The 72089-nt window shown below is 31.7% G+C and overlaps 8 protein-coding genes and 1 long non-coding RNA gene across 11 annotated transcripts in view; 3 read left to right on the forward strand and 6 right to left on the reverse strand.

The window, feature by feature from the left end:
- Window positions 1-1256: 1256 nt before the first annotated feature.
- On the forward strand, window positions 1257-38151 carry LOC132738194 (ribosome quality control complex subunit NEMF-like). Of its 3 annotated transcripts, none has more exons than XM_060725660.1 (7): window positions 1257-1386; window positions 1836-1995; window positions 2613-2698; window positions 3170-3273; window positions 3789-3832; window positions 36991-37070; window positions 38015-38151. In XM_060725660.1, the coding sequence occupies exons 1-7, from the start codon at window positions 1315-1317 to the stop codon at window positions 38090-38092; spliced, it is 624 nt and encodes a 207-aa protein (XP_060581643.1). In that variant the 5' UTR covers window positions 1257-1314; the 3' UTR covers window positions 38093-38151. The 3 variants fall into 3 exon arrangements, with proteins under 3 accessions (XP_060581643.1, XP_060581645.1, XP_060581644.1); XM_060725662.1 differs by lacking the exon at window positions 36991-37070 and adding an exon at window positions 4366-4445 and having other exon boundaries at window positions 38015-38107; XM_060725661.1 differs by lacking the exons at window positions 36991-37070; window positions 38015-38151 and adding exons at window positions 4366-4445; window positions 4787-5173.
- LOC132738192 (transcription intermediary factor 1-alpha-like) lies at window positions 13352-14057 on the reverse strand. Its single transcript, XM_060725658.1, has one exon. It carries the CDS (start codon window positions 13901-13903, stop codon window positions 13373-13375), a length of 531 nt encoding a protein of 176 aa, XP_060581641.1. The 5' UTR covers window positions 13904-14057; the 3' UTR covers window positions 13352-13372.
- LOC132738193 (ribosome quality control complex subunit NEMF-like) lies at window positions 34042-35282 on the forward strand. Its single transcript, XM_060725659.1, has 3 exons — window positions 34042-34279; window positions 34667-34744; window positions 35203-35282. The coding sequence occupies exons 1-2, from the start codon at window positions 34103-34105 to the stop codon at window positions 34712-34714; spliced, it is 225 nt and encodes a 74-aa protein (XP_060581642.1). The 5' UTR covers window positions 34042-34102; the 3' UTR covers window positions 34715-34744; window positions 35203-35282.
- Window positions 38152-39719: 1568 nt separating the features above from the next.
- LOC132738200 (uncharacterized) lies at window positions 39720-40919 on the reverse strand. Its single transcript, XM_060725667.1, has one exon. The coding sequence runs from the start codon at window positions 40916-40918 to the stop codon at window positions 40271-40273; it is 648 nt and encodes a 215-aa protein (XP_060581650.1). The 5' UTR covers window position 40919; the 3' UTR covers window positions 39720-40270.
- A 258-nt stretch (window positions 40920-41177) lies between these two features.
- LOC132738201 (E3 ubiquitin-protein ligase TRIM33-like) lies at window positions 41178-42068 on the reverse strand. The gene has a single exon (XM_060725668.1). It carries the CDS (start codon window positions 42066-42068, stop codon window positions 41178-41180), a length of 891 nt encoding a protein of 296 aa, XP_060581651.1.
- Window positions 42069-42471: 403 nt separating this feature from the next.
- Window positions 42472-44734, reverse strand: LOC132738199 (uncharacterized). The gene has a single exon (XM_060725665.1). It carries the CDS (start codon window positions 44610-44612, stop codon window positions 42819-42821), a length of 1794 nt encoding a protein of 597 aa, XP_060581648.1. The 5' UTR covers window positions 44613-44734; the 3' UTR covers window positions 42472-42818.
- A 15200-nt stretch (window positions 44735-59934) lies between these two features.
- Window positions 59935-61790, reverse strand: LOC132738195 (uncharacterized). Its single transcript, XM_060725663.1, has one exon. It carries the CDS (start codon window positions 61728-61730, stop codon window positions 59937-59939), a length of 1794 nt encoding a protein of 597 aa, XP_060581646.1. The 5' UTR covers window positions 61731-61790; the 3' UTR covers window positions 59935-59936.
- A 5152-nt stretch (window positions 61791-66942) lies between these two features.
- Window positions 66943-69402, reverse strand: LOC132738197 (uncharacterized). The gene has a single exon (XM_060725664.1). It carries the CDS (start codon window positions 69329-69331, stop codon window positions 67559-67561), a length of 1773 nt encoding a protein of 590 aa, XP_060581647.1. The 5' UTR covers window positions 69332-69402; the 3' UTR covers window positions 66943-67558.
- A 1712-nt stretch (window positions 69403-71114) lies between these two features.
- LOC132738198 (uncharacterized) overlaps window positions 71115-72089 on the forward strand; it is a 2221-nt gene continuing 1246 nt past the window's right edge. The window contains exon 1 of the long non-coding RNA XR_009626829.1: window positions 71115-71178. This is a non-coding gene — a long non-coding RNA (uncharacterized LOC132738198). The remainder of the gene's footprint in view (window positions 71179-72089) is intronic.

Raw genomic sequence — 72089 nt, forward strand, 5'->3', positions numbered from 1 at the left:
AACCGTTGGTCAATTTCTCGTTTCCGGATGATAACTAGAGTTCCTTTTGACCTACAGCCCTCAAACTTCATAGGATGATTGGTCTGATAGAGCTGATGATCCCTATTATTTTTGGGGTCAGTAGGTCAAAGGTCAAGGTCACACTGACCGTTGGTCAATTTCTCGTTTCCGGATGATAACTAGAGTTCCTTTAGACCTACAGACCTCAAACTTCATAGGATGATTGGTCTTATTGAGTAGATGATCCCTATTGTTTTTGGGGTCAGTAGTTCAAAGGTCAAGGTCACACTGACCGTTGGTCAATTTCTCGTTTCCGGATGATAACTAGAGTTCCTTTAGACCTACAGACCTCAAACTTCATAGGATGATTGGTCTTATAGAGCAGATGATCCCTATTGTTTTTGGGGTCAGTAGGTCAAAGGTCAAGGTCCACAGTGACCGTTGGTCAATTTCTCATTTCCGGATGATAACTAGAGTTCCTTTTGACCTACAACCCTCAAACTTCATAGGATGATTGGTCTTATTAATCAAATGATCCCTATTGTTTTAATGGTCAGTAGGTCAAAGGTCAAGGTCACAGCGACCGTTGGTTAATTTCTCCTTTCCGGATGATATCTAGAGTTCCTTTAGACCTACAACCCTCAAACTTCATAGGATGATTGGTCTTATTGAGCAGATGATCCCTCTTGTTTATGGGGTCAGTAGGTCAAAGGTTAAGGTCACAGTGACCATTGGTCATTTTCTCATTTCCGGATGATAACTAGAGTTCTTATCAGTGAGGACATTTAACTATTATTGATATATCAGTGATATATCAGTTGTCTGGTTTTATATACTCTGTTCTTTTATCTCCATTTCCATTCCTGTTTCCATTCACAGTTATTCTCAGCAGTGGGGGAGACATGCGCTTTTTTACAAAAGCATCCTCTAGTTTATTCTTTATCCTGCTGAAAGACTTTGCCACCATCATCATTTCAGTCTGACAGGCTCTACAATTTTGACTGGCTGACTTTAAATTTTCTTACTCAGTGTTGATAATGGACAATCCATGAAATGGAAGCTAAATCCATTTAGGATGTCGAATAGGTTTAGGGTTAAACTAAGTTGTTAGCATTGTTGTATATGTCATGTTTCATTAAGAATAATTCAGTACCAGCTGTACAGTAAACATATGCACTTTTTGGTATGATGTAACTTTGGATGAAATCTACACCTACAAAACTAGTCTATATTTCATCATAGTCAGAAGTCATACTAGAAAATACAAATTAACCACAAAAAATATTTATATATATATTGTTACTTCAGGCCAAGATGAAGAAATTGAAGGACAAATATAAAGATCAGGATGAGGAAGAGAGACAACTCCGTATGGAAATTCTTGCTGTGAGTTTCATTGTTTGTTTGCTATGCTAACAGGGCAACTGAGTATTAATTGTAAATAGTTAATTTAGAATTTTGAAAGGTAATTAAAGCTACAGATTTTTCCTTGAATTTCACAAATTTTCTGTGATGTTCAGGTTTACATTAAAAAGTGATGAGAAAACAAAATTACTACAATGTTTTACAAGTACAAATGTACATTTGTATACCAAAGCAATCTTTCTATGGCAAATATGAAGAAAACTATTCAGCTGAAATTTTTGGATTTAATTATATGAGAGCACACTGTACATAAATCAAACTTATGATTCATGATTGATCAAGGCCAGCTCACCAGAATATGTAGTTTAACTGTTTGATTAGTAAATCTGTTTACCTTGATATCCGAGGAATATGGAAAATGAAACTACACTTTTTATTTTGAGATGATTGATACTTTTCTTTATCTACAGTCTGCTGGCAGTAAAAAGGAAGATAAAAAGAAGAAAGGAAAGAAGGATGAAAAAGGACGTCCACAATCTGCAGTGGAGAAAAAACCCCAACAACAACAGAGAAAGAAGCCAGAACTTGTTGATATCATTATTAAAGATGTTGAAAACACAGCAATTACAGGTATGTTGTCCCAACTTTTTTCAGATTTAGATTTTTTGTGAAAAATAATGAGCATGTGTAAAGGTTTCTATATTGAATTTTGATATGCATTCCTTTAGTAAATTGTAAATTCTGCTCTGGTGGCACATAAATCAGATTATCATAGAGCTGTAATCTTTATGTTACCCTGTATTTAACAGTAAATTCTCTGACAATGTTTTTCTTATTAGAAAATGTCTTATTTTTTTTATTGGCATATGGGGAGGCTCAGCTTTCATGGCCAAGTGGTTATGGTTAGTTGTTCACTAATACTTGTAATATTGAGTGGAGTTTTCCTACACCAGTAAAGCTTGAAAGACATATGACATTTATAGTGCTTTTGTCACTAAGGTTGTTGACTTGAAAACCATTTGCCCCTCACGCCTGTGGGTTAGATTCTCGTCAGGAACTTCAGATTGTTTTCATGTTGAAAAGCTATCCAGCTAGCTTATGGTAAGTTGTTGGTTCTACTCAGGTGCCCCTTATGCCTGAAAAATGCACAGAGGGGTACCAGTAAAGCTGGAAAGTCGTCATAAAAAAGAGAAGAAAAAACAAAATTGATCATGACAATTAAAAGTGATACTTGAATATGATTTCAGAGGATCCTACAAACAATAAAGAGATTGTAGAAGCTCAGGTCAATGACGATGATGAGAAGTTAGAAGATGACACACAAACTACTGATGTAAGTCTTCATAATATAACAGTGACAATAAAAAGCAATAGAAGACTGTATAACTAGTATTATGTCATGTGAAAACATAAAGTCTATGTCAAATAAATGAAATAGGAGATTTGAATTTTAAGAGAATTAAAATCAGTATAAGTTTTGACATTATTGTTAACTTTTTTTGCCCATTGGATAGTTCTCTTGAAAATTACATGATTGAATTATGCAGTCATTTTCTGTTTCTTTGTTCCAGGAAAAATGATTAAATGTTTTCTGACATGATTTTCTTTCTTTTAATACACACATTGCAGAAAATTTGCCCATGACACTCATGATTGAACATTTTTTACCCTTTAAATAGTCCACTAGGAAATTGTGTGATTGCATTGTGTTGTCATTTTCCTTTTCTCTGTTCCAGAAAAAATAATTTAATACAAGATCATTTTACCATGGCTTTATACTATTTCAACTTATCTATTTTTTCAGGACCAGCAGATTTTGAATTCTTTGACTGGCATACCAAATATTGAGGATGAGTTGCTGTTTGCTCTGCCAGTCTGTGCTCCATACAATGCACTGACAAATTATAAGTAAGTGACAAATTGTTAGCAAGTTTTACAAATTGAATGCAAGTCTAGTAATTTGTAAGTTAAGTATGACAATTAGAAGTGTCTGACAAATAATATTTAAGTTTCGCAAATTTCATTTAAGACTGATATATGTTAAATGTTAAGTAATTCTGAGTCTAAAAAGTTATAATTATGTTTCATTAATTATAGATAAATCTGACATATTGTAAGGAAGAAGTTTTACACATAATAAATTATAATGTCACTTATTTGGTGTAATGATAATGAATTTAAGCCAAACCATATTTTAAGTCCTACACTATTTCTATAAAGACTTGAAAAATGACCCCCTTCTGATGATTTTGTTCAGCTTTTATGTTTAAAGCGTATATCAATTTGTATGAATTTGAAAATTAAAACAATAACCTCTCAAAATGTTTGGTCATGCAGCTCTAATGACATGACTAAAAGTGAAATTTTGGTAATATTTTTATTGTCTTACGTATAATTTTCACCATTCATATTAAATCTTTCAGGTACAAGGTTAAGCTGCTGCCAGGGTCAACAAAAAGAGGAAAAGGTACAAAATTAATTAGACTATTATTTGATCATTTTAGACATAGAAAGTCTTACAAACACTTGATTGACAAAGCCATTGATTGACTAGTTAAATTTAGCCTGTGTGTTTTCTAAAGATACTATAAATGGTACCTAGTGTACTTAACTTTTCAACCAACTTAATCTTAGCCTATAGGTTACTCACTTGGGGAGAGCCAGCATTAATGTTAAAAACAGCATTTGGCCCAAGCCTTTCATATGTTGTGTTAAAAGTATAAGCGTGTTTGAAGTCAGTAAATTTATGCAACAAAATATAATGAAAACAATAATTAGGCCAGTTTAAAACTGTTGATAATATTTAGTCAGTTAGTTAATAAAATTTAATGACTAGTACTCATGCAAGATTGATAAACCAACTGTCTTGCTGGTTTATTAAACCGTAACCTGCTAAATTTCTCAAATGCAATCGACCGGCTTCCATTTTTCATCATGCAAAATAATTGATCAAACATTCAATCTGTTTGTGTAAAAATGAAATGTTTGTTTTCTTTTTAGCTGCAAAAATTGCCATTAACATGTTCCAGTATGATAAAACTATAACACCAAGAGAAAGAGACCTTGTAAAAATATCAAAGGTGAGCTTTATGTTATAATATTGGCATGAATAGCTCAATAAGGAGAGCATTGTGTTTGTAAACCAGGGGATGCTGGCTAGATCATTGGGCAAGGCGTAATTTCTCCATGTCAATTGATATGACAATAATATGTGTTAAATCGGCTTAAAAAACCAACAGAAAAATTGGTTATAAAGGTTACTGGTGGTATAGCCTGAATGAATTTGAGCTAAGATGCTTGCTGAGAGTTATAAAGATCTTAAAAAGGGCAATAAGAGAAGTTTATAATAATGCAAACCTTTTCCAAAATTGCAAAAAATTAAACATTAGTAATAAGATATCTTATACCTTATATTTTTCAGGATGTGAACATATCACGGAACATTCCAGGAAAAGTGAAGGTCACAGCCCCAAACATTAGCAAGGTGAAGAGGAAGTGAATTCAAAATCAGACAATAAAATCTAATTGTGCAATTGAATATTATAATGATAAATAATTATTATAAGACTATGATAAAAGAAAGATTATTTCTTTTCAAATAATTGTTGAATAAATACTTAATTTCTTTTATCATTTAGACATGGTATTTAGTACTTTTTCTGAAAAGGTGAGTTCTTGCTTTGTTTGCTCAAGGATTTTATTTAATTATGTAACAAAAAATGCTATAGCTCAAGGATAAAATTTGTGTATGAATATATTTATCTTAGAGTCCTTCCCCTCTATTGTTAAGTTTTATCATTTCTTGATGCAGCAATGTGAAATAAAAAAAAGATAATGGCTGTTATAAAGACAATTGTTGTTTGGTGATGTACATAATAATAAATTCTCAAAAACCATTTTACACTATGTTGATTTATGTAATGCAATATTGCAGGCAAATGATAGAAGTCAATTATTATACACTTTTAAACCTAAAATAGAATTGTGGCATGTATTGGGTGGCAGAGGGAAAAGAAACAGGGGTTTCCTTTATAAATGAACAATACACAATGAAACATTATCAAAAAGATGTTATTTGCAGGACATGCCCCTGGAAAGGAAAATTTATTTTAATTTACCTTTTTGTAATATACAAACCTGACCTAGACCAATGCATGTAGAAGTACGCACCTACATTCCCTTTTCAACTGCAATGAGGCATTGTACACTTTGACCTTTATAGTGTTTATAGGGTGGAAACGAAAACCAAAGCAACTAAAAGTTGATTTATACCAATGTACTAAGGTATATTTTGCATCAATTAAATTACATCTCATCACTTGAATGCTTAGCATACAGTCGTAGGAACATAAATGTACAAATATATATACTGTATATATAAATTACTATTTTTGGCGGTAAATTTTTAATGAATTGATAGGTGTTTGTGTTATAGATAAACGTTTATAAAAATGGCGGGTAGCCGGTCATGAAGGGAAGTCATGAAGTACCTATGAGAGAGACTTGATAAGAGTCAGCTGTAATTGCTGAAACATTACTTTTGTATTCATTTTGTATTCATTTTGTACACAATCATTTTGTTAACGGCCATTTTGAAAACGACCATGTACTATGGTCCTGTTGGGGTACAAGCACTCAAAACCTTTTTTAAATCGGGTTCTGATAAAAAACGCTCATTATGAGATCAGATTGTTGACAAGCAAAAATTCACCATATTACTGTGCCACTATGATAATTTGAGTTCTGAAATACCACGGGGGAGAATCGTGCCGTTTGTTACCCAAACAAACAAGATGGCGGATGCAGTCGAAAAGTAAGTTTTTCCCTTTTTTCTCTGAAATTCGTAATGTTCTAGTGTAAATGTACATATAACAACCTTCTCCACAATTTTTCGAGCACACAGGATTTATTTCATGATGTTTTGTCCCGTACTTCTTCTGAAATGCACGTCACCAGAATCGAAGCGAGAGAATTTTCCACCGGTTTGATCGTGGTAACGTACGGCTTCTCTAAAATTCACTGTTTCGTTTACAAAATGTATGGCTTTAAAAAGTTGCACAAATATGAATGATTACGTACGGCGCATTTTTCTGCTTATTAGAATTTCTATATATTAGTTTGTATCGGATAGAAAAGTTACGTTTCTTGCTTGGGTCTTTCCTGACATAAAAGGATGTGTAGAACCAAACAAAGGAACTGAATATTAATTAGTGTTTGTATAATAATATTTGTCTGGATAGAAATATCTAAATCCGATATGTAAACACAAAGAATTTTTAAGAAATACAGCGTTTTCATTGGATGACAAATAAAGCTGGACACTAAATAAAATTAGTGTCCAAATGTATTTGTCATGAATGGAAACCTGTCTTTTTTTCAAAATTATTTGTGTTAATTCAAGTGGGTCATACTATGCGCGCGCATCCTCAAAATTCTGATACCGCGAACACTTTTTCAGCAAAAAAAAAAACAACAAAAACAAAAAACGAGTCATGCAAAGCAATCAGAATAGATTTGAATTAAATTCTACTATAAACTAACTTCCAGTTGTGTTTAATCAGCAATTTCTCAATTTCTGTAACATTTCAACGCCGGGTGTATGCAGTATCCAGAATCAAAATCGCACTCAACTCGAAATACTGACGAGAAAGGGAAGACTTGTGTCAAGGCATTTGGATTATTAAAACTAGAAGTAAGGCTATCTTTTTTCCAAAAAAAATTAAATTGCGCGCGCATGGTATGACCCCTTGTAATTTTCATAGAAGAACAAAAGTCAATACTTCATAGTCTCCTTCTATTTGTCATATACAGTGCTTCATAGAACCGCGTTTGTAAAAATAGTCATTTGCATTAATTTGCACATGCACTTTCGTGGGCCGCTTTTAAATATTAATTAAGTAAAAATTACGCCTGAAGGCCAACCTATATTAGTTTTGTATATATACATGCAGTTCAGATTTAAATCCACGTCTTCGCGAAAAAGATACTGCACGTGTTAAAGTAAAAACCAAGACAAAATGTCAAGTAATATATATTTATTACAAATGTAGGAAAAAGTCTAAGTTTCTAATTTCTGTAGAATAGCACGGATATAGAGGATATTGAATGAGTGTAAGTTCAATACTGAATTTATTGCACGAGTTGGATAAAATTATTTTATGAGAGCCTTTGGCAAGCATAATATTATTTTATTCAACGAGTTCAATAAATTCAGTAATGAATTTACACGAATTTAATATTCTATTTATCACATACCCAAAATCACGACCGTTTAAAGTGAAAAAGAGTCACTGTTCATTGACGCGCCTATAGTATAACGCTAACAATTACGGTATGTTTGTGTAACGCTAATGACGTCACGTCAAAATATATGCACGGTCGTACATACCATTTTTACGGATTTTTTTTCGCAAAATCGACACAGGCGTGTGATCATTCGGAACTGCCTCGGCTATTATCTATAATAACCTCGGAAACAATACGGATTGAAAGTAGTTCTACCACGTGGTTTCAGATGTAAACAGAAACAGAGATAATGTAAAACGAATGTATATATTTGACATCTAATGTATGTCCCGGTACTCTTATGCTTGAAAATATGTCTGACAACAATTTACAATTTAAGTATGCCCACTGATGTTCAATTTTAAACAAATCCAGGTTGTTTTTTTGTACTTTCGGTTTCTACAACCATTTAATAATAAATATATAAATAATGTATTATTTGCTATTGTACCTATGAATTCACTTATTTTAGGTGGACTTTTACTACATATATTGGAAATAAACTTGTCAACAACTCCAAGCATTAAATTACTATTTGTTAACATGTTTAGTTTCTTAGCGTAGGTTAGACCGAAATACCGCATCCGTTCTGTGTATTCATACTATTGTGTTCGAGGTCCTTATCCGAAGACTGACGGAAAGGGCCGAGTAGTTGCGATTGGCGTGTGATAAGAACACTAACATGTGCTTCGTAAATACTATTTTCATTGTAGCGTAGAATTTTTTATAACCGTTCTTTCATAAAGATAATGACGTCATAAGGGCGCATGAGTTGTCTGGCATTAAAGGTAACAGACGCGTTTTCCGGCATGAAAAAAAAATACATCGGAATCCAAATCCGATTAGAAACTTATATTTCATTGTCGGTAAAATGTTTACCACTTGAAATTAATAAGCAAATTTTAAAGTCACTCTTTTATTGCTGATAACTACAATACTTTTTATAAAAAAATTGATTGTTCGGGAATTTGTGGGGAAAAAAACGCCAGAATATGAAAGGCAAATTCATGTAACAGTTTTGATCAAATTATCATGTTCCTTTCATTCATAATTAAAACACTGTATGGTTAGGTCGTGCAAATATCTGACGTCATAGTGATGCAACGACACGCTAAGTGGTAGAGTTTAAATATTGACCGCCAGTCAAATGAATAGGAAATTTCTTATTTGCTAAATTTATTAAACTTTTTGTCATGATATTATTTTTTAACGCATGCAATAAATTCAATATAGAACCTACACTCATTCATTATTCTCTGTTATGTACATGTTTTTTTCTTTCAATGAGCGACCAGATTGAATAAACACAGACTCATTTCATCTGGATGTAAGCTAGTCGCAATCACTTTTAGACAACAATACACACTATTTCCTGGAAGTGGAGGCTGCAATTTATACAAAAAATCTCATGTGAGTTTAATTGGAAGATTAATAACAACGAATATCTATTATGCCACCAGCTAGAAAGATATTCATACCCGATGGGGCAGCATTGTCCAATTATTTATTGCTGAACTGACAAACATTTTTTTCCAGATATATATCATATCCTACATACAAATAATTCATTATCAGCTGACAATCCACCAAGTAGAAAAATGCGCCGTACGTTATCATTGATATTTTGCGCGCTATACGTTATCATTTCCGGAAAATGCCCCGATATTAATATTTAAAGCAGTAAATTTAGCCAGAATAGGTATGGATGCTAAGACGACAACCTACTACAACTTTTTAAAGTCAGCGGTTTCAGTTAATATACATATTTGAAAAAGAAACTAAATTTGTGAGAAGAAGCCGTACGTTATATCACGATCAAACCGGTGGAAAATTCTCTCGCTTCGATTCTTGTGACGCGCATTTCAAAAGAAGTACGGGACGAAACATCATGAAATAAAATCTTATGTGCCCGAAAAGTTGTGGAGAAGGTTTATATATATATATATATATATATATATATATACATATATATATATATATATATATATATATATATATATATATATATATATATATATATATATATATATATATTATTACACAAGAACATCACGAATTTCAGAGAAAAAAGGGAAAAACTTACTTTTCGACTGCATCCGCCATCTTGTTTGTTTGGTAACGAACGGCATGATACTCCCCGTGTTGGTGTTATCAAAAAAGTTTGAGAGCTGTCTGATCAACATGTCAAAATGAACAAAATGTGGGGATAAACCCATTGCGTAAGAGCGTTATACGTAGGTTATATTTTAATTAACAGGAAGGTGCACTAGAACGGGGTGTTATAAATAAATGTATCAAAAATGTTAAGTTGCAAACAATACTGATAAAAGATGGGGAAACAGAATAAAGTGATTCCTTTTCTGATTTATATTGCAATTTTTATTATCTAAAGTTTGATAATAATCATTTGCACAGGTGCAAACCCGGTTTATAGCATTGTGAATGTCGGGCGGATGGGCTGTTGGTAGGGCAGGCGCCGGATTGGCGGGGAAAATTTTTGTAACAGTTTTCGTATTAACTACTTATCACAGCCAAGTGATATTTTACTGTGTGCTCACATACGGTGGGATTCAACTTCAGGTCTTTGGCTTATCCACTTCCAGTTTACCAACTTAGATAACTTTTCGCTAGGAATGGCCAACGGTAGGAAATTTCAGTAACATTTTTCTCAGCAGCTACTTATCACAGCCTCTTGATATTTAGTGTACAGCATTAAAACGTGTTCTCATACCTCGGGACTCGACTTCAGGTCTTTGGCTCATCCTCTTCCTACTTACCAACTTCAAATTTTCGACATTATTGTTCAATGGAAGAAAATTTTCGTAGCATCACAGCTTCATGATGTTTGGAATTCAAATACAACCCGGCCATTTCTGTCTTTTACTAATTTTTCTATGATTTTTTATTATATTTGTGTAAAAAAAAACTACATGATTGTGATGAAAATCAGAGAAATCATTCTTGTGAATATTAAGATATAATGCTAACCTTCGGCGTCTTATTATTATTAAGGGTCATAATATATATAGTGGGGATATCTGTGTTCTTAAGACACATTTCATTTCTAGTTGGAATTTAATTCAAGGTCACTTTCCAAGACCCATAACTATGGCATGGATTTTGAACAAAATCAGGCCCTTCCTGAATTGAACAAACGTCTTTGGTCAATATCCAAGACACATAACTATATATCATGTACATATACATTATTTGTATTTTTGGAATGAAATCTTCCTGTTTGCTGATTCTAACATTATCCAGGCTATTTTACTATCAAACACTAAAAATGATTACACTAATTGTCACACTGGCAGCTCTTCTGTAAACATGTAAACTCTGATTGCATATTTCTGCCTGTAAATGGTAACAGTTGAAGAAATTGAATCTTTTTCTTGTATACTATTGTCTTAAATTCAGGTCATAAACAATTTACAGTGTTTTGGCAAGCAAAGCAAACATTTTTTTCTTAAATAACTATGACTGCATTAAAAGCTGAACATTTTCTAACACATCAAATATTTTATTCGTTATTCAAGTATTTATGATCAGGTTGTACAGTAAAATATATACATAGTAAATTTGCACCCAACATAGTTAATTACATCTTATGAAAATGGCACAGTATAACCAGTAATGTGTCAGTATCACGGTTAAACCCAAACAGACAACTAACCTAACATTAACATTATATTCTGTTGAATATGACATTTCAAGGTTTCTCTTGCTGGGTCGTGTGAAGGTTGCGTTCATTGAACGGCACCTTTCCTTGTTGATTTTGTTTATCATATCGTATGTTGCCATGTGGGCAAGTAGTTATACCATGTTTAATTAGTAATCCAAGGATTGCTGACCTCATGATTTTAAACTCCGCCAGTTGTAAGCCTTTAATTCCTTAAGCAAGAAACTTATGGCTTATTACTTGTTGGTGTTAGGAACAGATTCAAGAATTCCGAGTGTGAATATAAGCTTATAGCTTCCTTCACAATGAAACTAAAATAAATTTTGTATAAACTAAGATTTATGTCAAGTGTTAAAGATTCTTATTCTACTGCAACCTTTGCTGTAGTATGACCGATTGTTGATGAGCTTCAGTGTAAGCGTTGTTATGGTTTATTCTACTAGTGACACATTAAAACTTATTTTGTTTGGCATTCCCACAAACAATCTCTTGGTATTTGGGCAGTATGCAACACTTTTGGTTGATTTAATCCATGACTTTTATCTTTCAAGATCTTCACTTAAGTGAGGTCACACGATAATTGATGGATATTATCGGATGTAAATCAGATTCAAGAATTCAGAGTGTGTTTATAAGCTTATAGCTTCCTTCACTTTTAAACTTAGATAATTTATAAACTGTGATATATTTAAGTCAAGCGTTAAAGATTACGACCCTTATTCTACCTAAATATGAGCAGTAGTATGACTGCTTGTTGATGAGTCTCTGTGTAAGGGTTGTTATTGCTTATTCTACCAACACTTTGAAAACTTTTATTTTATTTGGCATTCCCACAAACAATCTCTTAGTGACTGGGCAGTATGCAACTCTCTCTGGCTTATCTAAGCCATCATTTTTATCTATCAAAATCTTCACTTTAGTGAGGTCACTTGATACTTGATGGATATTTCCAGAGTGAAAACCACAAACATATACTGATCCATATTCATCAACAGCAAGTTGATAAGGTGTTTTCAATTGATCATCCTTGTAGACAGCCTTCACCTTACCATCAGGTTAAACAGGTGTGTGTTTTTTGCGATCAGAAACATATATCATAGTATTGTCAGGACTGACAGTTAAGTAGCAAGGTTCAATAAACAGATTTTGACCATTATCATCTTTGCCAAATGTTTTCACTATTTCACCTGACATACTTAGAATCTTAACAATAGCTGGATTCCAATATGAAACTACAAGATAGGGATTCCTATAGGCAATACCAGTACAAAGACCATTTACTGGTATTTCAGTGATATCTAAAACTTTCATATCTTCTGAAAATGTTATAAATCTGATCATGCTTTCATTTGGAAATGTTACAGCAACTTTATAATCTGAAACTTTTGTAATATCAAATGGATTTGAACAAAATTTTACGTCATCCATACGATTTGCCTGTGAATTTTCTAGTTTGTATATGACTAGGCTACACTTTTTATAATCTGATATAAGAAGTGTATGTTCAGATAGGACAAATAAAGAGGATATGAGGTCAATGTGACAGTTGATATCAAAATTAAATACAACCTTCCTTACTACAGCTGATGCATCTACATTTTCAAATGTGAAAAACCTTGTTTCACTTTCAAGAGATAGTTCTGTTGGTTGAATGTCTGAGGTTTTGAGTTTGTAGTGCTGTATGTAGGCTTGTTGTATTTGTTCAATATTTTGGTGAAGTTGTTCACACAGTGGTTTTGTAGATTTCAATTTTATAAAAAGTTTACAGTTTTCACCTAATTTCTGGGCTTGTTCTAGATCAACAGTAAGAACCTTCAAGTTTTCAACCAAATTCAAATGTTCTGACTTGAGTACCTTAAATTCTGTGTTAGTGCTCAGAACCTTTTCTTTCATATCTGTTTCAGCTTTTGTTATCTTGTTTTTAACCATTCTCTCCTTTTCAGACAACACTTGAACTAGATCTAACTTTTCTTGCTTCAACTTTGCAATGGCCTCTTCCATCATTTTATCAAAGTCATCAATAAGATCTTGATGTTGTTGTTTTTAGGCTTCTATCAGTTTATCTTTGTGCTCCTTACATGCTTCTATTGCCTGTTCTTCTTGTTTGTGAACCACTTTACTATTGTCATTTAACAGCTTTTCTGTGTCTTTTATGTAAACAGTCATTTTATCCAATTTCTGTTGAAGGTCTTTTAGTTCATCACTATTTTGTATGCCTGAAGCAACGGTTGGTAAATGGTTCACGTCACTACATTTAACATGCTCATTATCCTTGCATTTTTTGCAGGCTTCTTTGCTACACTCAGAGCAGTAAAACTTGATCAGCTGTTGAGGATGATTGTAACACTTTTCTAAATAAAAATCTTGTGGCATACTGTCACTATCTTGAATTTTGTGAGTTTTTGATTGTCTCTTATGATATTTTTGACAGGTCACACATTTATATTCCACACAATCCACACAGAAAGCTACAGCGGGTGTATAGCCATCACCATGTTTTTCACATTCTTCACAGTACATTTCCTTAACTTCATCTGAGTCAAATGTTGTTGATGCACCGTCATCAGTAGCCATTTCTTTCTCTTTTTTTTAGGAAGTTTAGAAAATTCCTGATTTTCTGAATTTCTTTTAATGTATCCTTTCCCTTGAAGTAAAGTACAATGTATTCGAGTTTGAAAGGTTTTCTTTAAGAGATTTTTTCGATTGTTTTGAAAGTTATAACATAGGCCATATAATTATATACATGTAATGATATGTGATCATATGAGGGACCAAAGGTTTTGTTTAATTTTATGATATGGTAGTTTGATAAGCCTGTATCAGTTTTATAATGTTTAAAGTTAAAATCTGTGTTCTTGTTATCAAAATAATATCAGTTCACTCTTGTTGTAAAATCGTTCTACCTTTGACTTTTCTTGATAATACATGTATCTAAGGCAGTTATAATGTAAAGGTATGATACTGGATCAAGCAGTGCATGTCTAGATAAAAGAATAAAATGAGATCTTTTAAAAGAGTTGAAATTAAAGACATTCTGCATTTCTGCATGCCTGTACTTTTGATATCTGGAAAATATATGTGAACAATGTGGTTTTGTTTGGACTACAAAAGTTATATAAACCATAGCCTTAGGATAAACATTGGCTATGCCCTGAATATCACTTAGTTTTTATGCCCGTCATGATGATAAGAGGTTACATGCGTTTGAAAACCTTGTACTTCTCATAACTCTGTCATGCTTCAAGGGATTTTGAAATAATTTGGCACAAATGTGTAGCATGATAGACGGTGTTTAATGGGCATGGCCTATATCCCTTTTCTTTAATACAATTATTCTTATTCAAAATTCAAACAGTGATTTTGTAAACTTTAGGATGTAGATATATAGCTTTATACATTCTAAAATATAGCAGTACAGCAACTTAAAAATATAACATTCCCGACAATTAAGTAAGCATTCCAGGGACTTAGAGAATAGCATTCCAGAAACTTAAAGTATAGCAGTCGTGAAAATAATTTTAGTATCACATGAGTATTTCATGCATTCCAGATACTCAAAAGTAAAGCATTCCAGAGACTTCATGGTAAAGCATTTCAGAGACATAAAATATAGCATTCCTATTCCATAGACCGAAAGTAAAGCATTTCAGAGACTCAAAAGTAAAGCATTCCAGAGACAGAAAAGTATTACATTCCAGGGACCTAAAAGTATAGCATTGAATGGACCAGAAACTTAAAAGCATAGCATGCCTGAGACTTGTGAACATGTAAATAGATATATTTTTTCAATTATTTTATAATATTATTAATAGGAGATGTGTATGTGCATATTGACCTTCATGGTGCTAGCAGTGTGATTATCAAGCATGACACTGGGGGAACCAATACCACCAAAGACTCTGAATGAAGTTGGAACCATGGCTATATTTAACAGTGCAGCCTGGGATGCTGAAGTGGTAACCAGTGCCTGGTGGGTGTATCCTAGTCAGGTATCAAAGACTGCGTCCTCTGGGGAGTATCTCGCCACTGGTAGTTTCATGATCAGAGGTTGGTAAATGAAAAATATGACATTCTTTCACTTGAATATTTTAGATTTTTTCCATAGAAATAGTCTTTAAATTATAGCTTTTAATCCGAATTGCTGGAACATTTGCAAAATTGTTGCTTTATGATTGGGAAGATTTTGAATAAATTGGCACAAATAATCACGAGACTATGTGCTTATGATATGCATGGTACAACATCAAGGTCGTGGTTGGTTAAAGGTAAAAAAATACACATTTATGTCCATGCGGAAGGGGATTTAGCTGTTCTTTAGACTGCCTTTTTCTGTGTTAATAGGCAAGAAATTCAAAATATTTGTTTTCTGCTTAAGAAAGGATAGGTATAGTTTTTGGAATCTGATTAAGTGGTATGCCAAAATATAAATTAGTCTTTAATACCATGCATATTGAAAGTAATTATAATTGTTAAAACCGCACACCTTTAGATTCATGCTAATTTTCATCCAACTTACAATCCATGTGAATTACCAAAAAGAATTCAAAATAATCATCTGATGATGAGCAAACAAATAATGATAAAAGTGATGATACTGATAGAGAAAATGCCAAAAATGACTCAAAGAATGACGAAAAAGCAGATAATAGTGCAAGTACTAAAGTAAAAGTAATATAGGTTATTACGCTTCTCCCCCACCCTAAAAAAAAAAAATATCATCCCGTTATACCCCCAAATTGAAAAGTACAGAAATGCTTAAATCATGATAATTATAGTACCCGCCAAAAAAAAAAAAATTTTTATCCCCGGCGGGACTCGAACCCGCGACCTCTAAACCCGAAAAAATTATATTAATAAAAAGTAAAAAAAACTATATAATTTCCAAAACACAACTAATTGTTAATCCATTGTTGTTTATTTTCTGACCTTTCTCATCACAAACGCTTATACTTAATTCAGAAATATCACCATGTGTCAATTGTTTGTATTGTGGATTACTAAAATTAATATGAACAATATCACCGAATGGTTTATTTTCAACGGGAACAACACAAAGAATATTACTAGGAGCACCATCAAAGAAATTGTAAGAACTATTTATCTGCTCAAGATGAACATATAGTTGTTTATAAGGTGCAAAATCTATTGTTCTTTCACCGTAGTGCGTTTCATTAGCAGTAAATCCTTTCTTATTTTTTAAACCCTAATATTTGTTTTTAAACCTTTACTTATATTCAAATTATCTGAAGTAATTAAAGAGGCAATACCATTTGTTTCATTTACAGTTAATGTAATATTATAATTGTCAAATATATCTACTATTTGTTGAAAACTGTAATAACCATTTGTAATCTTGTTAGGACTATCAAAATACTTTGTATATATTCATCAATTAAATTATACCAACCTATAGTATAAGTAAAAACTCTTTAATCCGATTCTCTTATTTCCACATTTGTTATCTATATATTGTAGCAAATTTATAGTGTTTTCAATGTTTGAAATTGTTTGATACATTTTTTAATGAATAAAAATGACAGTACATAATTTCAAATACAACAAAGAAGTAGTTTATAATACAGGAGGAATATACCTTTAAAAACCTATAAATATAATAAAACAATCCGTTATTATTTCATCAGATAAATAAAAGTTTTAATGCGGATTTCCCAAATATATTTGAAAATTACCTATTACCAAAAATATCATCAAATGAAATAGTTAATAGATGGAATGCAGACTGGTTATCGTTTTTGGCAAAATCAATTAAACTTTGCTATATGGGTGTGCTACTATACAGGTTGTGGTATAGATGTTAACAACCATTTAAAAGCAGGAGGGTTGACCGGTTCACTATTCTTATTTCACGTTTACTACCAAACAAGAAGAATATTATTTGAATTATCTATTGCCCTACCACAAGATAAAAGTTGGAATGCATTTAACAACAGTTATGACCGTGGTGCTTACGAAAGAATATGTAAAGAGTTTAATGTAGACCCTCATTCAGATTGGAGACAAAAAATGTATCCGAGTGGTGATGGTTTAGGATTAGTTCACACAACTAGTCACTCTGCATGGAAACGAACTGATTTTAGACATGATTATTCTTCAAAACATATTTCTAGCAGCACATCATCTGATTTAGATTTAACAAAAATGACATTCGGACCAGAAGTTCCAGGTGGAAGAAAATGTGGTATTTCATCATGCGAATATCTTCCACCAAAGAAAATTCATATTGATTATATTCAACAAGAAGATGATGTTAAGCGATGTTTGGATCTAATCTTATTCTCGATACTGCAGAAGGTTCTCGCGAGAGCAGGCGGCGTTCACGGATTGAACGAACAATATAGAACTATGCTGGCTATTCTTGTTCCACCAAATCTCAAACAAGAACTGATTAACCGGAAACAGGAACAGCTTTTGATGCGCGCAAAAGAAAAGTTTCTTGCAATGTTGAACGATGCTATCAATACCCTTAGATTTACAGTATCCTAAATAACCGATGATCAAAACCACATTCAAAATTGCAGAAGTAAAGTGACTATTTTACGGAATTGGCTTTGTACATGTTCCTCCTCAATCCTGGAATAAAATTGGAGAAATACAAACTCTAATAATAAAATTAAACAAAATGATATCAAAAAGCTCGGATTGAATAATGATGTTAATATTCAACCAATTCCAACAATTATACATACAGAAATTAAAGGAACGCCAACAAAGAAATCTTTACCAGAACCTAAAGAAATAGCTAAATCTTTAGTTAAAGTGTCAGATGTAATAGAAAAAAATATATCAATAGAACACGAAGATAAAAGAGCAGCATTAATCGTTGGTAGTATAGTAATAGGTATTATTACATTTTACTTTTTACGAATATAATTATTAGCAGTTGCATACAACATTCCGACAACAAGAACAACTACAGCCCATAAATGTTCACCAAACCAGGATACAACTTTACCCGCGGAAGAAAGCAACCAAGAAACAATAGCACCGATAATACCGGGCAATGCTTCTGCAGCTTTACCAGCTAGAGTAGCTAACAGTTTACCAAGATTTGATAATTGTTTTTTTATCCAGTCTTTTACACCACTTCCATCTTTTGGAGGAGGCTTAGGTGTTGTAGTTCCACCACCGGTAGTAGGAATTAAAGTCTCAACAATAACACCAATAATCATTCCAAAAGCAGTTAAAACACTAACAATTGTAATTCCTTGTTCTCTAAATAATGTTTTTATTCTCTGAGCTAATGTAGTGTCTTCTTTTAATACTTTATTTATTGTTTCCTTTATCCTATTTACCTGACTACGTAATTTATCTCTATAACATTAATTACTTCCAGTCTTGCACTTTTTTTTCAAACTCCAAATCTCTTATTCGACTACTTATCCTTTCTCTATTTGGAATTCATCATTATCTGATTTGGCTTGTTCTAATTTATGTTTTTCTTTTTTCTATGTCTTTATTTGTTTCATTCAATTTAGTCAATTCATTTGCAATCTCTTCTTTTACAGTAGTCATTGCTTTGAGGACACCATCCATTTCTCTCTTTGTCATATCTGTTTGTGTTTCTTGTTCGTCAGTAAATGATGTTTCTATTACTTTCACTGCAGTTTCAGCTGCATTAGGTAAATCAGTCATTTCTATATTATCAACATTAGGTAGATCATCTTTCACCTTTTGCAAGCTTTTAGCCGCTTGTGCTGATAATCGTTTTAGTTGTAGATCTATAATCAGGTAAGCTTAATAAGTCTCTAATTTTATTTTGCTCCACCACTACCAATTCTACTCGACAAAGAACCCAAGTTTATAAAACTACCACCTTTTTTGGTAGTAATTTGAATATCTATATCACCTAACTTTAAAAATAGTGTTTTATTATCAGGACCAAGTTCAAAGTTTGAATAATCAATAAATACTGGGTCTAACCCATACTTTTTCTTTTATCAACTTGTAATATTCTTTAACTACATATTGTTTCTGTTTTTACTATTAATTGTGTTCTTGTATCAACATCATCACCGATATCCTAACGCAATATGAGCACTTTGGTTTTGTATAGTTCTATTAAATTCATAATCATCATCTACAATTAATTATTATCCTCATCATAGTCATCTTTATTATCAAACGCAGAATTATCAAATTTCAAATTCGCCTTGTCAAGCCCATTTTAATGTCACTTAAAAAATATCCTTCAAAAATTGTCCCTTCTAAAAATGTCGGCTTTTGGAGAAGAAAATTACTAACCCCGTACACTGAAAATTCAATAAGAGAACCACGTGGTTATATCCCCACAGAGGAATTCGTCAGCAGTGTTGTTATAACCAATAATCATTTCAACTATTGACCAAAAATCAAGAACGACATCCACAGGTCGAGATTTCCTAATCTAAGTAGCAATCGCATTTATTGTTCCCGGATCAGTCAGATTAAGCATTTGAAATTTGAACGAAACTCTAACAAGATGTAAATGCAACAGTATATCATGAACATAGGGACCAGAGGCAGATAATTAAGAAAACAACAATTAGAATAAGTGGAGCAAAGTTATGTCTATTGATGATAGCGATATTTACCATTGTTATATCGATTTATGGAAGTCTCCCCCTGAACGTTTAAATATGGCCTATCAAGGTATCGGTAAAAATAATATGTTAAAACATAGGATTGGTGCTGCAGATGCTTCATCAGACAAAGAAGACGAGGCTGTAGCAAAAGCATACAAGAACAGATTTTGCATCCCACTTGATTTTGAACTATTAGAAACTCATATGCCATTTTATCAAGCTGGTCTTGGTGACAGACTCGAATATGAACTTACTTTCAATGATTATGAAAAAGTAATTAAATCAACAGATGCTACTTCAAGTTATACAATCAAAAACATATGTTTGGAATTCGATATGGTGTCTGACCCAGAACTTGCAAGACAAATAAGACAACAGGTAGATGGTAAAATGGTTATTTTATATGACAGAATACTAAGACACAGAAAAATAACTAAAAATAAATCTGATACGCTTTGGAATATTAATCTAAATGTTCCTGCTAGAAAAGTATGAAAGGTATTCTAATGTTAATCGAAGACCCGGAAAGAACATCAACTGAAACTTATTACAATCCGAATATAACAAAGCTAGAAATGACAATAGAAGGCAGTCCCGAATCAACTCATACAGTCAAGGAATGAAATCTTATCAACAGTGGGATGAGATAAATAAATCCCTTGCTTTTAAATTCAAAACGAAATAAAGAAACAAGTATGATTGTAAAAGATTTATGTTTCACTAGTACAAACATTAAGAAAATATCTAACAAACAATTATGCATTATGGTTAGATTTACGTTCAACGGATGAGAAACACCATGGTCTTCCGGAGAAGAATGAAAAGTGCAATCAGAAGGGTATAACAAACAAATCGAGAAAGAAGCAGGAGCATGAACTACTAAATTTTACTTTATATATTATACAAGATGCACAATTAGATTTTGAAGAGGGTAGATCTTAAAAAAGAAATTAGTGTATTGAAGTCGATAAGTAGAATTATCTTTTTTTTTGCGAGTTATTAAAAATGACTACGCAAAATACATCCCCACTGCTGAATTATTTGCGGTCAAAACGGTTGCGGAAAGACTGAATTCGTTTAGACTTACTGTGAAAATCGAATATGCGGGTGTATTAAATAATTGTTATACTTTGTCCAACATTCACTGGAGCAACAGCATCAGCAAAAATCGTGAGTGGTATTGGTGACGTCGGAAACCGCAAAATCAAAAAATTCTATAATCGTGCAAATCCGTATCCCTCAATGGTGAAGAGAAATTAACAAGAACTATTAAAATGATTCTTCAAAAAAGACGCTGGTTCTCCTACTTTAATACACTCATGTGATCGATGCAGTCGCTGACAAAAAGATAACGAGAAAAAAGATATGCTTTGGAAATGCTTTTAAAGAACAATAGTAATCGCGAGTTAATACAAAGAACAATTCATCTCTTAACACCCAGATGTCCAGAACGAACCAAACAACCGTACCTGTTTTACACAAACCGCACCAGAGATAGCTTTGAAAATGTCTACAAATGATGTCATTCCACATCGAAGAAAGGCAAAGAATAAAAAAAGGAGACAGCATCGTAAATTATTCTTGAAAACTGACCACCATACTAAAATTTATGGGTAGTTGATTAAGTTATTTTTTATTAATCTAATGCTATTAGTAATGCTTTAGAAATGTTTTAGTAATGCTTTAGGGCAATGCTTTAGTAATGCTAAAATCATATAAAATAAAAATAAAATTTTTACTTAAGTATGCTTAAGTAATGGCTTTAGTAATGCTATAGTAATGCTTAAGTAATGCTGAAAGTAATGCTACTAGTAATCGCTATAGGTTTTTACATAATGTTTTTTAAGTAATCGCTTTAGTAAATGCTATAGTAATGCTATAGTAATGGCTTTAGTAATGCTTAAGTAATGCTTTTAGTAATGCTTTAGTATGCTTTAGCCAATGGCTTAGATTTTTAATATTACTTAAAATAGAATAAAAATAAAATGATACCCTGAAATACTTCAAATACTAACAATTATAAACAACACCTGCAGCTTATTCGAGTAGTTCGCAAACTATTCGCGTATTTAATTATTATAAAATAAAAAAAATCTTAAAAATATACCTAATTGAAAATGATGCTCGAAAAAATACTCAAGAAAACCATACATGTTGATGAAGAATAATGAATTAGTATGAAATGAAACTTGATAGATAGTGCATCAAATGTTATTGCTGGTGGAGGAAGTAAGACAACTATCTTGAAAAGAATACCAAATGTCAGGACATTGATACAATTGACAACCAGAACAAATAAATAAACCTATACTCGCAGATATGAAGGCTAGATTAGGTAGGAAGTAGTGACTAGACATTGGGAAAACTCTTTTATTATTTATATGTTATGGGTGTATCAAAATATGGTTAATGTTGTGGATCCCCCAAAATTAATACAAGATTTTAGAAGAAGATCCATTTGTAAATAATGCTCTGAATAGTTCATGTTGTAAACTTTATTATAATACGGAATGTATCTTGCTCCTTTTACTGGCTATGTTAACAACAGCAAAACATATTGATTTTAATAAACCTCCTGATGAAATTACTACAGATAATGAATTAGAAAATATTACTATAAAAAAATGACGAGTGAAAAAGTTGAAATTATTATGACCGGATGAAAAAGAAAAAACTAAAGAAAAAACGAAAAACCAAAAAGAGTATCTGCAGGTAAAAGAATTGCAGAAGCTAAAAAATAAAAGCAGAATTAAAAAGAAAAGAAATAGGAAAATATTGATAAAGAAAATAAACAATCTAAATCCACAGGAATAACAAAGATGATGATGATGATGAAGTTAAAAAAGTTAAAGAAGTTTAAATACATACAAAAATTATATACCTTTATGTCTAATTGGAGTTGGATTGGGAATATATATTTATAAGTCTTAACCTATTATAAAACATCAACATGTGATACAAAAGCAACCTGTTCTACAAAAAAAAGAAATTGAGTCAAAAGAAAATAGTATAGGAAGTTGGTAAAAAAAAATTGTTTAAATTTAATATATAAAAATGGCGACACAAATTGATGGGAAAACAAATAGCGAACATGTTATATCATGCTGGAGTGGAAACTGTATTAACAATTGGGTATTCAGAACTAGGAAGAAAACTATTGAAAAAACGCAGCACCAAAAGTAGATTTTAATATGGGTGATATTGGAATGTTATCTATTGATATATTACTCGCAATGGCAAAACAAAAGGATATGTTGGTTAAGCCAGGGTATTATACCTAGCAGATATTAGATGAAGTAATTATTTTATTTTATTTATTTCAAAAATGGCTAAGTGCAGTAATATGATGATTTGGGTGCAGCGGGTTAATGCTTTACGCCTTTTCGGGGTAGTAATTATTTGTTTTCGCATATGGTAAAAATATGATATAGAGAGAAAAAGACAATGATAAACGCGATGGAAAAATTATCCAAGAAGAACAACTGCATGGAAATGAAAAGAGAACAGAACAGATTAGATTTTTATTAATGAAACAAATGAAAAAGGAACGTCATGCTACGGAAGAATTTGATAATGCTGATACAGCATGAAAGAATATTATTATATTACTGGTAAAACAATTACCGGCTTTACCTCCTAAAACCCGTATTAAGTGATTTCTACACTCCGTCAGAAGACGCAGAAAAAATAGAGAGATTGCATTTATTATTGGTGGTATGGCATTAACATAACTGGTTTCTTGTATATAAAATTAAGTAAAATAACCATAAGGTAAAGTATCTATTATCCATTATCACATATATATCTTTTATCATCAAAAGTAGATAAACCTATTTTAAATCGATTCATTTAAATATATATTTATGTTTTTTATGTACTAAATTATTCATTTTTTTATGAATTACTTTTTTCTTTAATAAACAATCTTCATATGATTCAGTATTAAATTCTTTTTTAGTTGTTTTATTAACACCTTTTGCAGTACATTTTGAATATAACATTAGAATCTTCTAAATATTCAAAACTATACATTTTACTTCTTATTCCAATGAAATTTGTCATTACATTCCTCTCCTAATTCATCTTTAAATTTTCCAAAATTCAACTTTTTTATTTTTATTTGAAAACAATGGATGCTCCTTAGGATAATTAGACAAGTATCTAAATTTTCATTTATTTTTCTAAATCAGAATATAAATCTTCTGTATACTATATATTTAATACCATGCTGTCAGTATTCTTGATATAAAAGTTCATTATTTGGAAAATACTTTTCAATTGTGTCATAATAAAACTTGTACATTACTAATTTAGAATAATCTAAAAACACACATTCCTAAATAAATAGGTTTTAGTAAAGTACATTGATTTATAATTTAATAACACTGCTTTAAAATTATTATTAAAATCTATAATTATCTTTGAAAATTATCGTTTAGAAGCTAATCGTTTTAAGTCTTCGGGTTTATTTATTAATTCAACTATACATCTATTAGAAATATTTTCCAAAGTTTTTCCATAGAAAGAATTATTAATTAATTTCCAGAAATCTTTTTCAAAATCATTTGTTGCTTTTGCTTCTCAATCAATATATGGTTTAACCAAGCTTTATGATTAAAGGATATTATACTATGAATCTTTGATACTTTTATTCCAAGATATATGTAATATTTTAGAATATCATAATGTACAATATACTCTTTTTTATCATGAAGATCTAATATTAATTTTTCAACTTTTCCTAATTTATTATTATTTTGTTTTAAAGAAATCTCTTTGAATAATCTGATATTCATTTTCATTAATTTTTCTTGATAAAGGCATAGTAGGAAACTTTCTTAATTTAATTTTTGTTATTTTATCATATTCTAAATCTACTTTAAAAATCATTCCAACATCTTCATTACATTTATCTAAATAATATTTATTTCCTGATTTTCTACTTCTTCCCATTTAAAATTTTTATAAGGTAATTTTGCTGATAATCACACACCCATATAAATTATTTGCATCGGTATACCATAAATAATTAGGTTTATCTATTTTCTCATTTTTATTTGTATATTTATTAAAAGCTTTAACATATCTTGAACCTAATACTCCTGAAAATCCTCCTCTTGTTCCTCTTCAATCATAATCTTTCATATCTTTGTCTGTTAACAAATCTAATTCAATACCAGTATACTTTAATCCTGCATTCCATGATAAACCAGGAGCAGAATAACAATAAGCTGGATCTATTTCATAATGTTTTAAACATATATCTCTAAAATTTTCAAATACATCTGCTAATATTAAAACATCAAGTTTCTGATATATCATTAAGTAATCTTCAAATGTTTTACAATATTTATTAAATATCTTTTTACCATGATTATATTCTTTTTCAGAAATATCTTTTTGATATAATATAGAATAAAATTCTTTTTTATCAGGAAAATTTTCTAGTTTTAATTTATCAAAAGAATCAAAATAATCATAAGGAAATATTCCTTTAAAACTTCTTTCATTATTTTCAATATATTTTAAATCTTCAAATAAAGTATCATCCGATAATTCCCTTTTAAGTATTTTATATTTATCATCTTCTAATGTTTTTGATAAATTATCTATACTACTTAGTAAAAATCTCATACTATCTTTAAAAAACTAACTTAAAATATTTATCTCCGAATGTTATTGATATATAATTTTCACTATCCTTTGGTAAAACTTTTACTTTATTATATTCAGTTTCATGTTTTAATAGTTCTTCTGTTAGGAAATGGAAATCATACCCACTTCCATTATGAAAAAAGATTGGAAATTGTTTCCCATCTCTAGATTCTTTACTATTACAACTGGAACATGAAATTCCTCTAAATTCACCTGATAAATGATCATGTTCTATTATCTTTTCCTTTCTTTCTAATTTCTTTTTACACATATAACAACAATCAGAAGTATTATATAGTTCTTCTTTTTCCTTTTTAAAATTTTTTCTGCATGATAATAAGCCCACTTGATTTATCATTATACTTTAAACATGTTTTTATAAAATCTTCTTCGGCATTTTCACTAGGTGCATAGTTAATATTTTTATTCGGTATGATATCCGGATAATCAGAAACTAATTGTAAATTATATGAAACTACTTTCTGTTGTTGTAAATTTATTGTATTATCTTTAAATGATAGTTTGATATTTTCTCTTTTTATTTTATTTCGTAGATTATCACTAATTTCGCTAATATCTTTTTTAATTTTTACTTTATTATTTTCACAATATTTTTCTTTTTCATATTCTGATATTTCTATATGTCTACCGTCCTTCAATCCATTTATCAAAAATGTTGTCTATTAATTTGTTCAAAATATTTTTTTAATACAATTTTCTTTAATTTTATCCAAATATATTTTAGTTCTTTCATCAGATATTTTATTATTAACATAATTATGATAAATTCTTTTAGCTTCTTTTTTAGATATTTTCTTCTTCTTTCATTATTTTACCGATAATAATATTCTTTACTTTAGAATTAACATTATGAGATTTACTTTTTATTTTTAATTTATTTATTTGTTTTCGTAGGTCTACGTCAATATAACTTAATTTTATATTAATCGCTTCAAAGTCTGCATATCCGACAAATGGTAGTTTTAATTTAAAATGATGATTTTCAAATTTACATTTACTTCCTTCTGGTGGCATTATAAATTTAAACGGTTCATTTTTTTGCAATCTTTCATATGTTTTTCTAAAGCTTTTTCAGTAGTATATGAAGCAGTAATACAATTTCTACAATGATATCTTTTATTATGATTATGATAAGATAAGCATTAAAATCTTTAATTAAGCAATAATGTTTTTTGTCATTTAGAGTGACATGTAATAAATCTATAACATATTTTCTATCTTTAAATTTACTTATGTACATTGGATAAATATCACGTAAATTTTTTTCTTGTTGTGGTTTTTTAAAATCTTTATTTTCAGGATCTAAAAGTTCCTTTTCAATTCCGAATACATTAATAGCTACATTTTCATTTTGTTTTTCAAATGTTCCAATTGAATCTATACTTACTGGGAATTTAATATTTTCCATATTAATATGATCTAGAAAAGGTTTATAAATTGATACTCTTGCTGGGTTTTTATTCATTTTTTTAAATATATCTGAATATTTTTTTTATCTTCAGGTTTCTCTTTTAATTTATATAGCATTCCAGCAATTACACTATAAGCAAAACAGTGATTATCATTGTTTTGAATATTTAATAAACTATTGAATTTTATTCCTAGATCAAAATAAGAAGATCCATTTAGACTTCTTACTCTTACAACTTTAACTTCCGTATTTTCTATTTCATTAAATATTAATCCAGATTCTTTTCCCTGATGTTCTTCTTCCCATACTTTATACTTTTCAATAATAGAATTATATACTTCATTAAATTCATTTTGAGCATATGAAGTTTTATAAATCCGCTATTATAATGTCTCTCTATTTTTTCATCCATTGCTATAGGCTTTGAATAAATAGTTTTATTATTAGATTAAATTTAACATTAGGAAATGATGAAACTAATCTTTTAATATCTGGTTTAATATTTCTAAAATAATTATTTATATTAATACCACTTTTATTAATAACTTCCTTAACATAGTTTTTATTGCTACCGGATTTTTTGAATCCCATTTTATTAGAAAACAATTTGAATAAGCTATAATTTTTTATCGTGATAATAATTAGGATTTCTTGTCATAAATTCTTGAAAAGCCTGTTTATATTTTTCTTTGTTTTTTTGATAATGTTTTTGTTTCATAGGTTTATTACATTGTATACATGCAGATTTAACTCCCATCGCAAAACCTTTTGCTTTATGATATTCGCTTAGTAATTTGTATTCATTACATTTTGTACAGATTTTTCCTTCTGTCATTTTTTATGTTTTAAAAATGGAGCATCCGAAAATATATTGTTTACGTTGTAAAAAACATACCGATAATGATTCAGTAGAGCAAGTAACAACAACTAATAATAGACAAATGCTAAAAGCTAAATGTTCTGAATGCGGATCTAAAAAAAGTAGATTTATAGCTGGTTTAACAAATAAATTAGCAGATGAATTACATCATAGAGTTATAAAAAAAATTCCTAAAAGACGCATTTATGTTCATTCAGTAGATCAGACATGGGCAGTTGATTTGGCAGATGTGCAACAATATTCGAAACAAAATAAACACTATAAATATTTATTAGCAGTTATAGATGTTTTTAGTAAATACGGTTGGCTAATTCCCTTAAAAAATAAAACAGGAGTAACGGTAAGTGAAGCATTTAAAACATTATTTGAAGAAAGAAAACCAATGTATATTTGGTCAGATAAAGGTTCTGAATTTTATAACCGGCAAGTAAAAGAATTGTTAAAAGAGAATAACATAAAGTTATATTCAACTGAGAATGAAGAAAAATCTAGTGTAGTAGAACGCTGGATAGGAACAATGAAACAACGTATGTTTAAATATTTTACTGCTCACGAAACTAATAAATATTATGATGTATTAGATGATTTAGTTAAAGATTATAACAATACAGTTCATTCTTCTATTAAAATGACACCTGTTGAAGCAATTAAAAAAGAGAATGAATCAACAGTGTATGAACATTTATATCCGGAAAAAGAAGAAGTAATTAAAAAACCTAAATTCAAAGTTGGAGATAGAGTAAGAATTGCAAAAATGAAAGGTAAATTTGAAAAAGGTTATACAAACCCGTTGGAGAAGAGAAATATTTGTAATTGATGAAGTTTTAAATACAGATCCTGTTACTTATAAAATAAAAGATTTAAAAGATGAAGAAATTAAAGGAAGTTTTTATGAACAAGAATTACAGAATACTGATTTTTAGAATATAAAAATGAGTATCTTTGGAATCAAAAAACATAAAAGAAACAACTCTGAACTTGGTAATAAAATGAATATACCATTAGATATGAGCGGTAACTCTATAATTAATTTAGGAAATCCAGAAAAACCAAGTGATGCTGTTAGCAAAAGATTTGTTTTTAGGAAAATTAAAAGTGTAATAGACGACTATGAATTGGAAGATATAAAAAACATTAAAGACTTACTTCAAACAGAAAAGTCAGACATTGATCAACTTTCTGAAAGTATTAAAAATAATGAAGAAGCAATAATCACACTGCACGGTCAACTCCAGAAAGAAATGGCAATCTTATCAGAATCACTTAGTAAAACAGATGATGAAATAAAAGTTGCATTAAGGCAAAACATTCTTTTAATCGCAAACCGAATTGATAACATAAAGAATAGCATGATTAAACACAACGAACTTAAGAACAAATTTGCTGAAGCTGAGAAAAAGCTACAAAATATGTATAAGTTAGAAATAAAAGAAGAAATAAAAACGTTAAAAGATGACTCAACGGAATTGTTTAATACATTTTCTGAAAAGTTTGATGAATTCAAAGCACAACTAGAACAATCTGCTTCACAAAGAAACGATGCTCAAGATGGAGAAATTAATAATTTAAAAGTTAAATTAAATCAAATGAAAGATTTGCTTACTAATAATCTGCAGAAAGAAATTACCAGACTTGATGTGGATGTTAAGAAAAATGCAGATGATACTAGAGATGCAGTTAACAAAATAGATACAAAAATAGAAAGTCTCGAAGAGGTTCAAACAAAACGTGTTAATGATTTAGGTAAAACAATACTTGATACAGTCTCAGACCTTTCAGAGGCGAAAAGGGCGATTTCTGATATTATTAACAACAAAATATATCATGTTCCTTTATTACATATGCGGAATGATTCTACTCTAGAAGTTAAAGTTTTACCTACTACTTACGAAATCGGTAAAAATAATCGTTATATTAAAACTCATAATCTATTTAAGTTTTTTAATTATCATTATTCACCTGTTGTAAATTATAATGATTATATAGAAGAGGAACTTGATATGAATATAGGTGACTTTAGAAACGTGAGTGGTTTTACAACTAAAAAAGATGGAACATACTACATTAATATAAAACTTATAATAAAGGGTAAAAGCGACTTTTTATTGATATGGCAGGAAAATTACAGATCTGAAAACGAAGACAGGACTCATGAAGTACTTTTAAAAAGATCAACAGTACTGATGAAAAATTTTTTGAAGACGTTATAAAGCAACAGTTTTTAAAGAATACATCAATTGCAATTATTCCAGTCTCGGTTACTGACCAATTATTTACTATTGAAAAAGGCAGCTACATTAGATTTACATATTCTTGGGAATAAATTATATTCAAAAAATTACCTTTAAAAATGAAGACACCAACAGCTCCGGATCCTTTATATCCAGAATTACCAGTAGAAGATGGACAAAATTATAGATTACAGAAGATATCAGAAATAGAAAAAAAATTAATTAATGAGAGGGATACTCGTAAATCATTATACAAGAAATATAAACGCGGAATTAATATAACTGACGGTGTTGATACTGGTTTAATATCAACATCCGTTATTTTAGCCGGTACTAGCTTAGCTATTCCTTTTATGTTACCTTTAGGAATTGCAGCCGCTGTATGCGGAAGTTTAGGAGTATGTGTTAAATTTATTAGACGTAAATTACAATCAAAAACAAAAAAAAACATTATGAGATTAAAACTATTGCTGATAGTAAATTAAATAGTATAAAAGATTTGACTTCAAAAGCTTTAACAGACGGACAAATATCTGAAAATGAATTTAAATTGATTTTAGATGAATTAGATAAATATAATAAATTGAAAGATAGCATACATTCAAAACAAACAGGATTGAGTGAGACAGAAAGAAAAAAGTTAATAGAAAAGGGAAAAGCACAGGCTTTAAACGAGTTAAAAAAAAAAGGTAAATGTATAATTTTATTCACTAAAGTTACAATAGTAAATGATCCTCCACCTATTTATTCAAGCATAAACTAATATTTTAATTCCTTGTACAATAAAAAACTGCAAAATCCTTCAACCGCCTAATCCTTTAGCCTTAGGACTGAGTTATTCTTTATTTGTGTGCACCCTAGCCCTAAGACTTGTTGGTTTCGGCACTTTTCTTAAGCTATTCACCTGGAAGCTATCCTGCTCGGGTTATTACTTCGCTTGTTAGGTCACCTTTAACCCCGTTTGATAACCTCTCGAAACCTAAACCAGAGATCATCAGAGGTAAGGCAACCATTCTGTAAATCCATACTTGGTAAAGAATTCTTTTCAGTGCACACAAACCCAAGTATGAATATACAGGTAGCGAACTTTTCCGAACACTATCTTCCCTAGCAGCGAATAGAGTCATACACAGTGCCTACACCCAGACTAGAACGGCATTCAGACATTAATGTAATATGAAATCTACCTATATATATAGGTGTATTTTTCTTCCGACAAATTGACTGGTTTTAAAATTGCATAATTTACAATATATTTCTCGTTCATACCAAGATGTTATTTAGACATGATAATAAAACATAAAATTTAAATATATATTTATATGTATATGTGTATATGTGAATTTTACATTGTTTTAATTTGTTAAAGGGAGGTAATGTTATCGGAAAACAGTATTAAAAATAGATATTATGTTTAAGTTATCAGACCATAAAGTTAACCACAAAGAGCAGTCAGTCGTTTCAATGTGTTTACATAAAGTACATTAATAAACCACAGGCATTTATAAATTTAAATGTAGTATTTTAAGTGCATAGATTTAAACGTTAGTGAATTTTCGTTTTATAAAATTTTAATGTTTTCAAGGGATCCCTCTAGAGGTTAATTTTTTTTTATTTTTTATGGGTCGATGGTTCGAGTCCCGCCGGGGATAAAATTTTTTTTTAGGGCGGGTACTATAATCATGATTTAAGCATTTCTGTACTTTTCAATTTGGGGGTATAACGGGATGATATTTTTTTTTTTTTTTTTTTAGGGTGGGGGAGAAGCGTAATAACCTATATTACTAGTAAAGTCAAAAGATACAAATGAATCAGACAGTTGTGAAACAAGTGGTAAAACTGAAGATGATATGGATGACAAAGGCTGTGATAATACAAAAAGTGATATGATTTGAGATGGTGTTGACACCAGTAAAGGAGAAGTTGATAATGATGGGAAAAATATATCAATGTGAAACCAAAAAAAAAAAAAAAACAACAGAAAATGTGGTAGAGTTCACAGATACGGAAATTAGTCTGCATCATGTGAAAGGAGATAAGTAAGTTTTATTTTCTGATCATTTTACCTCATATATATGCGATTCAACGCATTTTTGACCCTCCCCCTTTGTTTAAAAAAGTGATCTTTTTTTTCCTTCATCGCCAAAGAAATTTTGGACTTGTTAGAGGCTAAAAATGGCCTTAGGTCAATCGTAAGGTAACGAGCAACCAACACTGAAAAGCCTTTGACTTAATCTCAATCCATTGAAAAGTGGCAGCACTCTGAAATCAGTTTTGATGGGAAAGATAAGCGCAAAATAATGATTTTTGGCAATTTTGAGATGCCCCTTCATGGCAATGGTAACCCTTCGTTACCCTTACAAAGGCTATGGTCCAGTTAACATTTGTGCCATGTTTGGTCAGCATTAAATCATTTTTCACAGTTTCATAGCAATTTGAACTTGTAACAGGAGGCTTTTCAATGAAAACAGCCATTTTTCACAAAATGATTATGAAGTTATGGGTTTACGACATTTTGTTAACCTCTTTTGGATGTAGTTGATTATATTTTATCCAATTAAGATATGCACAGATCTGTTAAACGTTTCTGCTATTATGAGTTTGTTCAAAGACCACAAACCTTCAAGAAAATTTAAGAAGATTGGTACCAAGCTTGGTTTTGAGTTATCCTGATCCAGTTCAGCAGTGATATTTTATTTAAGTTCTAACTTATTTCAACTAAGCTTTTTTATGAGGAAGATATATTAATTAAAAAAAATGCACTTAGAAGTAATAATGATTAAGAGTCTCTGTGGCTGAGCAATCAAGTTAGTCAACTTTAAGTCACTTGCCCCTCACTACTGTGGGTTTAAATTCCATTATACGAGGAAGCTATCTAGGTAGCCTGCAAAAGGTTGGTTGTTTTACTCAGGTGCCCACTTGTGTTGTATTGTGTGACATAAAATCCAACAAAACATAGCCTTGCCAACCTAAAAAGGTAAGAAGGAAAGGAACATAAGAAGGAAAAGGTCCATGCACAGATTTAGAAGGATTAATGACATGCAGTCTAATCATTATGAAAACTTCTATTTCTTATTATGCCCCCCTTCCAAGAAGAGTGAGTATATTGTTTTGCACATGTTGGTCTATCCGTCTGTCAGACCACATGGTTTCCGCTAATTATCTTGAGAACTATTGATAATAAAGTCTTCATATTTCACATATTGATTGGTCATAACTAATTGATGATCCTTATTGTTTTTGGGGTCAAAGGTCAAGGTCACAGGAGCCTTAAATGTCAGAATGGTTTCCGCTCAATATCTTGAAAACTATCACAAAAGTCTATTTTACTTTTTTCCATAACTGAACACTTCCATGTTCCAATTTATGGCAAGTTTCTATAACAAAATAACCAATCATGTGAGTCAAGGGCTAGAAAGGGGGGCATATGTGTTGTTCGACATTTCTTGTTTAATATTGCACTGAATGATTATTATTCTTTTTTATTTAATGACAGAAATAAGTTAGCAAGAAGTTTTTCCACTCAGAGTACAGTGATCAGATCTTCTTAGGTGATGATGAGGCTGTTACCTATGAGAACAGGTTGGCGTTATTTTCAGATTGTTTTCAATCCGACTTCCTTTTTGAGATTCTTAGCTGTGTTTAACAGTGTTAAACGCTTTTCATTTTTGGGTCATTTTGCACACTTTTGTTCTGGAAATTTTGAAAGTTGTTGGGTCAGATCAATTGGTATATAAAATCTTGCAAAGATTATCCTGTCCTAATGTCATAAAACCTCAGTAGAGTCCCTTTAAGCTATTGGCAATTTCTATAATAGGCATTGAGGGCTAATTTAGGAGTATATACCACATAATAGATACTAAATGCGTATAATATGCTTTCCTGGATTGTACCATAGGATGGCAAAGATATTATCAAACAATTGTAAGCATGTACAAAATATTTTAGAAATCAACTGGTGGGCCAAGGTTATCGGCCAAACAAAGGCGAGAAATGAAGAAGGCTAAGAAACAAGGACAGCAGTCACAGTTACCAACACAGACTGAAGGTGAGGAAGAGGAGGAGAAATCATGGCTGCCAGAAGATAACCAGGGACGAGGACGGAACAAGGGGAAAAAAGAAAACAAAGAACAAACTGAAATACAGCAGCAACCTAAGAGGGGACAAAAGGTAGATAATTTATTCTTTATCCTGCTGAAAGACTTTGCCACCATCATCATTTCAGTCTGACAGGCTCTACAATTTTGACTGGCTGACTTTAAATTTTCTTACTCAGTGTTGATAATGGACAATCCCAGAAATGGAAGCTGAATAAGTCCATTTAACAAATCCAGTAGTTTAGGTTAAACTAAGTTGTTAGCATTGTTGTATATGTATCATGTTTCATTAAGAATAATTCAGTAACAGCTGTTCAGTAAACATATGCATTATTAGTATGATGTAAGTTTGGATGAAATCTACAACTACAAAACTAGTCTATATTTCGTCACAGTCAGAAGTCATATAAGAAAATACAAATTAACCAGAAATAAATATTTATATATATTGTTACTTCAGGCCAAGATGAAGAAATTGAAGGACAAATATAAAAATCAGGATGAGTAAGAGAGACAACTCCGTATGGAAATTCTTGCTGTGAGTTTCATTGTTTGTTTGCTATGCTAACAGGGCAACTATGTGTTAATTGTAAATAGTTACTTTAAAAGTTTGAAAGGTAATTGAAGCTACAAATTTATTCTTGAATTTCACAAACTTTCTGTGATGTTCAGGTTTACATTAAAAAACGATGAGAAAACAAAATTACTTCAATAATTTAAGTACATGTTTTACAACTACAAATGTACATTTGTATACCAAAGCAATCAATCTATGGCAAATAGGAAGAAAACTCTTCAGCTGAATGTTTGTATTTAATTTTACGAGAGCACACTGTACATAAATCAAACTTATGATTGATGATTGATCAAGGCCGGAATATGTAGTTTCACTGTTTGATTAGTAAATCATTCTACCTTGAATACCCAGGGAAATGGCAAATGATTAAAACTACACTTTTTATTCTGAGATGATCAGATAGTTTTCTTAATCTACAGTCTGCTGGCAGTAAAAAAGAAGATAAAAAGAAGAAAGGAAAGAAGGATGAAAAAGGACGTCCACAATCTGCAGTGGAGAAGTAACATCATCAACAACAATAACAACAGAGAAACAAGCCAGAACTTGTTGATATCATTATTAAAGATGTAGCAAATACAGCAATCAAAGGTATGTTATGTACATGTAATTTTTGTAAAGATATTTTTTTTTAAATAATGAGTTGTTATCTACCCGTGAAATATTTTGAGCTTTCATGTATAAAGGTTTTCATATTGAATTTTGAGGTGCATTCCTTCCATAAATGTAAAGTCTGCTCTGACAACACATAAATCTGATTGTCCCAGAGCTGTGATATTTATGTTGGCCTGTATTTATTCTCAGATAAATTATTTCTGAGACAGTTTTATAATAGAAAATGTGTTGTCATATATTTATTAAAAATGGCTTAATTTACATATTGGAAGGTTCGGTTTTCATGGCCAAGCGGTTATGGTTAATGGCTCATTAATACTTGTAATAATGCGAGCCAGTAAATCTTGAAAGTAGCCATAGTACCTTTGTCACTTAGTTAGTTAATTTCAAACCACTTGACCCTCACCCCTGTGGCTAAAATCATGTCAGGGACTTGAGTTATATCATGTGAAAAAGCTATCCAGCTAGCTGATTCTTTTCAGGTACCCCTCATGCCTGAAATTATGATAAGAGGAGTACCTGAGGTCTTCCACCTCCAGTACGTTAGGCTGTAAATTAAAATGAATTTATAAATATGATTTCAGATGTCTCCACAAACAATATAGAGATAGTAGAAGCTCAAGTCAATGACGATGATGAGAAGTTAGCAGAGGGCACACAAGTAAGTCCAGCAGATTTGAATTCTTTGACTGGTATACCAAATATTGAGGATGAGTTGCTGTTTGCTCTGCCAGTCTGTGCTCCTTACAATGCTCTGACAAATTATAAGTAAGTGACAAATTAAAAGTAAATTTGACAAATTATAAGCAAAGCTGTCAAATTATTTTTGATCTGACAAATTATTCTTAAGACAGAAAAAGTGTAAATAAGACTGTGGCAAATAGTAATTTAATCTTAAAAATTGTAAGTTTTTATATTTTTAACCCTTGTTAAATTATTTTGTTACATGTTTGACACTTTGAGAGTAAGATACTGCTCTCGTTCTGTATTTTAGTACAGACAAATAACTTCTGCTGATTTTGTGTAAAGATTAAAGTTCATGTAGATGTTGTGGTGTATTTCCTTTCTATATGACTTTTGAAAATAACGTCACTTCTCAAAATATGTGGTCATGTAACTTTAATCAAGGAAAATGAGCTTTAAATCATAATGTATTTATTTCGTTATTCTCAAAGTTGGAAATAATCTTTCAAATACAAGGTCAAATTGCTGCAAGGATCAACAAAAAGCGGAAAAGGTATAGAATTAATTAGATTATTAAGTCAATCGTTCTAAGATGTAAAAACTAAATACATTGAACATTAAACTTAACAATGCACTTGTTAATGAATTTAGCAAGATTTTACTTGTGTATCAAAATATTACATCTGAAATAAATCTATGTATTGTTTTAGTACATGGAGGGGTTTGGAGCCTATATATCTTAACCACTGGTTGAATGTTTGGCCTAACCTTTTTGTGTTTGATACTGACCTAGCAATGAATAAAAACATGGGGAAGGGGTTAAATTTTTCAATGCTTGACTTCTGTAAAGACATATTAAAATTTGTTCAAAAGATAAACATGTTTGTAAAAAGGAACTGTTTTCTTGTCAGCTGCAAAAATTGCCATCAACATGTTCCAGTATGATAAAACTATAACACCAAGAGAAAGAGACCTTGTAAAAATATTAAAGGTGAGCTTTATGTTATTATATTGCTTATAACCAGTAAGTTTCTGATGGGTTATACTTGTGGGAGAATATAGCCATAGAATAAACTATATGATGTGAGATGCTTTCTGAGCGTTATAGAGATCTTAAAAAAGCTATTTAAATAATGAAAAATATTGCAAACTTTTTTAAAAAAATAAAAGAAAAACGCGAGTACATGGTGTAAATGTTGGTTATTTCTCTGTTAGATTCCAATTGTATGCCTTGCAAAATGTTGTATTATTTTGTATCGGCCTAATATTCAAGTAAAAGTAAATTCAATATATTTTATGTTCGATGCTTTACTTTAATTTAAGAGGAATCAGAATTCTACTGTGTAGATACTTTTACTAAATGAAAGCTTTCAAAATAATAAATCTGTTGATTCATGTTCATTGTCAGCAAAAATGTTAAAATTATTCAAGTTATTATCAATAAATAACTGATAAAAAGGATTTAAAAATGCAAATACTTGTTGAATAAAAACTTAATGCGACAAATAAAAACATGATTAGCCTGTAACCATTTTGAAATTAACATATATATATTGGAGAAAATTAGGGCACATTAAGGGGAAAATTGCTGATGGTACATGTATATATACAAGTGTCGTCCATAGCTAATGTGAATATCTGCGTGTCACAAGTTGGCACAAACTATATATAATTAAATGTCAAAATATGGTGTGTCTCAGAATATGGACGGTAGGTTATTCGACTTTTTGCCTAAATAATTTCAAATAATTTAAGAAGGGGCTTCATAGGTTTTTCTCGCACAAATTTAGTTGAAAAATCACTATTTAAAGTTAAATCTTCTGTGATCTAAATAAGAAATAAGTTTAAGAAAACATTTAAGAAATGTCATTTGTTTGTAATGTTTAATAAATATATTTTCTAAAAGATATATCTTATAACTTATATATTTTGCAGGATGTGGATATATCACGGAACATTCCGGGAAAAGTAAAGGTCACAGCCCCAAACATTAGTAAAGTGAAGAGAAAGTGAATGAAAATTGCAAAAAAGTGATTAAATCAGAGCAAGAAAGTGATTAAATCAGACAATAAAACCTAATTGTGCAATTGAATATTATAATGATAAATCAATACTTACATTTAAAATGGATTATAAAACTATGATAAAAGAAAGATGATTTCTTTTCAAATAGTTGTTGAATAAATACTTAATTTCTTCTATCATTTAGACATGGTATTTAGTACTTTTTCTGAAACTCTGAATTTTCTAGAACTTTAAAATGTAGGAACTAAACAGAGTGAAAATGTAAATATTTAATAGCTCATAAAAATTAATTATCAGGATAGTTTTGTGAAGAAAACTTTGAGCTTACTTGAAACATTCTTGAGTTGACCAAAACATAGAACATTATACGTAAAAAAAGACCATAGACTAAAGGTGAGATCTTGGTTGTTTACTCAATGGTTTTTCATGAATTGTATATCAAAAATTGCTATAACTCAAGAGTAAAAGTGAGTGTATGAATATATTTTTCTCTTCTTTTGTTAAGTTTTATAATATCTTGATGCAGCAATGTGAAATAAAGAAATAATGGCTTTTTAAAAGACAAATATTTGTTTTGTTGATGTTCATAATCGTTAATTTTCAAATACCATTATGCGTCATGTTGATTTATGTAATGCAATGTTGTAGGCAAATGATGAACAGAAGTCAATTATTATACACTTTTAAACTTGAAATATATTTTATTTGTGGTAAAGGGGCATGTATTGGGTGACAGAGGGAAAAGAAACGGAGGCTTTTTTCATAAATAAACAACATGAACAATGAGACATTATCAAAAAGATGTTATTATTATACGCAAATATCTCCATACAGGACATGCCCCTGGAAAGGAAACTTAATTTTAATTTACCTTTTTGCAATACACAAATCTGACCTAAACTAATCCATGTAAGGGCGGGCACATAAAGTCCTTTTCAACTGCAATGAGGCCAATGATCTTACAGTGTTTGGTTTGACTAAAAGCTAAAAAAGGATGTGGGGGAAACAAAAATAAAAGTAACTAAAAGTTGATTTATACAAATTGATTCAATAAATTATATATTGCATCAATTCACTTTCAATTTAATGCTTAACATATAAACAGAGGAACATAGATGTACATACATTGGACAGTTTACAATATATTGTAAAACAGCATTTGGCAAACACGTGAAATGAAAAGACTTGTATGGAAAGAAAATGTAGTGCATCAGTCACAGTCTCTTACGCCTGATTGTGTAACGATTTAAAATCAACTGGTGACTGGTCTCCAATATCCAATCTTTGATTTGAAAGTTTGGCATTTAATAAGCTGGCAGTTACAATGGTGAACGAAAAGGGGCGCCCTTGGACAAGTGGTTAAGGTCGTTGATTTCAAACCACTTGCCGCTCACCTCCGTGGGTTCGAATCCCGACAAGGACTTTGAATGCTGTCATGTGAGGAAGCTATCCAGATAGCATACAGGTCGTAGGCGGTTCTACTCAGGTGCCCTTTCGTGCACGGCACCTGTGGTCTTCCTCCACCAGTAAAGTCGGAACGTCGCCACATGGCCATACTGTGTCAGTGCGACTTTAAACACAAATAAACATAAAAACAAACGAAATAAAAAACCAGTCTTTAATCATATATTTGTGTTTATGCATTTTATAAGTATGAAACATTTACAGATATCAGATGTTTTATTGAAAGCAGACACGCAAAATTACAAAGATAGAAATGTAAAAAAAATGAACTACTATCAATTGAAACTAGCAGGCAATTACACACATATGTTAACAATATTTTCATTTCTTGTTTTATCATGTACTAGCTGAATATTGCATTTCAAGATTTCATGTTGTATGGCTTTGTTATTATCAGGTTCAGCTAGTTATCTGATGATTGCTGGCCACATGAGGTCAAACTCCATGTGGGGCAAGTCGTTGAAACTTATTATTATATTTTGTGCTTATTAATGGTTTAGTTTAGGAGTGGATTAAGGAATACAGTGTGTCTTTAAGGTGATAGCTTCCTTCACAGTCAAAGTTAAATAAAATCTGTATAAATGAAGATTACATGTGTCATATTTCAGTTAAGTGTATTTAGGATTATGACCCTTATTCTACTGCAATAAAGCAGTAGGATAAATGCTTGTGATGAGTCTTTTTGTCAATGTCTGTTTTTGTTTATTCTTGTAACACTTTGAAAACTTTAACTTTATTTGGCATCCCAACTAACAATCCCTTGGTATAAGCGCAATATGCAAGACTGCTTGGTTTATCTAATCCATCATTTTTATCTATTAAGATCTTCACTTTAGTGAGGTATCTCGATAATTGATGGATATTATCAGAAGCAGCTCCACACACATATACTGATCCATAATCATCAATAGCAAGTTGACGAGGCATTTTCAAATCATCATCCATGTAAATGGCCTTCTTCTTACCAGCAAATGTCAAACAGGTCACGGTGTGTTTGTTCGGATCAGAAACATATATCATAGTATTGTCAGGACTGACAATCAAGCGCCAAGGAGTAATAAACAGTTCCTGACCATTATCATCTTGTTTAAATGTTTTCTGTATTGTTCCTGTCATACTTAGAATCATGACACTACCTGGATACAAATATGAAACCACAAGACAGTGATTCCTGTAGGCAATACCAGTGCAAAGACCTTTTCCTGGCATCTCGGTGATACTTGAAACTTTCATATCTCCTGAAAATGTTATCAGTCTGATTAATCTTTCATTTGGAAATGTTACGGCAACTTTAAAGTCTGAAACTTTTGTAATGTCCCACGGACTTGTATAAAATTCTATGTTATCCATACAATTTGCCTGTGACTTTTCTATTTTGTATATGACTAGTCTACACTTTTTCCAATCTGATATCAAAAGTGTATGTTCAGATAAGACAAGTAAAGAGGATATGACGTCAATGTAACAGTTGATATCAAAATTGAAAGCAACTTTTGTTTCTATTTTTTCAAATGTGAAAAATCTTGTTTCACTCTCTAGAGATTGTTCTGTTGGTTGAATGTTGGAGGTTGTGTGTTTGTAGCACTGAATGCAGACTTGTCGAATTTGTTCAGTATTTTGTTGTAAGGGTTTCACACATTTGTTTTGCTAACTGTAATTTGATAAAAAGTTCACAGTTTTGACCTAATTTTTTGGCTTGGTCTAGATCAGAAGTAAGAACCTTTAAATTCTTTACCAAATATAAATGTTCTGACCTTAGAACCTTAAAGTTTGTGTTTGTGCTAGCAACCTGTTCTTTCATATCTGTTTCAGCTTTTGTTATCTTGTTTTTAAATTTTCTATCCTTTTCGGATAACTCTTCAACTAGTTCCAACCTTTCTTTCTTCAACCTTTCAATGGTCTCTTTCATCTTCATATTAAAATCTTCAATGAGATCTTGATGCAGTTGTTTAAAGGCTTTAAATAGTTTATCTTTGTGCTCCTTGCATGTTTCAGTTGCCTTTTCTTCTTGTTTATCAACCACTTCACTTTTGACATTCAAAAGCTTTTCTGTGTCTTTTATATCAGCATACAATTTATCCAAGTTCTGTTGAAGGTCTTTAAAGTCTTTACTTTTTTGTATGCCCGAAGCAAGTGTTGATAAATGGTTCACGTCTCTACAGTTTACATGCTCATTATCCTTGCATATTTGGCAGGCTTCTTTGCTACACACAGAACAGTAAAACTTGATCAGCTGTTGAGGATGTGTGGAACACTTCTCAAAATAGAACGATTGTGGCATCTTTTTACGATCTTGAATTATGTGAGTTTGTGTTTCTCTCTTATGATATTTTAGGCAGGTCACACATTTATATTCTACACAATCCACACAGAAAGCTACAGCTGTTGAATAGCCATCACCATGGTTTGCACATTCTTCACAGTACATTTCCTTAACTCTGTCATCGTGTTGTGTTACTGAAGCACTGTCATTCGCAATCATTTTATTTTGTTCAGTCATTTTAGGAATATCTTCATTGTATCGACTTTTTTGTTATTATATCCTTTCCCTTGAAGTAAAGTAAATGTAATAGAGTTTGAATGTTTTTCTTTAAGACATTGTCATGATTATTTTAAGGTTACTTTATAGGCCATATATATAATGATAAGTGATCATATGAGTGACCAAAGTTTTTGTTTAATTTTACCATACGACAGTTTGATAAGCCAGTATCAGTTTGATAGTGATTGTAAATTGTTATCAATGAAATGTCAGTTCATTCATGTCATAAAAACTTCTACCTTTGACTTTCTTAATTATACATACCTCTTAGGCGGTTATTATATAAATAAATAATAATAGCTCTAATGTCCTGATAAAAGAAGTAAATCAGATATATTACTTTTTATTTAGTTTTTGATATATTTTCCCCATTATTCATATAGTTAATTGTATACATAGTAAATTTAATTTAGATTTACTGATATTTCAAGATTTCATGTTGCATGACTAAGTTGTTATCACATTGAACTAGTAATCCAACGACTGCTTGGTCGCATTGGTTCGACAAGCTGTTGCTTCCTTGATAAAAAAAATGAAATATTTACTGAATACGGGTTGTTTCCTAGAACGGATTCAAGAATACAGAGTTTGTATTAAAGTTGATAGCTTCCTGGGCAATCATACTTAATAAGGACACTCATTCCATCCTAATGAGAGGAGTATTTAAATTTAGTTGTTGATGATTCTTTGTGTAATAGTTGCTATTGTTTATTCTAGTAACACATTGAAAACTTTAATTTTGTTATACATTCCCACAAACAATCTCTTGGTATTTGGGCAGTAGGCCACACTCTTTGGTTGATCTAATCCATCACTTTTATCTATCAAGATCTTCACTTTTGTGAGGTCATTTGATAATTGATGGATATTTCCAGAGTGAATACCACACACATATAGTGATCCATATTCATCAACAGCAAGTTGTTGAGGTCTTTTCAGTTGATCATTCTTGTAGACAGCCTTCACCTTACCAGCAAAGGTCAAACATGTTACAGTGTGTTTTTCCCAGCCAGAAACATAAATCACAGTATTGTCAGGACTGACAGTTAAGTACCAAGGTTCAATAAACAGATTTCGACCATTATCATCTTTGTCAAATGTTTTCACAATTTCACCTGACATACTTAGAATCTTAACACTAGCTGGATTCCAATATGAAACTACAAGATAGTTATTTTTGTAGGCAATACCAGTACAAGGACCATTTCCTGGTATCTCTGTGATATTTAAAACTTTCATGTCTCCAAAGAATGTTATCAGTCTGATTATTCTTTCTTTTGGAAATGTTACAGCAATTTTATAATCTGAAACCCTTATAATACCAAATGGATTTGTTTTAAAGTTCATGGAATCAATATAATTGGCTTGTGACATTCCTAGTTTGTATATGTCTAGGTAACACATTGCATAATCTGATACTAGAAGTGTATGTTCAGATAAAACAAGTAAAGAGGATATGACATCAATGTGACAGTTGATATCAAAATCAAAGACAACTCTTCTTTCTACATATGATGCATGTACCTTTGCAAATGTGAAAAATCTTCTTTCACTCACTAGAGATAGTTCTTTTGCTTGTATGTTAAAAGTTTCAATTTTGAAGCGCTGTATGTAGGCTTGTTGAATTTGTTTAATATTTCGGTGAATGTTTTCACACATTTGTTTTGTGAACTTCAATTTAATAAGAAGTTCACAGTTTTGACCTAGTTTTTGGTCCTCTTCTAGTTCAGCAATATGTGCCTTTAATTGTTTGACCAAATTTAAATGTTCTGACTTGAGAACCTTAAAATCTTTGTTTGTGCTAACAACCTTCTCTTTAACATCATTTTCAGCTTTTGTAATTTGGTTTTTAAATTTTCTTTCGTTTTCAGATAACTCGTTAACTAGTTCTAACCCTTCTTTCTTCATTCTGGCAATTGTTTCTTCTATCTCCTTATCAAAAGCATCAATCACATCTTGATGTTGTTGTATGAAAATTTCTATTAGTTTCTCTCTATGCTCCTTAAATGCTTCAGTTGCCTCTTCCTCTTGTTTATCCACCACTTCACTTTTAGCATGCAACAGCTTTTCTGTGTCTTTTATTTCCTCTAATAATCGATCCAAGTTCTGTTGAAGATCTTTTAAGTCATCACATTTTTGTATACCTGAAGCAAGGGTTGGTAAATGATTCACATCACCACATTTTACATGATCATTATCTTTGCATTCTTGGCAGGCTTCTTTGCTACACTCAGAGCAGTAAAACTTGATCAACTGTAGAGGATGTGTGGAACACTTCTCAAAATAGAAATCTTTTGGCATACTGTCACTATCTTGAATTTTGTGAGTTTTTGATTGTCTCTTATGATATTTTAGACAGGTCACACATTTATATTCCACACAATCCACACAGAAAGCAATAGCGGGTGTAAAGCCATCACCATGATTTTCACATTCTTCACAGAACATTTCCTTCACTTCGTTAGATTCTTGTGATGATAATGCGCGGACATTAGCAGACATTTCTTACTTTATTTTCCAGGAATTGATTGTCTCAATTTTTTTTTATTATATCGTTCCTCATAAAAAATGCAGTTTAGAGTTTAAATGTTTTTCTTTAAGAGATTTTCATGTTTATCATGAAGGTTATTATATAGGCAATACATATCATCATAACTGAGGGACCAAAGATTTTGTTTAGCTTTACCATACGATAGTTTGATAAGTCTGTATCAGTTTGATAGTGTTTAAAGTTAAAATCTGTGCTCTTGTTATCAGTAAAATGTCAGTTCATTCTTGTTGTAAAATCATTTTACAGTTGACTTATCTAGTTAATGCATGCATCTAAGGCTATCATGTTGTAGAGGAATGATACTATTGAATTTAATGCCCAGATAAAAAAGTGAATGAGATGTACTACATTTTAAAGAGTTTTTGGTAACAACATTAACGACAGCTGATGCATGTACATGTACTTTTTATACGCCCGTTTGTAAAACGTGTCGTAATATAGTTTCAACTTGGCGGGCAGCGTCCAAATATTGTCCGGCGCATATCTCCTACACGCATGGAGGAATTTTAATTCACCACTATGAATAGCTGTGTCGCGCACATGAAACAGGTCTATAGGTCAAAGATCAAGGTCACAATTAGAGGCCATTGAAAAGCCTTGTCCGGAGCAAAACTTCTACATTCAAATAGGGATTTAAATATAACTTGGCACAAATGTTTCCCATTGTAAGGCGGAGTGTCGCGTGCAAAATTAACGTCCCTGCAGCCAAGGTCAAGGTCACACATAGAAATCAAAGTTCCGATGAATATATGAAAATGTGTATTCGGATCATTTAGTCATCATTCATTAAGGAATTGAAACACAAATGATCATTACCATGTCTACTGTTGTGAAAAATATGATTTAGGTTTATATATGCAAGTTCAAGGTCACAAAAGATGATAGTTAAGGTCACTAAAGATGATAAAATATAGAGATGTTTTCCAGAACATATCTCGTACACATTTAGAGGTATTCTAATGAAACTTCATGCAAATGTTCACCAATATGAGAAGCACTGTCTTGCGCATGAACTAAATATCTCGCTCAAAGGTCGAGGTCACACTTAGAGGCCATTGCAAAACGCTTGGGATTGCCCGAATAATTCTTCTATATGCATAGAGGGATTTTGATGTAACTTGGTACAAAAAATCACCATTGTGAGGCTTATTGCGCACATTATCCTGGTGCATGCTACCAAAGTCAAGGTCAGATAGAGAGGTCAAAGTTTATGTACATTTAGCCATCATTTATTGCTGGATTGTATCACATTGAATTGATAACTATCATGACTACAAATGTGGTTACATTTTGTAATATAAATTATGGCCTAAAGGTAAACATCGGTTATGCCCTAAATTTCTCTTAGTTTTTATGCCCCCATTATGATAATTACACGTGTTCAAAAACCTTATACTGTTGATAACTCTGTCTTGCTTCATGGGATTCTGAAATAACTTTGCACAATGTAGCATAATGAGACTGTGTTTCGTGACAGCAAGCTTAGCGTTTTGGCTACAAGTTTCAGATCACACTTCGTCACCTTAGTCCAGTAACGGGTTAACTTCTATTAAACTATTTAAGGAGTTAACTCAAAACTGCACTTAGGTCACGACTGAGAGATCATGGTCAGTAGTTTTGTCAAGCCAATTACTTTGTCATGCATCAAGGGATTTTGAAATAACTTTGTATATGAAAGTCAATGTGCTTTACGCGGGACATATAAGCTCCAAGGTCAATGTTACACTTAACAATGACTTCGTGCTTTGCCATTCTTGCTAACGAAAAAGTACAAACATATACCTTTCAAAAAGTATTTTGGAAGTATTCTTATCAAAAATATAAACAATGATTTTATAAACTGAAGGGTGCATATATATAGCTTTATACACTTTGAAATATAGCTACAAATTATAACATTTCAGATACTTAAAATATAGCTTTCCAGAGACTGAAAAGTATAGCATATTATAGAGTATGAAATACAGTTCATATACAGATCCAGAGACTTAATGTATAACATTCCAGAGACTTAAGTATATAATTATAGCATTCCAGACTTTTCAATATGAAAATAAAATGCTGTTTCCACAGCTGATGCTTTTGGACTACAAAGGTCAATGGCCTTTAAGTAAATATTGGTTATGCTCTTTTTGTACTTAATTTGTATTCACCCGCCATGATAATAATGAGGGTATATGAGTCCGAATACCTTGCACTTAAAGATCAAAGATCTACTAGAAAATCGTGTCAGGCCTATAACTATGTAATGATTTAAAGGACATTGAAATAACCTAGCACAAACGTGTAGCATGGTAAGAAGACATTTCATGGGCAAGACCTAGTTCTAAGGTCAAGGGTACACGTCGTCACCGCAGTCACCGTAGTGCAGTGACTAGTTAAATCCTATTAAATTATTAAAGAAGTTAGCCTGTTAATGCACTAAGGTGAGGACTTAGAGATCAAAGGTCAGCAGTTAGAAAATCTTGTTCTGCCTACACCTCTATCAAACACATAGGGATTTTATTTTGAAATTGCTTAACACAAATATGTTACATGATGAAACAATGCATCATGCACAAGACCAAGACCCCTAGCTCCAATTTTTGAAGGTCAAACGTTAGAAGTTGTCCAGTCCATACCTCTGCCATGCATCAATGGATTTGGAAGTCAGTGGGCAGAAGTGTTTTAGCATAACAAGTCCTTGTTATCCTGGCAATTCTGATAATTAATCCGTATTTGGCAATAGTAAGTGTTATTCATCTAGAAACCTATTTAACATTTATTTTTCAAGTTTAATGATCATGTACAGACTTAACTGAGAGTCCATGTGAATATTACAGTAGAAAATTGTTTTTATCGATAGCCATTCTGTCCTGTTACTCAAAAAGGTTCATTTTTGCAGAAAGTTGTATGAAATACCAGCTATGCTGTCCTATATCCACATTATTCTCCGTCCTAAATTATTTAATGGTGGAATCCCTGTCCTTCAGACACATTACTTTTTCTAAACTTAGTTTAATTGTGTCACCTTGACAAGGTCGACATACAGGGGTTTTGTCGGCGGTGTCTGCGGCGTCCCTTACACTCCATATTTTTAGCAAGAATAAGCAGAGCTATCCTAGTCACCCGAGCGTCGGTGTCGGTGTAACCACATATGCTAAAAGTTTTGTAACACCTCAAATATTTTTAAAGTCCATTGACATATGGCACACTTGTTAATTATCATGACCCCAACCTGTAGACAGGAGATAGTAACACTACAGAATTATACCCATTTTTCTACTTAGAATTTACGTAAAAAGTTTTGTAAAACCTCAAATATTTTCAAAGTTCATTGACATATGGCTTTGAAACCTTGCACACTTGTTCATTATCATGACCTCAACTTGTAAAGAGAAGGAGGGAACTCTATAAAGGGTTTTGACCGAATTATGCCCCTTTTGCGATTTAGAATTTACGTTAAAGTTTACGTACTACCTGTAATATTTTCCAAAGTCCATGACATATGGCTTTGAAACTTTGCACTCTTTTTCACCATCATGACCCCAACCTGTAGACAGGAGTAGGTAACTCTATCAAGCTTTCTGATAGAATTATGCCCCTTGTTCGACTTAGAATTTACGTTTAAGTTTGCATACCACCTCAGATATTTTCATATTCCATTGACATCTGGCTTTGAAACAAGATTAATTGTTTACACTTCTTTCCAAGGCCTATAACTGTAACATGGTTTTGAAGAAAAATTTTCCCTTTTGTTAACTTAGAAAATTTTACATTATCAAGCACTAAGAATAGTCGAGCGTTGCTGTCCTGCCGACAGCTCTTGTTTGAGTTATTGCCATTTGTTAATTTTCAGTTTATGTACCAGTTCATGTTATATGTTGAATTCTGCTAAAGCCGGTGCTAGGGGGCAATGACGGTTGTTTGCATTTGACAGTAACGTCCATGAACAGGCTCAATCAGACCAAGCCTGCAACATTTTCAATTTTGTTGTGTTGGGCTTTCTTTAGGGATTATTATTTTCCCTATTTCATACTTTATTTTTGTCAGGGCCATTTCTCTTAACTATAAAAGCTATGTACTTGAAACTTCCTAGGGTGATAGATCATATTAAGAAAAGATGCAGAGCACAAAATCCAGTACTTTGCACTTCATGATTTTTGAGTTATTGCCCTTTATTAATTTTCATACTTTTTGTCCGGAGAATAACCCAGTCACTTTAGGTCGGATTGACTATAAACTTGGTATGCATGCTTCTTTCAATGACCCAAAGTGCAGTGCACTAAAATCGTTACTTTGCACTTCTTATTTTTGAGTTATTGCCCTTTGATAATTTTCATACTTTATTTTAGTCAGGACCAATTCTCGTAAAGAGCTATTGACTTGAATCTTCATAGGATGATGGGTCTCATTGAGAAGAAGTGCTTGTACCCTGCATTTCATGATTTTTGAGTTATTGGCCTTTGTTAATATTCATATTTAATAGGCTTGTCCAGTGAGTTATAGCCTTTTGTTAATTTTCATAATTCATTTTTGTCCGGGCCATTTCTCCTATACTATAAAAGCTATGGTCTTGAAACTTTAGATGATGATGAATCTCATTGAAAAGAAGTGTAGTGTACAAGAAGTACTTTGTACTTCATGATTTTTTAGTTATTGCCCTTCGTTAATTTTCATACTTAATAGGCTTGTCCAGAGGATAAATTGGTCACTATCAGTTTAATTGACTCCATTTTTGGTATGCAAGGTGTTTTATTGACCTGAAATTCAGTGCAAAGAATCCATTACAGAGTCCTCCATTTGATCTGTCAGTGTAAAACTTGTCCATGGTATTTTTATTAGCTCACCTTAGGCCATTGTCTTAAATGTGAGCTTTTGTGATGGTCCATTGTCCGTTGTCCATTGTCCGTCCGTGCGTCAACAATTTCTTTAAACAACCTCTCCTCCTAAATCACATTGCCAAATTTGTTGAAACTTTGATATTCCATACATGTATATGGTAAAGATTAAAAAAATCTTTTTGTGACAATCCCAAATAGCTAAAGCTGAGATATTTGGCATAAACAATCTTCTAGTAAATGTCTACCAAGTTTGTTCTAATAAAAGCCTTAGGGACAAAATTGGCCCCGCCCCAGGGGTCATTGATTTTCCATATATGTATATATTTAAAACTTAAAAAAAATCTTCTTGTGAAAATGTAAATAAGCTTAGATATTTGGCATGAAACATCTTCTAGAAGATGTCTACCAAGTGTGTTCAAATAAAACCCATAGGGTCAAAATTGACCCCACAGGGTGTCATTGGTTTTCCTTACATGCATTTATACTAAAACATAAAAATTCTTTTGTGACAATCCAAAACCGCTATAGATTAGATACTTAGCATGAAACATTTTCTAATGGATGTCTACCAAGTTTGTTCAAATAAATGCCCCAGGATTAAAATTGGCCAGGCGCCAGGGTCATTGATTTTCTTATATATAGATAGATAGTAAAAAATAAAAATACCTTTGTTTGTTCAAATAAAAGCCCTAGGGTCAAAATTGTAATATATACATGTTATTGATCATGTATATATTAACAACTAACTAAAGACCTAAAGCTTAGATATCTGGCATGGAACATGTTCTAGTGTATGTCTACTATGTTGAAATAAAACCCCTATGGTCCAAATTGGCCCCGCCCCAGGGGATCGAGCACGACAGATCAATCCCCAGCCAGGTCAAATGTTTGTTTTTCCTCTCTTTTTCTATCATCTTTTTATTAACTCACCTCTCACTTAATGACAGTCTGAACTGTTATATAAAATGGTAGCCAGAGTTAGAATTAGAAAACAACAACACCTAAAAAACATCTTAACCACTGGTTCAATTTTGAAATAATTTCACACAAAATTTCATTGGTGACAGTGTACAAAAATGGTTCATATTAAGTTTTCCCTTTTTTTCCAATTGTGCTTCTGGGGTGAAAAGGGGTTCACATTGTCCTTTTGGTCTATTTCTCAGGTGAGCGATCCAGGGCCCTGTTGGCCCTCTTGATTTTGATAGTACCCCGGTATAACAGTTTTATTAATACTTACGTAACATTGTTACAATCAGTTCAGATGCCATTAAAGTAAAGGTACGTGTACAGTGCAAGAGCAGTGTTTCTAAATAGCCTACATTTTAAACAAAATGTCTAACCGACAGCAGCCATATATTTAACAAGGCGACACATCCGACTCGCGGAGTTCTAGTATTAAAAACAAGAGCACCGCTAGGCGGAGCATTAAATGCCCGAAAGTACTTTTTCTTTTAGTAAGGATGAAGCATTTGTAAGACATGGGAATTAAATACAGTATTACCTCCTTCAAAAAGCAATCCTCCTTTAAAGCTGAAGAACATTCATGTATATATACAGTTGCAGTTTTCAAAGCACCACCATCAAGTTGTTATCTTGTAAGTAAAAATGCTACAACGGATGGACGAAAAGACGTCAGGGGTATAAAGCTGTTAATCCTATACAATTTTACAGCTGTAGGTTGATTAATACTTGAGTTATTGAGCGAAAACTGTTTCCAGTTTAAAGGTGATAGTAACCTTGATCTTTGACCTTGACCTTTGATCTTTGATACTGTGGGCCAAATGGAACTTAAGTTATGCTCCGGAAACCAAATTGCTAACGGACGGACGGACGGATGTACCAATTTTTCAGGTTTATGAGCTATTTCTATTGTTCTTTTCTTTTGTTTCCTTGTGGGCTAACTATTGTTTCCTTATGAGCTAACTATTATTTACGGAATGAAGTCCTTTGTTCTCTTTTGTCCCAGTGTATCGCTAGTTAGCTCACATACCTTAACTATTTGTGCGGACGGACGGACAGACGGACGCCAGGGGGTATAACATAATATGTCCGAAATTCTTTCGGGCATATAAAAATGAATCAGCTTCTTCGAAACAACTTGCCCTTAAGCATAGATATTTTGTGTGTAGTATTGGTCAGTGGACCTTTAAAAAAGGCATATATATCATTAACGAAGGGTAAAATTGCCCTCACTCTGGGGGCACTTAGATTATATAAACTTATATAATAAACATATCGTTAAAGATGTTTACTCCTACATTATACGAGTATAACCTAGAACTTAAGATATTTGGCATGTAGCATCAGTTTGTAGTCTTCTACAAAAGTTATATTAATCATCTTAATTATATTATAATTGATAAATGATTAAAAGAAAAGCATTCTAGAGCATTCCAGTTACTTAAAAATATAGCATTGCAGAGACTTAACAAGTTTAAAGCAGTATGTATTGCATTATTTTTATATAATTTACAAACGACAAAGTTATGTCGCTTCCTTAACTTATGGTTGATTTTCGAAATAGTTTTGATATGAAGTGTATCTTGTTTATGCATGATTACTGTACATAAACATAATTAAATGTTTTGTAACAAAATTTTTATGCTGTTTTTTTAGAAAAGGTTAATTGCAAACATACTTTTTTTGAAATAAAGTCTTCCAGTCTTCCTTTTTAAAAAATTGTAACAATTATTTTGTAACTAGCTGCAAATATATAGTTTTATACACTCCAAAATTATAACATTCAAGCAACTTAAAACTGGATTCCAGAGACTTAAAGTATAGCAATCCGCATACTTAAAATATAGCATGTCAGAGACTTAAAAATGTAAAATATTCTTGAAAGTTAATCTATAGCATTCAAAAGACTTAAAAAATATAACATTTTAAGGACTTAAAGTATGTCATTGCAGAGAGACTTTAAGTTTAGCATAGCAGAGACTTTAAAGTAGGGCATTTCAGATACATGATGTATCGCATTCTAGAAACTGAAATGTATAGCATTTCAGAGACTTAAAGTATAAAATTCCAAAGATTTGATGTATAGCATTCCAGAAACATAAAATAATAATACTTAAGAGAATTAAATAGATATAACAATCAAAAGACTGAAAGTAAAGCATTTCCGAGACTGAAAGTTCAGAGATTTAAAAGTAAATCATACCATGCAAGGACATATATGACACAGGTGAATTCGCTCAATGTTGGGGCTTTAGCGTAATATGTCCTATATACAAATGTATCAGTCTGGATCAACCTGTGGCCCGAATAATTACCGAGAAATTTCAAGCATCCTTAATAAACTTTTGTATGAAATTGGTGAAAATAACAATAGATTTTAGGGTTTTTTTGGTTACGGTTTTTGGATAGATATTCGGCAGCTTACAATGTTTTCCGTTTTAAGCCTTTGCGCAAAAATATTCTAAAAAGGGGTAGATTTTACTGCTTGTATATCTATTTCGAAAGGTTTTTGGTAAGATAAACCACCAGATACTTTTCAAGTTTACAAAGAAAAAGAGTTTTGTTTTTACTTAAGAAAATGTATTATTCTCTCTATTTATGCAAAATGCAAAAAATAATTCTAGAAAAAGGCCTATGTTTACTAAATTTTTTTCAAAAGTAATATATTAACCCCAAAGGGAGCCAAATAGTTTATAAATGAATTAACATAATTTTATATGCTTTACGAAATGTTACTAACATATTTTGATTACGCGAAAATTCACAATATTGTTTGCGTACGCTGATGTAGCAAGTTGCTTGGAAACAGCAGTTGAATTACAATTTCAAATTAGGTGCACAAGCACCATGATTAGTACTTTCTTTTTGTGTATCTGGCAACACACAGAAAAAAACACCTTTTTATCAAAGGGCCATAACTCTGCCAAAAATCATTCAACCAAAAAAACCCGTGCAATATGCGCAAGGATTTGAGCTACAGATCAATCCTGTAAAGTTTCATTGAAATTGCTTTAGTGGTATAAGAGAAGTAGTCCGGACAAACTTTTATAATTGGTCTTCAAGTGGAACAACATTTTTTGTTTGCTGATGAACTCACAAAATGAAGAGACACTATTTTAAAAATTATCTGTGTTTGTGTTTCACTTCTTGAAAAGTACGAACTCTTGACTTCAAAATTTGATTCTAATATTATGTTGTGCAGCTACACCTATTCAATACATGTTTATCATATGGTACTTAAATTGATGTGTATTTTTGGCCGGTTGTCTTTATTTCTTAAATAAAGTTGAGTTAAGTTGGACATAAAAGGTATAGCATTTAAGCATTCGAGAGACTTAAAGTGACTTATATGTATAATATTTCAGACACAAATTTATATTAAAATATCATTTATAGGAGATGTGCATGCTTGCAGTCTGATTAACAAGAATGAACTAGGGAACCAGTACCTCCGAGATTCTGAATGGAGAGGGCACCATGGTCATATGTAACAGTGCAGCCTGGGATGCTAAAGTGGTAACCAGTGCCTGGTTGGTGTATCCTAGTCAGGTATCAAAGACTCCCCCGTCGGGAGAGTACCTCACCATTGGTAGTTTCATGATCAGAGGTAGGTAAATGAAAAATATGACAGTTTTAGATTTTACAGTTAATTCTTTCATAGAAATAGTCTTTAAATTAAAGTTTTTAAACAAACTATCTGGAACATTGGCAAGAGTGTTGTTATGTAATCGAAATATAGTTTAATTATAAATTCTAGTTACCCTTCTTCAAAAATTAATGTTTCTTTAAACACTGCACATTCATCGTTAATTAAAGGAGCTCCACTGAGGTCTGACGGGTATTTTGGTGTCCAAAAAATGTAAACAATTTCCCCACAAATCGCAATATTATAACTAAAATAACAATAACTTTTTATCCAACCCTTTAACAACAATTACGCTAGAAAATGAATTTTCACATGAGCTTTCGATGCAAAAATGAAAGTTGGGTTTATTATTAATTAAAGTACTTATTTTCTCTATTTCCCAGACATGTACAGCTGTTACCCGCAATTCATCGGGTATGACTAAAATATGCAACAGAGATTTTTGGGGTAACGGAGTAAACAGGGCAACATGTCTGTTGATTTTTCTCCACACTCTAACCTATTGTGTTTATATAACTAGAGTAGAGAAGTTAACAAGAACAAGAATAAAGATCAACAAGGCAAAGGCAACGTTCACAGGACGCTGCCCCCCGACACACTCAAGTAGGGCACCCAAAAGGCACCAAACAGAAAACCAGAGTGGACAAAAGGGTTAAAGGAGTGATACATGTAATGTGAAACAATATAAACTAAAACGAGCCCAATAGGAACCAAAGGGATAAGGGCTGTAAGGGTGAAAAGGTTGGGTAAAATGGGAGAGGGGGGGATTGAGAAAATACCTACCGTCAACGACAATCCAACAAGACAGACATCACAAAACATGTAAAAATCCAAAACAAGCAATAATACAGACATAAAAAACACGTGAAGGAACACAGAGGGGTACCGCCTTGGAACGGCCAGTTAAACCACTGGGGAGTTTGTACATCAAAACAAGTCTGTTTTGATGTATATTGAAAAGTTTCATTTTCTATATTTTGAGGAATTGGATGAAGAAGAACATGGTGCATCATATATCGGACACAATAAAATCACTCTAATAAAAGTATTTAACTCTATCTATTACGTATTTAAATCAAATACAGTTAATGATATTCCATCCTGTAAGAAATGATAAATTTAAAAGCATGTCATGTTGATTTTTTGGGGATGGGTTTACGTCGCACAAAAACAGTGTACGTCAATAGGGCGACTCTTCAGCTTTACGGGTGGAGAAAGAACTCTGGTGCCCCTCTTTTCAAAATTGTTTCTGGCACAAACGGGCATCTGAGTACAATGAGTAATGTTTCGTAGGCTATATTGATAGTATCGTACATACATGTTCCAAACACACTCATGTTTGACCATTACATCAAATTCAAGTGTACTTCTGTCATGTATTTTATTAAATGTTTATGATTCAATTAGAAACTTGGTTAGAATTTAATGATTTTTCGGCGAAAATGATATGGTTTAGTTGTACTACAGATAAAACCAAAAGGCACTGAAAAAAAACAACTGATAAACTAGCGACTTGAAGTAACACATTTGAACTCCAGCTTCACATGTTAATGAATTCTATATGTCATGTTGTACGTCTTAATATCAGTATACCTTTGTTATTTGAGACTTCAGCTCATGAAAGTAATCTAAACGAGTAAAATAAACCCCCTTTTAGGCGGAAAATTATTCAATAAGTAGCATAGTGACCCCCGATTTCTCTTTTATAAATTTGCTTTATCAAATTCTTTTCTATTCAGTTATTAAGAACATTCTGTCTACTGCTTCAAATCTTCCTGGGTATAAATACAAAGGTACGTTATCTTTCGGTAAAAGGAAGAAAATGACAGATTATTCATATGATCATGACTGTGCAAAATCATGTTTTGAGGACCTAGCTATCTTGCTGATAAAGATTTTGCAAGCAATTTGATGTACCTCTCTTATTTTAGTGCTTACACTTAGTATCAAATTCCAAGGAAAATTTCTAAGGATACTTTTAACGTTTTATTACTGTATATTCATTATAACTTGAATTGTAATACCTGTAACTGTAATATTTTTCGTTCATTTGTTTAAAATACTAAGAAAGTAGCTCTTGGAATTTTCCAAACGAAATCCTGTATTTCCGAAACAATTTTCAAAGGCTTCTTATACAGTAGCTATCATATGAAAAACAAGGTCAACAAGGAATGGTAGTATTCAATGAACGTAACACCCACACGACCAAGCAATATAGGCCATAGCTAAGTTATCAATAACAAATTACCTTCAGGCTTACAAGTGGCAAAACAAACCAAAGAAAAAAAATCCACAAAAACAGTAAAAAAAGAGAGAAAGAAGATATAACAGTAGGGTTAAAAAAGACGGGAACAGAAAATATTTCAGAGTTATAGAGCAGGAAAAAAGTAGGATTCTCTTCCTTACTTATATATGCAATCAAATGCACCCGATTGATATTTATCCATTGCCTGTCTTGAAACCAGTCACTCGTGTCTTAACAACAAAATAATCGGAAAATGAACCTGAACTTTGAATTTTTTTAACAAATCAAAATATTTACAAAACTTTTAACAATAGGTATGTCATGATAAAAATAGCAACTGATATTAGGAGTAAAAACCCTGGTTAAGATATGCATCGCCCCTTTTCAGTCTAGAAGTTAGAAGTGTTTTAAAACATAGTTTAAGCAATGGTTGCTGTATTAGATGAGGTTAATATTTTACTGAATTCTTAAAGTGACTTTTACTTACCTGGCCTTCACTTTTGTCGTGCAAATATCATGATTTTGTTTGCTTGTTCGTTTATAGATCCTGTATATATGTTGTAATCAAAAAGTAGTTACCACACTAAAGTGAAATTTTATATATGTGCAATGTATATAATTATGCTTCTCAGACAATTTTCAAACATCGAAGAATATGTAAACTATGTTACTGCAAATATTTAACCACATTATATGTAATCATTAAGATATATGTATTTCTTATTGCAAAATTTGACTAGACTTTATAGAAAATATATTTCTTATTACATCCCTTTATTAACATGAAATGTAAATTTGGTAATATCTTTGATGCTTTTTGGAACTTAAAATATTGATAAATCTTCATTTGAGCATTATATTTTTGATATAAAACAATAAAAATTGTGTTACAGGATCTTTTATTTGAAAGAAGGTTTGGGTTTAAAGAACAACAACTATATAATAAGTTTTAAGTTTATTTCACAAGTCACGACAATTACCCTGCTGTGGTAGCTGGAGTGTGTCTGGGGCTGCACACTGTTAACATTGCCGTCGCCTTGTTGATCTTTTTTGTCGTCTTCTTTTACCCTTATCCCGCTTTCAATTTCTTTTCCTCCGGGAAGCTTCAATATATCGATAACATTAAAGCAGAGATCAATTGACCCATCACTAGTTTGCTTGTTTGATTTTACGCCTTTTCCCAACAGTATTTCAGTCATATAGGCGGGTAGTCTCCTAACCATCGTTCCTGGAGAGTAACACCAGTACTAGACTACCTTCCTCCGCGCTAAACTACCAAAGCATCTCCCGGGGATTAAACCCACTCCAGAGAGGTAACTGGATTAGAAGTCATCGACTCTAACCCCTCGACCACGGAGGCGGTGAGACCCATCACTAGTACGGAGGCGTTCCAATAATACAGAAACTGCTAAAGCATTCGTTGAAGTAAAAAAATTCAGTAATGATGATAATAATATTAACATATCCAGATTGTTACTCTTTTCCGACCTTCTTGATAATGTTAACCATGTGCTAGTTGCATGAAACAGGCATTAATTACCTTAAGTGTTGAATGTCTAGCTCAAAAACGTAGTAATCTGCTTATCAACAAACATTCAATGCGGATAAATATGCAAGTAGGTGTGTAAAATGATAAAAGTATATCAGATCTACCTAGCAAAGGGTATCGATTTTTTCTTGTAGATTTTTTTTATTATATGCACTAGACACACATTAAAATTTATTTACTAGTAAAGTTGATGCCTAAATGTCCTATAATGTGGCCTGATTCATTCTATTTTTAACCAGTGCTTTCAGTGCTTTGATTCGAGTTGAAGAAACATCGTAGAAAAAACGATGTCTTTTTCTTTGATCTTTTGTGTGTTTGTTTTTATGCTTACAATACTCAAGGTCTTGTTCGTTGTATAAGAGGTTAGATAAACTAAGACATAGTACCAAAGTGGCCTTTGAAATAGGACCCATCACACTGTCTTGATAAAAGAAATTTTTTTAGACTAGATATCTTTATATTTTAACCATAACAAAGTTTTTGCATAATATTTATTAATTACACGATAGCAAAATTCATCGTAACAGATTAAAAAAACATGCTCACAACAATATAATGCTTTGAATGTATTAAAATTGCTTTTGAATGATTTTTCTCACAAGAACAGAAGTGCCCAACAAGAAATTTATCAAAGCAACCCATAATTTGCTCTTAAATTTATGCAATGATTGTATATTCCACTTTCGCACTTCGTTGCTACAGGTACACACATAATTTTCCGTTTCGGTTTTTAGTCATTTCAAGACTCACCACGTGACCGTTATTTATAGACTGGACATCAGATTTGCAAACTGAAAAGCTTTTCCCACGAAATTGGAGAAAATATATATATTTCAAACGAATTGCCAAGCCAAAGAACAGATATCACTGTATCACTGATTGAGTGTCTCGGTTTAAATAGCCCTAACACGCAAGTAACAATAAATATCGATTCGTGAAAATTTACATATTTTGTAACATTCGACCATACCTCAGTGGAGCACCTTTAATCGCACGGGACGTTGTAATTTGGTACCAAAATGAATGAAAATGAGTTATTTGTAGCATGTCCTTTGCAGATGTATAGTAAGTAACACGAGCAATACTTGGATACTAATTCACCCATAAACAAATATATAGTACGTTTCAAGCATAGTTTCTAATATCGTACATATAATTAAAACTCTCAACATTTGTTTCTGACATACACATATTTCACAATTAATATTGATTTGACCAAAAACCAATAGAGATTTACTAAAAAGAAGTTGAAATGGTAAAAAAATCAAATACAATGTATCATTTAAAAACAGTGGTTAAGAATATAGTTATAATCAATTACATAATATACATTTATAAACAATTACATAATATACATGAGAAAAATGATATTACGTCCAAAAAAAAAGAGATTATAATAATACACCGACGGCCCTGACGTAAAATATGATCTCGTCCATAATTTGTCTCAACTTGGTGTAAAATCCGAAAAACGTCATATTCATGTCATAAACAATGCATCAGAGTAATTAAGTAAAGATGTTAGAAAACTATTTAAAAGGCAAATATATTTTACTTTTTCAAATATCTAATATGTCTCCTTTACAAACTTTTTTCCAGCTCATCAAACAATTCTTTCATTATTCAATTAATTGTTGTAAGTTTATACATTGAATTGTATGCATAGTAAATGTGCACCTAACATTGACATAATGTTTCTGCTGAATATATTTCAAGATTCAATGTTACATTGCTGAGTTGTTATGACGTTGAACTAGTAATCTAAAGATTGCTGGCTCCAAACTCCACCTGGGACAGGTCGTTGTTTTCTTGAGTAAGGAAATTGTAATTACTTGATAATTCCTTGTTGATTCAAGGAACGGATCCAACAAATACACTGTGCCTTTAGCTGATATCTTCCTGCACAATCAATTTTTAATGAATACTGTATATAATAAAATTTCATGTGCCATATTTAAGTCAAGTATTTAGAACTACGACCCTTATTTTACAGCAATATAAGCAGTAGGATGTCTGCTTGTGGATGAATATCCGCGTAAGAGTTGTAATTATTTATTCGTGTGACACTTGGAAAACTTTAATTTTGTTTGGCATTCCTACAAACAATCTTTTAGTATTTTGGCAGAATGCAACACTCTCTGGTTGATTTAATCCATGACTTTTATTGCTCAAGATCTGCACTTCAGTTAGGTCACTTGATAGTTGATGGATATTTTTAAATTTAGCTCCGCTAACATAAATTGATCCATATTCATCTACTGCAAGTTGACGAGGTATTTTCAGTTGATCATTTATGAAAACAGCCTTCACCTCACCCTCAATGGTCAGACAGGTCACAGTGTGTTTGTACCAATCAGACACATAAATCAGATTGTCAGGACTGACAATTATATACCAAGGTTCTATAAACATATCCTGACCATAATCCTGGTTGTCAAAAGTTTTCACTATTTCACCTGACATACTTAGAATCTTAATACTAGCTGGATTCCAATAAGAAACTACAAGATGTTGATTCATAATGTAGGCAATACCAGTACAATATCCATTCCCTGGTATCTCAGTAATATCTAAAACTTTAATGTATTTTGAAAATGTTATGATTTTGATCATTCTTTCATTTTGAAATGTTACAGCAACTTTATTATCTAAAATTTTTGTTATATGCCATGGACTTGTATTAAATTTTATATCATCTATATATTTTGCTTGAGACTTTTCTAGTTTGTATATGACAAGACAACATTTTGTCCAATATAATTTTATAAGTGTATGTTCAGATAAGACAAGTAACGAAGATATGTGATCAGTGGGAGAGTTGATATCAAAATTAAAGACAAATTTTCTTTCTACAGCTGATGCATGCACTTTTTTAAATGTGAAAAATCTTGTTTCACTCTCTAGAGATAGTTCTGTTGGTTGAATATTGGATGGTTTTAGTTTGAAGTACAGTATGCAGGTTTGCTGAATTTGATCCAAATTTTGACGAAGATTTTCACAAAGTTGTTCAGTAATTTTTAATTTAATAAACAATATACAGTTTTGACCTAATTTCTGGGCTTGTTCTAGATCAGCAGTAAGAGCCTTCAAATTTTCAACCAAATTAAAATGTTCTGACCGGAGAACCTTAAATTCTTTGTTTAAGCTAACAACTTCTTCTTTCATACCTGTTTCAGCTTTTGTTATCTTGTTTTTAAATTTTCTCTCCTTTTCAGATAACTCTTGAACTAGTTCTAACCTTTGTTTCTTCAATCTTGCAATGGTTTCTTCTATCTTCTTATCTAAAGCATGAATCACATCTTGATGATGCTGTTTGAAGGCTTCTTTCAGTTTATCTACGTGATCCTTGCATGCTTCAATTGCCTTTTCCTCTTGTTTATCTACCACTTCACTTTTGGCTTCCAACAGTTTTTCTATGTATTTTATGTCGGTATACAATTTGTCCAAGTTCTGTTGAAGATCTTTTAAGTCATTACTGTTTTGTATGCCTGAAGCAAGGATTGGTAAATGGTTCACGTCACTACATTTAACATGTTCATTATCCTTGCATTCTTGGCAGGCTTCTTTGCTACACACAGAACAGTAAAACTTGATCAGTTGTCGAGTATGAGTTGAACACTTTTCGAAATAGAAATCTTGTGGCATGCTGTCATAATTTTGAATTTTGTGAGTTTTTGATTGTCTCTTATGATATTTACGACAGGTCACACATTTATATTCCACACAATCTACACAAAAAGCTACAGCAGGTGTATAGCCATCACCATGTTTTTCACATTCTTCGCAGTACATTTCCTTAGTTTCGTAAGAGTCTTGTGTTGTTAATGCACTGGTATTAGCAGTCATTTCTTTTCTTTTTTCAGAGGTTTAGAAACTTTCTTATCGTCTCAATTTTTTGTTATAAGATCGTTTTCCTTGAAGTAAAGTACAATTTTTAATGTAAGGGATTTTAAAGATCGTTCGAAGGTTATTATGTAGATCATATATGTTATGATAAGTGATCATGTGAGGTAACAAAGGTTTTGTTTAATTTTGCTGCACGATAATTTGTATCAGTTTGATAACATTTTAAGTTAAAATCTGTGCCCTTGTTATCAATGACATGTTTGGACATTAATGTGTAACATCAATCTACTTGTGGCTTTTCTTGATTATACATGACTCTTATGGACTTTGGATTCTTTCATGTGAGGTAGCAATCCGGCTAGCTTAATTATTTGCCCGTTTGATGGAGTCACTTGCATTATGTACACCTAATATGGAAAAAATATAATCTTTTTAGGAAAACTACAATGCCAAGATCTTATATGTTTGCTTAATAACAAGAAATAAAGCAGGGCATTCCATAGACTTACCTTAAAATGAAGTTGTTTGGTGTTGTGATGTTGAAACAAACGAAAAATGTGGTACTGAATGGTAATGCAAAACATATCACCCCTAAGAAAACCTGAAAGGGGAGAAGTGACCTAAATATCAACTTAAATGTTAACTGTAAATTACAGGTGCATACAAAGAACAAAATTAATTATGTTCTATATTGACACTTGCATTGACTTTTTCAGGTAAGATTATAAATTGGTATTAATACATTTTTTGCAGAAAAAAGTAACGTGGACGAGTCTGTGTTGACGTTGGTTAACTTAATTTTTAAAGCTTAAAGTTGTTGATAATACTAAAATTATGTTATGTCGATTTTCTTTTTTGCCTTTATTTAACTAAATTATCCAACATTCAGATAAGTACAGCGGAGTTAATGATTAAAAGATAGCATACTTCATTGTAGTTGTAAAGGTGTCCGTTTGGGAGCGTTAACGTCTTTGGCTTCATATACTTATGCAGTGTGTATACTACTGAAGGAAATACTAAAGAGGGTATAAAGAGATATAAACACTACATTATTACAAATCCTGATGATCTCTTTAAACTTGGCATTGTGCCAGACCTTGATGAGCTCCAGCTTCAATCATTTGTTTAGGATACATCGGAAGGTTTATCGTGCTCGGATTAAAGCGCGTCATTGATGACTGAACTATGATAATTTACTCATCATCGACGCGTGACTGATGTGTTTCGGCTTGCTCATTCAAAATATTTAGACAAAGATATTAAGAGAGACGAATATTGACTTACATATATGAATTAATTTCAAGATTTGTACAAAATGTTGCAAAAAAAAACAAACTTTTAAAGCGTGACTGATGTGTTTCGGCTTGCTTATTCAAAATATTTAGACAAAGTGATTAAGAGAGACTATCATTGATTTTAAGATTTGTTCCAGATTTTAAAGATGAAGTATTTTCAAGATTTGTACAAAAAGTTGCCGAAAATATAAATTGTTGAAGCCTTTTGAAGCAACACGTACTACATTCCAATTATGAGAGAAAACAAATTGTTTAATCAAATGAAACGTTATGAATACAGCATTTTGTGAATTAACTTTCATTTCTTATGGTAAAAATAAACGAAAGTATATCATATTTCGGTTATGAAAACTTTAATTCCACAGATCATAATATACATTGTTAAATATAATTCCCGAAATACGCTTAGTCGAAAACATGAAATATAGGTTTTATTTTCAAATTGCAACCTTGATTGGTTGATATATTTGTTACCTTTTCATAATGTAAGTGCCATTAAATATAAGATAATCGCAACCTCGCATTAGAGACAAGTCAATTAAGTATATAACATTATAGTAGAAATGTATAAATATTCACCGCCAGTAAAGCATACATATGTTTCACGGGGAAGAATAAACTAATTAATTGACTGAAATTGTAAGGATGAAAAAAGCAATGCACAATTCATGCATTTTCGTTATAAACATTAATTCTTTGAAATGGGACATAATTATATGTATTATAACTGTTAAGTAAGAAATCATTAAATGAATTAAAAACAATTGTTTTTGCATAACCTTTTCCATATTTTGTCGGATATTTTAATGAAAATAATTTGAATAAATTGTATTTCCTTTAAATTATTTCTCGGAGTATCTAACTGGCCTTCTAACGTACAAAAGTTGATCCATATATCATAAGGAATCGAGTGTCTTACATGCGTGATTCCTGTAGGCAATACTGCTACAAAGACCTTTTCAAGGTATCTCATTTTTACTTAAAACTTTCATATTTTCTGAAATTAACAATCATTCTTTCATTTGGAAATGTTGCAGCAACTTTATAATCTGAATTTTTGTATCCTTATTCAAAAAGTTTGCCTTGACTTTTCTAGTTTGTATATGACTTGGCTAATGCTAATTAGAAATGTAGGTTTAGATAGGACAAGTAAAGTAGGACAATATGACAGTTGTTAACAAAACTTAAGACAATTTTTCTTTCTACAGCTGAATGAATATACTTTTCAATTGTAAGATTTCACTATCTAGACACAATTAATGTTGAAGGTTTCAATCTGACCCTCCATTTACGATAAAAGTCACAGTTTTGACCTAATTTCGGAGCCTGTTCTAGAAGAGATTATAACATAATAATGAGCAAAATTCTGCCCATACTCACTACATAATTAATAACATTATACAATTATTGACTAGCTATCGCCTCGGTCAATATGTCATATGCCGGTGAATATCACATCATATTCAATGGCTCACTGGTCAATAATTGTTTTATTATATGAATAGGCTAAGAAAAATCACAAATGTACAACCTTATATTCATGTACACATTTTGCCTCGTCCAAGCGCTGGAAAAAAGACGCACTTGAAAGGCGTGCAACGACTACGCGAACGCTGCGCATACAAAAGTAATACAAGTTTATACTGATCATTGCCATGTAGCCTTTAAGTATAATAGTGATGTAATGTTATTTTAATCGAGAAATGTACCAAAAACAAAACGCAGTAATTATTTTTATTTAACCAACGTAATTAACAGAATACGGTGTATGGTCATTGATTATGAGTCTCAATCTATTTTTAGACTGGGGAAATCCAATCCAGCCAGAGAATATGATACTACGCCCAGTGAATATGTTTTTATAAAAAATTCTGTTGACTACTGTTAAGACCAATGATATTGCAGCTATATTTAGATCATATAATAATAGATTTCCGACTCAAATTTTAATATTTATTATATCCATAATTTTATTTATTAAATTTATTACATTTAAATAAAACCATTTTATCTTTGAACTAAATCGGATAATTATCAGATGATAATCACCTACAAAGTTATTATATTTACTACAATTTGATAAGGGCCTTTCCTAATAATAGAATTTAATGGCGACAAAGTAGAATGGTGACTGCAACTGAATATCTTTTAGTACCTTCCTTGGCAACTTTATCTAAAGTCAATTGTAAACAAGAGGGCCAAGATGGCCCTACATCGCTCCCCTGACCAATCAACCACATCCAAGAAATGTCTTAGACAAGCATCCTGACCAAGTTTGATGATGATTGAGTGAAAAATGACCTCTAGTCTGTTAACAAGGTTTTCGATATTTGGGCATTGTGGCCTATATTTTGACCCCAGGTGACCCATATTCAAACTTGACCTAGAAATTATCAAAACAAATTTGCAGACCAATTGCCAGGATATTTAAATAACAACAGTAGACTCTAGAGAGTTCACAAAATTTTCTATTTTTAGCTCTTGTGACTTAGTTTTTCATCAGAGATACTCATATTCGAACTCCTCCAAGCAATTAACTTGAAAAACATCCTGACCAAGTTTGATGAGAATTGAGTCCAAAATGTTACCATTAGAGTATTAACAAGGCTTTTCCATATGTGGGCAGTGTGACCTAGTATTTAACACCAGGTAATCCAATACTGAACTTGACCTAGAAATCATCAAAACAAGTTTTCAGACCAATTTTCAGGATATTTGGATCAAAGCAGTAGCCACTAGAGTGTTAACAAGATATTTCTATTTTTAGCTCCTGTGACCTAGTTTTTGACAGGAGACGACTCATATTCAAACCTGATCTAGAAATTATAAAATCAATCTTCCTGACAAATTTCCAGAATACTTGGATCAAAACTGCAGCCACTAGAGTGTTAACATTTGTTTTCTACTTTTGGTCCCTGTGACATAGTTTTTGACCGGAGACATCCCATATTCAAACATGACCTAGAAATCATCAAAACAATTTTCCTGACTGATTTCCAGGAAATTTGGATCAAAACTGCAGCCACTAGAGTGTTAACAAGTTTTTTTTCTATTTTAAGCTCCTGTGACCTATTAGTTTTAACCTGAGATGACCCATCTTCATACTTGTCATAGAATTCATCAAAACAACCTTCCTGACAAATTTACAGAATATTCCGATCAAAACTGCAGTCACTATAGTGTTAACAAAATTTATCTATTTTTAGCTCTTGTGACCTAGTTTTTGACCAGAGATGACCCATATTCGAATTTAATCAAGAAATGATCAAAACAACATTATTGACAAATTTCAAGGCCATTTAGATTAAAACTGTAGCCACTAGAGTGTTAACAAGCTATTTCTATTTTAAGCTCCTGTGACCTATGTTTTGATCCGAGATAACCCATCTTCGAACTTGCCCTGTATTTCATTCAGACAAACATTTTGACAAAGTTTGATGATGATCCAATCAAAACTGTGACTGCTAGAGTATAAACAACCCAATTGTTGACGACGCACGACGTCGCACGCCGGACATAGCCCCACCACTATACCTCACCTTGATCACTTCGTGGTCAGGTGAGCTAAAGACGGTGTCATCAAAAAAGTGAGTCTTAAACAGCATCATTTAAAGGGAATGAATAAATTACATGCTGAACTTAAGTAGACTACAGCTGTACTTATTCTGATTTAACATACATTTATCTTATTTGTACTCATTTTCATTATATATATAAATTTTTTGTTGATTTGTGTTACTTAAACCGGTGAAATTGAAACTTGGATTAATTCATTAACACTTATTTGTCCTTCAGATTCATCAACCCCTTCCAAAATGTTTGAAATGTTGATCAATTTATTAATTTATTTTTCTTAAACTTATTTCTATTAGAATATCGCCTCATAAAATGTAATTTCTTAAAAACATGGTCAATAGATTTAGAAAGCTTTGTCTGAAAGTTATGTTGATAAACAAATGTACATAGCTCAAAAAGTATATAAAGTTCTCTTGTCAGAACGTTTCAAATTTAATCTTGCTATAAATACTTAAGATTTAAACATCTGACCAGTTATGTGATAGTTATAGATTTTGTGCCATTTTATTTAATCCTGAATGTCTCTTTTGTTTAAACATAAATCATAACTTTTATCCACAAGTTAAAAAAAGAAAAGTTTTTCTATGTTATTAACATGAAATATCTGCAGACCAGACATAACAATCATAATGGTTTAATTGCATTTAAAGTGTTAATTTACGCAATAAAAATTATTAAAGGACAAGTACAACTTAGAGATATCTTTGTAATGATATCTGATAGTTGGGCTTATCAGTAATGAATGTGGTCAAGATGTTTATTCCTGCAATTTTCATAGTTTATTGTAATATTTACAACAGCAGCCGTGTGTTTGTTTACACACACTTAGTCACGTGCTAGGCTTGTCGGTACAGTGCATATTTAAGTCATGTTTAGGGTTAGGATCCTTATTCAACCCGAATACGAGGCGTATTGTGAATAGTTAGTCATGAGTGTACGTGTTAGAGTTGTTATTGTTCATTCTATTGACACATTGAAAATCTTTATGTTATTTGGCATTCCGACAAACAATCTCATGATATTTGGACAGTATGCAACACTCCTTGGTTGATGTAGTCTATCATTTTGATCTACCAGGATCTTCACTTTAGTGAGGCCACTTGTTAATTGATGGATGTTGTAAGAGTTAAAACCACATACATATACTGATCCATATTCATCAACAACAATTTGTTGAGGTGTTTTCAGTTGATCATCTTTGTAGATGGCCTTTACCTTACCATCAAAGGTCAGACAGGTCACATAGTGTTTGTCCCAATCAGAAATATATATCATTGTATTGTCAGGACTGACAGTTAAGTACCAAGGCTCGATAAATAGGTTCTGACCATTATCACTTTTGTCAAATGTTTTCACTATTTCACCTAACATACTTAGAATCTTAACACTAGCTGGACCCAAACATGAAACTATAAAACAGTTATTAGTATAGGCAATACCAGTATAAATATCATTTCCTTGTATATCAGTGAAATTTAAAACTTTTATATCTTTTGAAAATGTTATCAGTCTGATCATTCTTTCATTTGGAAATGTTACAGCAACTTTATAATCGGAAACTTTTGTAATATCAAATGGATTTGTTTCAAATGTTATGTAATCAATACAAATTGCCTGTGACGTTCCTAGTTTGTATATGACTTGTCTACACTTCCTGTAATCTAATATTAGAAGTGTAGTTTCAGATAAAGCAAGTAAAGAGGATATGATGTCAATGTTACAGTTGATATCAAAATTAAAAACAACTCTTCTTTCGACAGTTGATAATCTTTCAAGTGTGAAAAATCTTGTATCACTCTCTAGAGACAGTTCTGTCGGTTGAATGTTGTAGGTTTTGCATTTAAAGCGGTCTATATAGGCTTGTTGAATTTGTTCATTATTTTCGCGAATGTTTTCACACAGTTGTTTTGTGAACTTCAATTTTATAAAAAGTTTACAGTTTTGACCTAGTTTCTGGGCCTGTTCTAGATCAGCAGTAAGAGCCTTCAAATTTTCAACCAAATTAAAATGTTTTGACTTGAGTAGCTTAAAGTTTGTGTTGGTGCTTACAACCTCTTCTTTCATATCTATTTCAGCTTTTGTTATCTTGTTTTTAAAGTTGCTCTCCTTTTCAGATAGCTCTTCATCTAGTTCTAGTCTTTCTTTCTTTAACCTTGCAATGGTCTCTTCTACCGTCTTATCAAAATCATCAATCACATCTTGATGTTGTTGTATGTAGGCTGCTATAAGTTGATCTGCGTGCTCCTTACATGCTTTATTTGCCTTTTCTTCTTGTTTATCAACTTCTTTACTTTTGGCATTCAACAGCTTTTCTGCATCTTTTATGTCAGCAGACAAGTTATTCAAGTTCTGTTGAAATTCTTTGAAGTGATCACTCTGTTGTATGCCTGACACAATGGTTGGTAAATGATTCACATCACAACATTTAACATGCCCATTATCCTTGCATTCTTGGCAGGCTTCTATGCAGCACTCAGAGCAGTAAAACTTTATCAGCATTTGAGGATGAGTGGAACACTTCTCAAAATAGAAATCCTGTGGCATACTGTCACTATCTAGAATTTTGTGAGTTTTTGATTGTCTCTTATGATATTTTTGACAGGTCACACATTTATATTCCACACAATCTACACAGAAAGCTACCGCGGGTGTATAGCCATCACCATGTTTTTCACATTCTTCACAGTACATTTCTTTAACTTCGTCAGAGTCTTGTGTTGATGATGCCATTTCTTTCTTTTACAAAATTCCTGATTGTTTGAATTTCTTTGATAATATCCTTTCCCTTAAAGTTAAGTATAATTTAGTGTTTCAACGGATTTTTACGATTGTTTTGAAGGTTATTATATAGGTCATATAATTATATTACGATAATGATCATAGGAGGGATCAAAGGGCTTGTTTAATTTTACCATAATATAGTTTGATAAGCCTGTATCAGTTTGTTAATGTTTATAGTTAAAATCTGTTCTTGTTATCAATACAATGTCAGTTCATACATGTTGTAAAATCATTTTACCGTCGACGTTTTAAGTTTATACATGCATGCCAATCATAATGTAGTGGAATAATACTAAATGCCCAGATAAAAGAAGTAAATAAAAAGAAAGAAGTAAATCCACAGCTTATGCACGTACTTTTTTAATGTGAAAAAAATGTGGTTTACTTTAGACTACAAAGGTTATAAAAACCATGGCCTTAGGGTTAACATTGGTTATTTCCTGAATGTCACTTAGTTTTTATCACCCCGCCATAAAAAATATATTTTATGTGTGTTTGAACACCTTGTTCTGCTCAAAATTCATGCTTCAAGGGACTTTTAAATAACTTAGCACAAATATGCAGCATAACGAGACAGTATTTCATGGGCAATACCTTCAACACTTAAGTGCAGTAATGGGTTAGTTTCTATTTAATTAATATAAGGAGTTAACCTGTTACTACACTAGTGTTCAAAGGTCAGAGGTTAGAATATCTTGTCCAGCCAATAACTCTGTCATGCATCAGATTTTTTTAAAAAAACTTGACAGATGAGCCATTATGTGCCATGTGCAGGACCTAAACCCCAAGATCCAACGTGATGATATTAGTTATAGATTATTTAGAGTTTCCTCATTTCTGAAAAAGAGCCCTTTTCATAGCAAAGTTTAGTTCAGAAAAATGTCCATAACTCAAAAACCACACAGTAAATTTGGTTTAAATTTTCCATACAGGTGACCTTTAAGACATATAACTGTCCTATGTTGTCAATTTTACAGTTCTTTGTAGTGCCCTTTAGGGGTGTTCTACCTTTAATGATAATTTGTGTTTTCTTGATGTATTGGTCATTTGAGTCATGTATTGAATGTACCATAAAGTGTTAGGATATATCATCACTTAGTTCAGTAATGGGTTAATCCTAATAAATTATATATTAAGTTAAATTATTACTGAAATAAGGTGATGACAATTATGTCATTATTTTATTGATTGAAATAAAGTTTTGAAGGACAGTAAAAGAGGATAGCCATTCTTAAAAGATCTCGGTTTAAACTAAATATACACAAGAATTTGTTGTATTTAGACAAGCCATTAAAAGTTACTGTGAAGCTAGAGTAGGTATTCAAGATTCAAACACATTAACCCTTAGTCTGCTGAATTTTTTTAAATGAACTTGTCCAGCTTCCATTTTTGGAACTGTCCATTATCAATTTTAGGGGAAATCAAGATGAAAATGTGAAGTAAGCCAGTAGTATAATGTTTGGTCTGACTGCATGGATTTACAGACTAGTCTAGCTCTATACTGGTGGTAAAGGCTTACCACTTACTGTTCCAGCATGATAAAGGGTTAAGTTGAAAAAATTATTTTGATTATATGTATGTCATTGTTATAAAATGACCTGTATGTTTAAGAATAACCTATTTGTCATTGTTTAAGAATGGCCTTGGCATGGTTGGAAATGTATGCATATGAACATTACCTTTCTGCTCGGTAAAATTGTTTAGTTAAAATATAAATGTTATATATTTACAGATATTTTGAGAAGAAGAAGCAAGCCGCTGTGAAGGAACAGAAAAATGTTGATGCCTCACAAAAAGTATAAATAAACATTTCATCAAGTTGTGTTTCAATTAATGATAGAGTACAAGGTTTAAAGATATACTATGCTCATCCTTACGTAAAATATTTTAATCACAGAAATTTATTGCAATCTATGAAATTCTTACTGAACATGTCTCATTTAAATAAAAGAATGAATAAACTATGTATGGGAATCTGCTTTCATTATTACAGGACAAGTAAAGTTGATATTTTCTTGAAAAAACTGTCAGTTTTTATTAATGAGAGTATATATATTTATATTGTGACCACCTATAATGTGCAGAATCTTAAACATATCTACTTTGTGTGAAGTCAAAACATATTTATTTTACATTAACAAAGAAAACCAAAATTACCAATTACAATTGCAATAACCAAAATTTTCTTATATCAAATTTGAGTATCATATATCTTTAATTTTTATTTGAGGCAAAAGATATCCTAACTGAAAACAATTGATTTTATCCAGGGGTCAAGGGTAATTTTTTAATCTACAGGTGTAAAATTAAGTAGACTAACAAATGATATGGATTGCCAATCTGTTAGTAATTAAACCCTTATGAATGATGTCTTTTTGTACACAAATGTGAAAAAATTATTTGCATTTGGCAATCTTAATCCTTATTGTGTAAGTTTAGTGTTTAGAAAATAAGTAAAATCAAAATTGAACCTAAATTTCCAATTTTTAGAAGTGAAAACTTTTTGAGCCCAGCAGTTGTACAAACAGAATCACAAAAAAACGTGTTCTTTTGTGTAAACCAGGTCAACCAGTGCAATTGCATCATCCCAGTGGATATCCAGTCCATCAATTTGCATAGAACTGTATTCATTAGGCTTTTCCTTCAATTTGCTATTCACCATTTTAAATATTAAGAGATAGAGTGTTGTTTGTTTTTGAGAATGCCA

The sequence above is a fragment of the Ruditapes philippinarum genome, unplaced genomic scaffold (genome assembly GCF_026571515.1).
Source record: "Ruditapes philippinarum isolate M1 unplaced genomic scaffold, ASM2657151v2 ctg7430_1_1_1_1, whole genome shotgun sequence".
NCBI classification, from domain to species: domain Eukaryota; kingdom Metazoa; phylum Mollusca; class Bivalvia; order Venerida; family Veneridae; genus Ruditapes; species Ruditapes philippinarum.

Bases quoted from the DNA above. Each gene is read 5' to 3' on its own strand.
- LOC132738201 (XM_060725668.1), bottom strand. From the start codon at position 42,068: ATGACTGAACAAAATAAAATGATTGCGAATGACAGTGCTTCAGTAACA.
- LOC132738199 (XM_060725665.1), bottom strand. From the start codon at position 44,612: ATGTCTGCTAATGTCCGCGCATTATCATCACAAGAATCTAACGAAGTG.
- LOC132738193 (XM_060725659.1), top strand. From the start codon at position 34,103: ATGAAGAAGGCTAAGAAACAAGGACAGCAGTCACAGTTACCAACACAG. The intron at 34,280-34,666 runs GTAGATAATTTA...TTGTTACTTCAG, and splicing joins AACCTAAGAGGGGACAAAAG to GCCAAGATGAAGAAATTGAA.
- LOC132738197 (XM_060725664.1), bottom strand. From the start codon at position 69,331: ATGGCATCATCAACACAAGACTCTGACGAAGTTAAAGAAATGTACTGT.
- LOC132738192 (XM_060725658.1), bottom strand. From the start codon at position 13,903: ATGGCTACTGATGACGGTGCATCAACAACATTTGACTCAGATGAAGTT.
- LOC132738200 (XM_060725667.1), bottom strand. From the start codon at position 40,918: ATGGATAACATAGAATTTTATACAAGTCCGTGGGACATTACAAAAGTT.
- LOC132738195 (XM_060725663.1), bottom strand. From the start codon at position 61,730: ATGACTGCTAATACCAGTGCATTAACAACACAAGACTCTTACGAAACT.
- LOC132738194 (XM_060725660.1), top strand. From the start codon at position 1,315: ATGAAGAAATTGAAGGACAAATATAAAGATCAGGATGAGGAAGAGAGA. The intron at 1,996-2,612 runs GTATGTTGTCCC...ATATGATTTCAG, and splicing joins TGAAAACACAGCAATTACAG to AGGATCCTACAAACAATAAA. The intron at 3,274-3,788 runs GTAAGTGACAAA...TAAATCTTTCAG, and splicing joins AATGCACTGACAAATTATAA to GTACAAGGTTAAGCTGCTGC.